The sequence below is a fragment of the Lynx rufus genome, unplaced genomic scaffold (genome assembly GCF_022079265.1).
Source record: "Lynx rufus isolate CCGP_SWC_20201006 ecotype Redwood Valley unplaced genomic scaffold, mLynRuf1.p SCAF_3, whole genome shotgun sequence".
NCBI classification, from domain to species: Eukaryota; Metazoa; Chordata; class Mammalia; order Carnivora; family Felidae; genus Lynx; species Lynx rufus.
In genome coordinates, this window is record NW_025814845.1 from 185,804,524 (window position 1) to 185,876,612 (window position 72,089).

The 72,089-nt window shown below is 38.8% G+C and overlaps 1 protein-coding gene across 1 annotated transcript; it reads right to left on the minus strand.

Moving 5' to 3' along the window:
- Positions 1-832: 832 nt before the first annotated feature.
- Positions 833-24,586, minus strand: TLR3 (toll like receptor 3). Its single transcript, XM_047091558.1, has 5 exons — positions 24,461-24,586; positions 8,635-9,086; positions 6,060-6,251; positions 1,683-3,535; positions 833-1,455 (listed from the first exon to the last, which is right to left on the minus strand). Exons 2-5 carry the CDS (start codon positions 9,073-9,075, stop codon positions 1,227-1,229), a joined length of 2,715 nt encoding a protein of 904 aa, XP_046947514.1. The 5' UTR covers positions 9,076-9,086; positions 24,461-24,586; the 3' UTR covers positions 833-1,226.
- Between the last annotated feature and the right edge of the window lie 47,503 nt (positions 24,587-72,089).

The following is a 72,089-nucleotide window of genomic DNA, read 5'->3' on the forward strand; positions in this document are numbered from 1 at the left end:
TTTACAATGCCAAAATAAAACGAGATTATTTCACAGGCGGAAAGCACGCCTTAGCAAAAACGCTATCGAACGAGCGTCTCGTGTGCAACGATGCTGTGTAACACGGAAGTGAAAATGAGTCCTCCACACATTCACATTGTTGAGAGACTGTAGACTCAGAACCGGCAGTACAGGGAGTATCACTTTTTCCAGGATTCTGTGGGCTTAGCCCCGAGGATACAATACTATTTTAATCAAAGTTCCAAACTGTGACACCTCAAATTCTCCCTAAATTTACCAAACCAGTGCTTCTAATATAGAAATTAACCCAGCTTTATGATTTCAACACTCTCTTTATTTGAATACCAGAACTATAAAGGTTTTAAAACGCTATTCATGTCTATTTTCAATAATTAGATTCTTTCCATTGTAAAAGCAAAAATAAAATTTTAAAGAATAGTCTTTCTAGAGAAGGACTAATGTATACATAGCACACTATTTTATGACATGATGATACGTTTCACGTGAATGTATTATACCATGGTCATCATCGCTAAATATATAGGATTATTAAAGATTTTGTTCAACACCATAATTTTCAAGATCAGGAGTCAAAGAGTCCCAGTAGGACCAAATGATCTGACCAGGACCATCTCCTGAGTCTGTGGCCAAGAGAAAACAATATTTTACAACCACAAAGCTAATCTACTAATTAACCTTCAGGAAGCAAGCCTTTCTATAATACTTTTTTTTGTTTCCTGTAATACTTTTAAGTAAGAGAATTGTTTCTTCTAACACCTACAGCAGAAACCCAAATATCAGGGAAATATAAGGACTTATTAAAATATGTATTTTAACTAAGTAATGAAAATAAATTACAAACGTTTCCTGACCATGAGTCTGTAGGTTCAAATGGAATTTAACACTTAACAAAATCAACACTGAAGTGGGCACCACTAAAATAAAAGCTTTCTAACTGAAAAAAAAAAAAAATCCTGTGATGAAGCTTTTAAAAATTAGGATATATATTTTACTCTTTTACAGTCGAAATAGCATTGTACCCACTAAAACAATGATCTCTTATTTTCCTATGAGTGCATCCAAAAAAACTCCAAATGTAATTATCAGAAACCTCTCTAAGTCTGAATAAACAGATATATATTATTTTCAAATAAAACCTACATTTACTATGAAACTCTTTAAGTGGGGGAAAGTTACGCCTTTGTTAACTTAGTCTTTAAATAAATTTAATGTATTGAATTTCTGGATCCAAGGGCTACTTGCAATTTATGATGAAAGGCATTTACCCGTTCTTTCTGAACTGGCCAGTTCAAGATGCAGTGAGATTTAAACATCCCTCGTCGCAAACAGAGTGCATGGTTCAGTTTATAATCTGGAATATCCTCAAGAAAGATCAATATAATGGAATCCAGATTTTGTTCCACAGCTTGCTGAACTGCCTGGTGCACCTTGAATCTAGTAAAAAAAAAAAATTATTAAAATAAGTTATATATATCAGCATACGGTTTAGAACAGCCAAAAGCGCTAACATCCCCCCTACACTTGTTTTTGTCTGTCACTAATAATCAAGTTATTTTTTTATTTTTAAAACTCTTTGAGTTGTCAATCATAATGTAAGTAATATTTGAAAGCTCAAGTGAAAAAAACAAGCACACACTTAAAATTTCACAATGTCCACCTACCTTTTACACAATGGATCTTTTAATAGGTGCTGTGTTATAACGAAAATAGTTTTTCTGCTCCTTTTGATGCTATTAACAATTGATTCAAGTTCAAGGACACCTGCCTCAAAGTCCCTTTCTTCGAGACAAAATCTGAGAGTTTGATCTTTTTCTTCCATCGGAGAGAAGTTCTCCCAGACCCAATCCCTATCTTTATAGGCATGAATTATATATGCTGCATATTCAAACTGCTCTGGCTGTCTGTCTATTTCTTTGAAACCAAGAACTCGATGCACTGAAACATTCCAATAAAAAGATATCCTCCAGCCTTCGAAATGGATGAGCAATACGGTAAAGATGAAAATCAAAAGGATACTGGTATTTATTATGAAAAAGAGTTCAAAGGGGGCACTGTCTTTGCAGGCTGATATATCAAAAAGCATCACCGGGAAACCATGATATTGAGGTGGAGTATTACAGAGGTAATGGCTTGACAGGTCAGAGATGTTGGTATGGGTACTATTAATCCAATTAACGAACCAGGCAATACTTTCACAGGTACAATCAAATGGGTTAAAGCTCATATCTAAATTACTCAGGTTCCTGAAGGCTGGCCCAAAAACATCCTTCTCAACTGACGTTATGAGATTCTTCTGAAGGTTCAGTGACTTTAGAGATGCCTGATCATCAAAGACAGATAGCGGAAATATGTTTAAATTATTCAATCCTAAATCAATGCTCTTTAATTCAGATAAGCCCTTGAATACCTCTGCTGGGATCTCATCAAAGCCATTAGACCCTAAGTTCAGAATGTGGAGGTGAGAAAGACCCTTTAGAAAATAAACAGGACCACTAGGGTTTGCACGTTTCCATAGCCGTGCTAAGTTGTTGTGCTGCAATTCCAGAATTTCTAGTTTCTCAAGACCCTCCAACAGTTTATCATTTATGTTGGCTATATTGTTGTTGCTTAGATCCAGAACGACCAAGTTGCGAAGAGAATGAAAAGGTGAAGGAGAAGTGTCCACATTTCTCAGGGCCACTCTGCGGAGCATCAGGAGTTGGAGGCTTGGAACCAGGGCAAAAGACCCAGGCGTCAGTTGTAGGTATTTGTTGTAGGAAAGGTAGATTTCAACGATATTTCCTAGACCTCTCCATTCTTGGCCCGTGAGCTCTTGCCCAATTTCATTAAGGCCAAGGTCGAGTACCTGAAGGTGGCCCAGACAGGAAAAAGCGCCACTCTCTATTTTTGAGATTTTGTTTTTGGTTAGGTTGAGCGTGACCAAAGGAGACCGAGCAAGTGACAAAAATGTTTCATTTGTTAAAGTTCGCAAGCTTGTGAAGGAGTCGGATAGACTCAAGTGTTTCAGCTTTATCAGTCCCGTGAACATATTGCTTTTTATGCCTGGGAAGTTGTTGTCTCCCATGTTAAGATACTCCAAACATTTTAGCCACTGAAAGGAAAAATCATCGATCCTGGGACGCGAAGTAAGGGCAGTGCTTTGTTTGGTGAAAGATCGTCTCAAATCCAAGTATCTCACACTGAGAAGCCCATACAAGGAGTGAGAAAATAAGTGTTCTATATTATTATACCCCAGGAAGAAATATTCTAGACGTGGAAGCCAAACGAAGGAACCATTATCAATCACATTTAAGTTGTTGTGGGAAAGATCGAGCACGGTGAGATTTGTGTGCTTGAGCCCAACGAAAGTCATATTGCTCGTTCTGTACAGCTGGGAGTTGCTCAGGGACAGATTCTGAATGCTTGTGTTCGACAGTTCTAAACAAAGCTGCTCTGTGAGGTTGGGGTTCAGTTGAGCATTGTTCAGAGAGAGGCCAAATAATTTTCCAATTGCACGAAAACACCCTGGAGAGAACTAAAGGTGGGGGGAGAAAAAAGAGGTTAATAACCAAAACACGGTGGGGTCCGCATGACTCTAGAGAAGCTTAAACACAATTCTTTACTCCGCCCCCTTCCCCCTTCACCATCTTCTCTGGGTTTACTCGCCATCCCTCTACTGCACAGCTCCTTACTCTGTGCCTGCGACACCCACCTCCTGGGGCAGTCCCCCACCTTTCCTGGCCGCTGCTTACCTTCTGCCCAGCATTCAATGGCCTCCTTTTCAGGGGGCCCTCCCTGACCTCCCAGTCTAGGTGAGGTCCCTAGTATTTCTACTTGATCACACTGAGTATGATCGTAATTAATAAACTCTTTGTAAGGTCACCACTGGGGCAGATGCTGTTTCTGTCTCGCTGACCACTGTTCTCAGTGAACACGTGGGGAATGAACGGGTGGATTTTATTATGCAACGGTGACGCGCACTTTCCCTTCTGTAGCTCTGAGTTCCAGCCTTCCTCTTTGTCTGTCCAGCCCGGGTTTTCTCCTGATGTTATTGCATGACAGTGCCTCCAGCTCCCTTCTGCTCTGCCCCCACTCCCTCACCGGAAGCCTTGTCTGCTGTGGGATTCTGCCCCAGAACAAGAGGACAGAAGGCAAGGAGAGAAGGAATCCCGAGAGGGTCGGAGCCAGTCCTGGGTGGTTAAACACCAGGAGAGCAAAGAGGCTCTGATTCCTACTGTGTCATTTGTGAGCTGTTAGGGCTAATGGACGATAAGGCAAATTTGGTTGTAAGTAAAGTGAATTGGACTACAGAGCAGGAAATTGTTCAGTTCATTAGGGTGAACTTCCATGATAACATGTTGCAGTAATCAAAATTGAGTTTTTGAATCATTCTCAATGACACGGAGAATGCTCATGACGTGAGATGACTTTTTAATGGGAGGATACACTGTTGCCTATGGGAGGCAATACAGCACAGCTGTTAAGAGCATGGGCTCCGATCTAACACTGCCAGAGACCCAGTTCTGTCACCAAACTGTCACATGTGAGACCTTGGACAAGTTCCTCAACCCTGCTTCATCTCAATTTGCCCTTGGGTAAAATGATGATACGAATCAGTTGGTGACGGGACGCCTGCTTGGCTCAGTCGGTCAAGTGTCGACTCCTGATTTCGGCTCAGGTCATGATCTTGTGATTCGTGAGATTGAGCCCCACATTCAGCTCTTTGCTGACAGTGTGGAGCTTACTTGGGATTCTTTCTCTCTCTCCCCTGCTCTCTCTCTCTCGAATAAATAAATAACCTTTCAAAAAAGAATAAGTTGGTTACAGGACTATGTAAATGTATGTATTTAATAAATATATATTTATATGTAAATAAATATATAGATACTATAAATAAGTTATAAAAAATAATAAATTTAAATTTATGAATATATACAATAAATTATAAATATATATGCATATATATAAACTTATCATAGTGTCCAACATACGGTGTCTTTTGAATTTGTGCTCTGAATTTCAGTGGCTGTTGCTTTTTCTTATTATCACTTGGAGAAAAGCTAGAGATAAAAATACCCAACATAGGGTGTCTCTGGACTATGGGTTTTTGGATGATTTTTATCTCCCCCGTCATTACTTGCATATTTTGTAAGATTTCTACAATAAATGTTCTAAATAAACAAAAAAATGCTGTTCAATAATTAGCATGAATATTACATAAAATGTTTGCTTGTTTATATTTTATCATCTCAGGACAAATACACAGTCTATTTTTATGTCTGTAAGTTGATACAGCTTTTAAAAATCTGACTTAGTTTACGATTTCCAATATTCTTATCCTCAGCCTGTAAAGGACTAAAATACAAACATACCTGTATATGAAAGCAGTTACTGAAATGAATACCATGCATCTAAACAGAAGGTTAATTAGGTATATTCCATTATAAGAAGTATATTCCATTATCCGAAGATTTTCATAATAATCTAATGCTAGTTATCATTTATGGAGCACTTACATGAGATACGGTGCTAAATTCTTTACCATACAGCCTATGAAGTAGTGTTATTATTATACTAACTTTACACCTGGGGAACTGGAGCGCAAAGAACTTGAATAATTTGTCTGATTACACAAGTATTAGGAGAGAAAGCCCAGAAGGGGAGCCAGCTCGCCCAACTCTACAGCCTGTGCTCTTAACTATCATGCTGTTTTAATTCTTCCAGCGATTTTGTGCGATAGATAGTATTCCCACTTTACAAGTGAGGAAGCTAAGACCCAGAAAGGTTATGTAGGCTCCCCAAGGTTCCTAAAACTGGAACACGGATTTTAACCCACTTCTGTTAGACAGCGGAGCGCCAGCCCCCAATTGCTACCAGTGTTTCTTTTTGCGAGGAGGACATCAATGGCCCCAAGCAGTAAGTGTGAAGGACTTTTGGAAGGCATGGCAAACATTATTACCCCTTTCTCTAGGGATCTTTAGATTCTTACCCCTGTGACACAGTTAGGGATTGCCCACACTTAAAGGTAGAACACGAAATCATTTTACCCGACTTCTTACCTCTTTAACTGGATTTGATGACAATTCTAATTTCTTCAAAGAAGAATTGCCAAGGAAATCCAGTTCTTCACGTCTCAGGATATTAATTTTATTATTTGATAACAGGAGCTCTTGGAGATTTTCCAGTTGGAGCTGACTTCCTAATTTGGTAGATGACAAACCATTATGAGATAGATCTAATTTGATTAAATTCTGAGAGAGAAAAAAGATGCATACAAGTTAGAGTCTTGCCACCAAAAATAGTTCCTTTAAATGTACCTGAACTTAGAAATAACAGCAAAAATGTCACCTCTCTATTATTCTATAGACAATTGACAGTAGAGGTAATGAAAAATTTTCGTGGTGATCAAAAATAACATTGTTATAAGGGTTTGTTTCTCACTTCAAGAATTATTTAAAAAAAATTTTTAATGTTTATTTATTTTCAAGAGACAGAGACAGAGTATGAGCAGGGGGGGGGGCAGAGATAGAGAGGGAGACACAGAATCCAAAACAGGCTCCGGGCTCCGAGCTGTCAGCACAGAACCCGACCTGGGGCCCAAACCCACGAACCATGAGATCGTGACGTGAGCCGAAGTCGGACGCCCAACCGACTGAGCCACTCAGGCACCCAAGAATCATTTTTTAAAAAGAATGATTGGGGCGCCTGGGTGGCGCAGTCGGTTAAGCGCCCGACTTCAACCAGGTCACGATCTCGCGGTCCGGGAGTTCGAGCCCCGCGTCAGGCTCTGGGCTGATGGCTCGGAGCCTGGAGCCTGTTTCCGATTCTGTGTCTCCCTCTCTCTCTGCCCCTCTCCCGTTCATGCTCTGTCTCTCTCTGTCCCAAAAATAAATAAACGTTGAAAAAAAAATTAAAAAAAAAATAAAAAAATAAAAAGAATGATTTTATTTCTCTTACCAAAATAAAGGGATTTAAGCATATTTATTCATGATATAAGGAAGATTCATAATAAACATTTATTTACTTTATTATTTATAATAAGCATTTCCTTATGATGTAAGGAATATTCATGTGGCTTACTAAACATATAATGTCATGCATCAGCCTTGAAATGAAACAAAAATATGCTAAGTGAAATAAGCCATACAGAGAAAGACAGATACCATATGTTTTCACTCTTATGTGGATCCTGAGAAACTTACCAGAAGACCATGGGGGAGGGAAAAAAAAAAAGGTTAGAGAGGGAGGGAGCCAAAACATGAGAGACTCTTAAAAACCGAGAACAAACTGAGGGTTGACAGGTCGTGGGAGGGAGGGGAGGGTGGGTGACGGGCATTGAGGAGGGCACCTGTTGGGATGAGCACTGGGTGTTGTATGGAAACCAATTTGACAATAAATTTCATATTTAAAAAATAATAAAAAATATAAATAAGTAAATAAATATTAAAATAAAAAAAGAAATGAAACAAAAAAATGAAGAAATATTTTCTTTAAAAGTCCATGAAATCCTAACAAAGATTTTTACTTTGAGAAAGATTGATAGGTATATTAATTTTGCATCATGGCGAGTACAGAACATTCATTTTTGTTTTGTTAGTGCTGTGGGACATTTTAACCACCTTGTGCTATTTTTAACAGGTAAATTTCCACTCAGGGAAAAGGTAAGGAAAAGCTGATATATATTAGGGTAAAATCTTAGATGATGTGTATTCAAGAGAGTAAGACTTTTATTTATGTTTTCAACATGAAAGAACATTTTGCCAAAGATAATTCTAACCAGATTTTGAGGCCTTTGTGTCCAAAGCCATTTTGTCCACTGCAGAATCTAAAGAGGCATAAGAGAATTTCAAATCACTAGCAAGCAAGTCACTTTACAAATGTTTCTAAGCTTACTTGTTTGTACATTACTCTTGGCATGTGAGGTCAAGGAATGCCAAATTTTGTATAGGTCCATGTGATGAAGAAAACAAAGAGTTTAAAAAAATGGCTTTGGTTCAAGAAAAGTACCTAATAAGTGTCTCAGATTTAGAGACACTCACATACATTTTCACAGATTTAAAATTCAAGGAAAGTATTCAGGGGAAAAAAAGGATGGCCATTAGTAAAGCAATAATATGAAGAGATTTCTAAATCGAGAGTAGGTAATTTTTAGTTGGACAATTTGCTTTATCATGTGTCAATTTGTTAACTTTATTTAAGTCTGAATTTGGACGTGTGTTGTTGTTGTTGTTGTTTTCATTACTTCAGGTACTATCAGCAGCATTGAGAGTTTATTTGCTGTGTTCCTAATGGGATATTCTTATTCTTCTCGGGTTATGACAGACCAGATTCTTCTCTCATCTCTACCTCTTGTATCTGAGTTGTATTTTTAATGGGAGGGAGCAAGAGAGGCAGAGTTCTTTAAACTTAAGACTGAAAGTGAAGATGCTATTTTCTCTTTTGAAAAGATTTCCAATCTTAAATGGCCATATTTGTACATAGAGCTGCCCCTCTTCCCGTTTGGGTAGATCAGAGTTTTCATTCTTGACCTTGATACTTAGATACGAAATCTCAAGATTCATGAGTGGCTTGAAAACTTAACACGAGGCAACATATTTTTAATTTCTTATATGGAGGTGAACATTTCCATCCTACCTTCAGGTTTTGGAAGGGATCGTTTTCAATTTTCTGGATTGAATTGGACCTCAGATGGAGTTCCATCAAATTCACGCAGAAGATAAAAGTTCGCTCTGAAAGGTGAGAGAGTTCATTGTGTTCGAGGTTCAAAATTTCCAACAAGGGGAGTTTTTGGCACAATTCTGGCTCCAGTTTTGAGATGGAGTTGAATCCTCCATCCAAGGTAGTAAGTTGGCTGTATCTTGTAAAGTTGTCAGGTGGTAATCTTCTGAGCTGGTTATGGGTGAGATTCAACACCGTTATGTTTGCTGGGAGGTCATCGGGCACTTGTGTCAACTTCAGATGACTGCAGTCAGCTGCTTCATGCCTAACAACACATTTGTTGGTGGAGGATGTACACAGTATCCAAAAGGGCAACAGCCCCAAAAAGGAATAGATATAAGGCGAACTCTGGCTCATGATTCCCTCCTCTAAAAGAAACATAACAAAGTAGCGGACAACATTAATGACACAGGTTTTCATAGGCATTGGTATATTCCTTGTAAGATAGATAACCAAATGTGACTATGCGTGATCTTTTTATTCACAACTGGTATGATACACAAGTATGTATTATACAAGTTGTACCTCCAATAGAAATAATTCAAGTAGCACAGAAAAGTAAAAAAATGGAACACACACACTCGCTCCTCACTCTTCACCTCGGCCCCATCTTCAGTGTTTCAAGGTAACCTCCTGACAGTTTCTATTTCTAATGTTCACGGTCACCTCCACAAACTCAAATAACACGTTTGCGCTTATGCTTCTGTTTCGTCAATACAGTGAGTAGTTTCTTCCCACCGTAAAGATACGAAACTTACACTATTCGATCAATCTCCTCACAATTCTTCTTTAGTCACTTTTCATTTATTTAATCTATTGTTCTATTTATAAGTTTTATGACTATAGCTAAAACTCTGTCTTATTGATCAGACAACTTGAGACGTCCTCGCTTGATCCTCGGGATGTGATAGAGGAAATGTGCACCCCTGAATGTTCTACCCATTTCTTCCATATTTACGTTTCCTAAAACTGCCAACTACAGCCCTGGCTTGACGCTGTAAAGATATAAAATGTTAGCATTTTTATCCTAAAACTATGGCGAGTCCAACATACTTGGTCCACATAAATTCAGAAAATCTAAAGCCAATAAATATCATTTGCAATTTTACGATTATAGAAATAAGCATTCACTGCAGAATCAAGACAACGTAGAGAAACACAGTGATAAGGAGAAAAAAAACCTGGAATTACACTGCTGAGTTGTGTTCCTGTTTTCTGTTTGGTAGCCTCTGGCAAGTTAACTCATTTTTTTAGGACTTCATTCCCTCATCTTGTAAGTCTGGATAACTGAAGTCGCTCTTCCATAGCTTGTTACAATGATGAAATGAGATAAGCCTTACAGTAGTTGGCACACACCAGCGTTTGTTATTACTATTATTATTAATCAGTAAAATAATCCACGATTTATAAGTAGATAATTGCAACTATTCTCTACTTTGTAAACGTTTTACTTCATAAGGAAAATCTATACAAGACAGAAGCCAATTATATCATGAGACGATCACAGCTAACTATTAACCAGAAGAGGGGGCCAAGCGTGCAAAATCATTGAAATTCAAGGAAATTCATGGTGGCTAGAAGGATGTGAGAAGCTCCTTATTAACCCAGCCTTGGGTTAGATGGAGAGCCACAGTACCGACTCTAGGGCTGTTCTCACAGGCTGGGAATCAACTAGTATCTTCCCTGAACAGCTACAACTGATCTTCACTTGAGGAGGCTCAATTCCTCTAAACCTGTTCTGGTTTTCAATTTCATTTTATTTATTTCTTTATTTTTAAATGGTTATTTATTTATTTGAAGGCAGAGAGAGAGAGACAGAGAGAGAGAGAGAGAGAGAATGCATGCAGGTGCAGGAAGGGCACACAGAGAGGGAGAGAGAGAAAATCCCAAGCAGGTTCTGCACTGTCAGCATGGAACCTGACGCGGGGCTCAATTTCACAAACTGTGAGATCGTGAACCGAGCCAAAATCAAGAGTTGGACACTTAACCAACTGAACCACCCAGGGGCCCCTTCAATTTCATGTTCAGAACAGAAAGAAAGTCCCGGGTTATGAGGCATCCATCGATCACTTTACCCTGCTAGTTGGTCTAAAGAATCAAAGTTAACAAATTTAAGCATTTGCTAACATACCATTCACAAAATAGAAAGGCCTTTAAAAGTTTTAATGGGGTTTTAGGGGAGAAGATGGTGGAGTGGTAGAAGGCCCCTATGCTTGCCGCATTCCTTGAACATACCTGGATAAACATCAAATCATTCTCAACACCCAAGAAATCAATATAAGGGTGAGGGAATAAATTGCACAACTAGAGAGAGAGACAAGAGGCGACATCGTGGTAGGTAGGAAGGTGATATGTGCTTTGGGGAAGAAAAGAATCATAGGTGCTATGGAAGGGAGGGAGCCCTGATCACAAACAGAGAGGAGAGAGAGAGAGAGAGTGAGAGCGCACAGGGGGGATCACACAAGAAAAACACTTTCCCAAAACCATTGACTGAGAAAATGAGTGGGGCTGATTGCTGTGAGTTTTTACAACCAGCAGAGCTCAAAGACGGGACTTTTAGAAGTCAGTGCCGTGGCAGGTGTGGAGCCCAGTGGGTGCAATGATGCTCTGTGGTAGGCAGAGAGCTTGGAGTGGACAGCACTATCTGAGGATTCCTTGGGACACACTGGGAGAGATATTTACCCCTTCTTGGGGTGCATTTGGGAGAGGCGGCATTGCCTCTTAGGGGACAAAAGAGCCAGTGGGCACCATTGTGCTGCCCCGTTCCTTAGCAAAGAAACAGAGACAGTTCACCTGAGGGCAGCTGACCTGGATGCCAGCTTTTTGCAGCACTTTACTCTTAAACTCTAAGCTCCTGGGTGTTGGTACAGCTGCCTTTCTGGGACAAACCAGCACCAGCCCCAATGTGAAAGTGGAACTCTCCCCCAGAGCACCAGCATGAGTCTGCATTACACTGGGTCCCTAAAGTTTGGAGTTTTGAAACTCAGCTGGCCTGCCTGAGGTAAAACCCACTGGCTGGGTGGGCACACAGGCCAGACATAGACAGAGTGAAGGCAGGGACCTGAGGTATGCTTGGGACACACAAAGGGAGATTGTTAGCTCTTCTGTGAGGGCTTCATGGACAGCAGCAGACACAAACTCCCCTTCTCAGGGACAAGGGGGGAGGGTTGGCACCAATTTTTCCCCTGCCCATCAGCACACATTGACTTCAGGGAGCAGAACAGTGCTGACAGTGGAGGCCTGAGCCACTTACACCAAGTCCCAACCCCTGTGTTCTTCAGGCACATCTTTACCTGGGCAAATGTGACTAAGAACCAGAGCAGCAGGCCCCTACCCCAGAAGGCCAGCACAAACCCTCGCATGTACCAAGTCTACTGACCATAGAGTGCAGCAAAGCTTCAGCTCCAGTGGAAATAGGATCACACCTCTTTTAACAGGCAGACAAGAGCACACCTAGCTAAAACAAGCCACACTCTGGCTAAGGTCCACACACTTCCCACTGCAGGCAAGGAGAAACTCTGCAGAGGGCTGACCTGAGGGTAAGAGCAGTCAAAACACAGCATCAGAGTGCACACAGCAAACCCCAGAAACACTTCCTGAAGTTCTAGGTCTTGAGCACTATATGACCTCTTCTTAATAAAGCCATTACTCTCAGGAACATGAAACATATCCAGCTTTCCTAACACAGAAGAAGACAGAGACCTAGAAACAAAATGCCAAGATGGAGGAATTCATCCCAAAAGAAAGAACAAGAAAAGGTCACAGCCAGGGATCTAATTAAAAGAGATACAAGCAATATGCCGGATCCAGAATTTAAAACAACAATAAAAAGGATACTAGCTGGCCTTGAGAAAAGCATAACAGACACCAGGAAGTCTCTTACTGTAGAGATAAAGAATCTAAAAAACTGGTCAGGCCAAAATAAAAACTGCTATAACCAAGAGGTGAAACTGACTAGATGTAATGACCACAATAATGGAAGAAGGAGAGGAATGAATAGTGATATAGAAGACAAAATTATGGAAAATAATAAAGCTGAAAAGAAGAGGGAAATAAAAATATTGGATCACAAATGTAAACTTAGGGAACTCAGCAACTCCATAAAACATAATAACATTCATATCATAGGAGTCCCAGGAGAAGAGAGGGAAAAGGGGATAGAAAGTTTATTTGAGCAAATTATAGATGAAAACTTCCTTAATCTGTGGATGGAAACAGACATCCAAACCCAGGAGACAAAGAAAACTCCCATCAAAATCAACAAAACCAGGCCAACACAAGGACAGATCATAGTAAAATTTGCAAAATACATAGATAAGGAAAAAAATACTAAAAGCAGCCTGGGAAAAGATGTCCCTAACTTACAAGGGAAGACAAATAAGGTTAGCAGCAGACTTATCCACAGAAACCTGGCAGGCCAGAAGGGAGTGGCAGGATATATTCAATGTGCTGACTGGGACAACACGCAGCCATGAAACTTTATCCAGCAATGCTGTCATTCAGAATGGGAGGGGAGATAAAGAGCTTCACAGACAAACACAAACTAAAGAAGTTCATGACCACGAAACTAACCCTGCAAGAAATATTACTGGGGACTCTTTGAGTGGGAAAAGAACACCAAAAGCAACAAAGGCTAGAAATGAACAAAGAAAATCTCCAGAAACAATGACTTAACAGGTAATACAATGGCACTAAATTCATATCTATCAATAATCACTCTGAATGTAAATGGACTAAATGCTCCAATCAAAATACATAGGGTATCAGAATGGATTAAAAAACAAAAACAAAAACAAGACCCATCTACATGCTACCTACAAGGGACTCATTTTAGACCTAAAGACACAGGATAAAAGTAAGGGGATGGAAAACCATCTATCATGCTAATGAATGTCAAAAGAAAGCTGAAGTAACCATACTAGTATCAGACAAACTAGATTTTTAAATAAAAGACTGTAACAAGAGAGGAAGAAAGGCACTATATCATAATAAAGGGGACTATCCAAAAAACAGATAATCCAGTGAAGAAATGGGTAGAAGACATGAATAGATACTTCTCTAAAGAAGACATCCAGATGGCCAACAGGCACATGAAAAGATGCTCAACGTCACTCCTCATCAGGGAAATACAAATCAAAACCACACTCAGATATCACCTCACGCCAGTCAGAGTGGCTAAAATGAACAAATCAGGAGACTATAGATGCTGGCAAGGATGTGGAGAAATGGGAACCCTCTTGCACTGTTGGTGGGAATGCAAACTGGTGCAGCTGCTCTGGAAAACAGGGTGGAGGTTCCTCAAAAAGTTAAAAATAGACCTACCCTATGACCCAGCAATAGCACTGCTAGGAATTTACCCAAGGGATACAGGAGTGCTGATACATAGGGGCACATGTACCCCAGTGTTTATAGCAGCACTTTCAACAAGAGCCAAATTATGGAAAGTGCCTAAATGTCCATCAACTGACGAATGGATAAAGAAGATGTGGTTTATATATCCAATGGAATACTACTTGGCAATGAGAAAGAATGAAATCTGGCATTTGCAGCAACATGGATGGAACTGGAGACTATTATGCTAAGTGAAATAAGTCAGGCAGAGAAAGATACCGTATGTTTTCACTCATGTGTGGATCCTGAGAAACTTAACAGAAGACCACGGGGCAGAGAAAGTGGGGGGGGGGGAGTTACAGAGAGGGAAGGAGGCAAACCATAAGAGCCTCTTACATACTGAGAACAAACTGAGGGTTGATGGGGGATGGGGTGAGGGAAAGTGGGTGATGGGCATTGAGGAGCGCACCTGTTGGGATAAGCACTGGGTGTTGTATGGAAACCAATGTGACAATAAATTATATATATAAAAATAAATAAATAAAAATAGGCATCTCGTCACCGGCCTGAAAAAATAAAAAAATAAATAAATAAAGGGATTATCTACCAAGAAGATCTAACGGTTGTAAATATTTATGCTCCCAAATTGGAAGAAACAAAATATTAAATTAATAGCAAACATAAAGAAACCCATTGATAATAATATAATAATAGTAGGGGACTTTAACACCCCACTTACATTAATAGATCATCTAAAAAAAAAAACAAGAAGGAAACAATGGCTTTGAATGACGCATTGGACCACATGGATTTAACGGATAAATTCAGAGCATTTCATCCTAAAGCAGCAGAATACATCTTCTTTATAAGTGCACATGGGACGTTCTCCAGAATAGATCACATCCTGGGTCACAAATAAGACCTCAACAAATACAAAATGACTGAAGTTATACCATGCATATTTTCTGACCATACACTACAAAGCTTGAAGTCAACCACAGGAAAAAATTTGGAAAGACCACAAATACTTGGATGTTAAAGAACATTCTATCAAAGAATGAATGAGAGGGGCACCTGGGTGGCTCAGTTGGTTAAGTGTCTGACTTCAACTCAGGTCATGATCTCACAGTTTGTGAGTTCAAGCTTCGCATTGGGCTCTTCTGACAGCTCAGAGCCTGGAGCTTGCTTCAGATTCTGCATCTCCCTCTCTGTCTTCCCCTCCCTACTCACGCTGTCTGTCTCAAAAATAAACAAACTTTTAAAAAAAGAATGAACAGTTAACCAGGAAACTAAAGAAGAAATTAAAAAAAAAATGGAAACAAATGAAAATGAAAACACAATGGTCCAAAACCTTTGGGATGCAGCAAAAATTGTCCTAACAGGGAAGTATATGTAATATAGGACTACTTCAAGAGGCCAGAAAGCTCTCAAACACACAACCTAACCTTATACATGAATAAGCTAAAAAAGAACAACAAACAAAGCCTAAAGCCAGTGAAGAAGGGAAATAATAAAGATTAGAGCAGAAATAAATGATACAGAAACTAAAAAACAATACAACAGATCAATGAAAACTGGAGCCTGGTTCTGTGAACGAATAAAACTGATAAACCCATCCCTAGCCAAACTTATCAAAAATAAAAGAGAAAGCATTCAAATAAGTAAAATCATGAATGGGTGAGGGGAGATCAGAACTAACACCCAAAGAAATACGAACAATCATAAGAGGATATTATGTAAAGCTGAATGCCAACAAATTAGGCAATCTGGAAGAAAAGGATAAATTCCTAGAAACATATAAACTACCAAAGCTGAAATAGGAAGAAATGGAAAATTTGAAAAGACTGATAACTAGCAAAGAATTTGTATCAGTAGTAAAAAAAATCTCCTAACAAAAGTCCAGGGCCAGATGGCCTCTCAGGGGAATTACACCAAACATTTAAAGAAGAGTTAATACCTATTCTTCTCAAACTGTTCTAAAAAATAGAAATGGAAGGAAAACTTCCAAACTCATTCTACAAGGCCAGCATTACCTCGATTCCAAAACCAGACAAAGACCCCAGTAAAGAGGAGAATTACAGGCCATACCCCTGATGAACATGGATGCAAAAATTCTCAACAAAACACGAGCAAATCGAACCCAACAGTCTATTAAAAGAATCATTCACCACGATCAAGTGAGATTTATTCCTGGGCTGCAAAAGTGGCTCAATATTTGCAAATCAGTCAATGTTCTACACCACATTAATAAAAGAAACAATAAAAACCATATGGTCATTTCAATCGATACAGAAAAAGCATTAGACAAAGTATAGTGTCCATTCTTGGTAAAAACCTTCAACAAAGTAGGGATAGAGTGATCATACCGCAACATCACACAGTCCATATACGAGAATCCCACAGCTAATATAATCCTCAGTGGGGAAAAACAGAACTTTTCCTCTATAGTCAGGAGTAAGACAGGGATATCCACTCTCACCACTGTTATCGAATATAGTACTGGAAGTCCTAGCCTCAGCAATCAGACAACAAAAAGAAAGAAAAGGCATCCAAATTGGCAAGGAAGAGGCCGAACTTTCACTATTTGCAGACAACATGGTTCTCTATGTAGAAAACCAGAAAGATCCCATCAAAAAAATTGCTTGAACTGATACACAAATTCAGTTAAGTTGTAGGTTACAAAATCAATGTACAGAAATCTGTTGCATTTCTATACGCCAATAATGAAGCAGCAGAAAGAGAAATGAAGGAATAAATCCCATTTACAATTGCACCCAAAACAACAAGATACCTAGGAATAAACCTAACCAAAGAGGTAAAAGATCTGTATTCTGTGAACTATAAAAAACTGATGAAAGAAATCGAAAGTTACCCAAAGAAATGGTAAACATTCCATGCTCATGGATTAGAAGAACAAATATTGTTAAAATCTCTCTACTACGCAAGGCAAACTATACATTTAATCCCTATCAAGATACCACCCACATTTTTCACAGAGCTGGAATAAAAAATCCTAAAATTTGTATGGAACCACAAAAGATACTGAACAGACAAAACAATCTTGAAAAAGAAAAGCAAAGCTGGAGGCATCACAATTCCAGACTTCAAGCTATATTACAAAGCTGTAGTCATCAAGATAGTATTGGTACTATCACAAAAACAGACACATTGGTCAATGGAACAGAACAGAAAACCCAGAAATGGGCCCACAGCTATATGGCCAATTAATCTTCAACAAGGCGGGAAAGAATATCCAATGGGAAAAAGACAGTTCTCTTCAATAAACAGTGTTGGGAAAACTGGACAGAAACAGGCAGAGGAATGAAACTGGACCACTTTCGTATATCATACACAAAAATAAATTCAAAATGGATGAAATAGGAAATCAACAAAATCCTAAAGGAGAACACAGGCATCAACCTATCTGACACTGGCTGTGGCAATCTCCTACTAGACACATCTTCTGAGGCAAGGGAAAGAAAAGCAAGCATGAATTATTGGGACTTCATCAAGATAAAAATCTTCAAAGTAAAGGAAACCATCAACAAAATGAAAAGGCAACATCCAGAATGGGAGAAGATATTTAGAAATTACATATCTTATAAAGGGTTAGTATCCAAAATCTATAAAGAACTTATCAAACTCAACATCAAAAAAACAAATCATCTAGTTAAGAAATGGGCAGAAAACATGAACAGACACTTTTCCAAAGAAGACAGCCAGATGGCTAACAGACATATGGAAAGATGTTCAACATCACTCATCCATAGGGAAATGCAAATCAAAACCAGGATGAGATACCACCTCACACCTGTCAGAATGGCTAAAATTAACAACACAGGGAACAACAGGTGTTGGTGAGGATGTGGAGAAAGGGGAACCCACTTACATTGTTGGTAGGAATGCAAACTGGTGCAGCCACTCTGGAAAACAGTATGAATGTTCCTCAAAAAGTAAAAAATAGAACTATCTATGACCCAGCAATTGCACTACTAGGTTATTTACCCAAAGAATACAAAAATACTGATTTGAAGGGGCACATACACCTCGATGTCTATAGCAGCATTATCAACAAAACCGAAGTATGGAAAGTGCCCATCAACTGATGAATGGATAAAGAAGAAGTGATATTTGTGTGTGTGTGTGTGTGTGTGTATACACACACACACACACAACACACACACACACACACACACACACACACACACTGGAATATTACTCAGCCATCAAAAAGAACAAAATCTTGCAATTTGCAATGACACGGATGGAGCTAAATTGTATTATGCTAAGTGAAATAAGTCAGTCAGAGAAAGACAAATACCATATGACTTCACTCATATATGGAATTTAAGAAATAAAAAGATGAACATAGGGGAAAGAAAAAAAAGAGAGAGGGGAGCAAACCATAAGAGTGACTCTTAACTGTAGAGAATAAACTGAGGGTTGCTGGAGGGGAGGTAGGCGGGGAGGTGGGGTAAATCAGTGGGTATTAAGGACAGCACTTGTGATGAGCACTGGGTGTCATATGTAAAGGAGGAATCACTAAATTCTACTACTGAAACTAATATTATACTATCTATTAACTAACCAGAATTTAAATAAAAACTTGAAACAAAAAAAAATAACTTAAAAGTTTTAATAAAAATATTTTATATTTTGATATGCTGTACCAAAATTACTTAGGAAACACTGCATAAAATATTTTGATTTTTTATCTAAAACTTTTGTAAGTCTTATAAATGAAATGTAATCATGTTTGATATTTTAAATGGGTGATTTGAGAATACTTTAGTAACAATCACAGCGGTAGACATAGAGGTGAAAGGCAGTAAGATTTTCATTTACGGAATCTTTGCCTAAATAGAGTTTTTAAGGAACTAAAATTGCTGATGAATAAAACATGGATGCAGTTGAGCACAATGAGGTGAGTGCAGAAGAATCTTTGAGGCAACATGAAATCTTCTACCGTCTACTAAATCAGTTCTTCAGAATTATGCTTCATAGAGTTGCTGTTTATTTGGACTGTTACTTTCTTGAAGTTTATAATTTCTGCCATTTTATTCTTGTTGAAAGAACTATATGTGATTTCATCTCTATAATACTAAGATCATTTAGCTTCTTAATCATGCTCTTGGTTAAATGGCCAGTTTGGAGGCATATGTCAAACACCTGCTCTTTGGTTATCACTGTAGAATCATTCCACCATGTTCCTGGGTTAATGCCACTATCTTACGGATTTCAGTATCTTCTTTCTTGAAATATTGTTGTTCTGACTAGAGTCTCTCCTTGAGTGGCTCTTCCCCCTCTTTCCCCAGAATATTTATCAGGGGTTATCATTCAAGTTCTTGAACATCTGTTTTTGTTCTTTTGTCATATGATTTTGACAGGTAGGCTATTTGAGGTTCAAAATACTTTTAATGAAGAATCATGAAGGCATTACCCACTGTCCTCTAATATGCATTGTTCCTAAAAAGAAACCATGCCCATATGGTTTCCTTTCCTTTCTATGAAAGGCACTTTTATCTTACTCCTCTTTTTCTTTTTGAAGTATCTTTTCTTTCTTCTTGGTAATGGAAAATTTCACAGGTACATTTCATGCTAAATCCTGCCTCTAAAATGTACCTGTACACTCTAAGTCATTTTCAATCTGAAGACTCATGTCTACGTTTTCAGATTTCTTTTTTCTATTATTACTTGGGATATTTCCACTTCTCCCTTCCCTGTTTTCTCTCCTTTGGAACCACTTTTAGGTAGACATGGGTCCTTGTATGTGATCATCTTTGTATTTAAATTTATATTCCACCTTTTTATCTCTTTAGTCTATACTTCCAGATAGAAGCTCAGCTTTTTGCATCAGGATTTGTATTATATATACTTTTTTAATTTTAGCAATTATATTTTAAATGCATACAGAAGAGTACACAACTCGTGAATGTACAGCTTGTTGAATTTTCACACGTCAGTGCATTCACCACTCCGATCACCCCTCTGCTCAGGAAACACAGCACTACGAGCCCCTCAGAAATCTCCCTCATGCTCCCGCCCAGCCACCACCTCCTCCTTCCCAAAGACAAGTACTTCACGATTTCATACACAAAAAAGATTCAGTTGACTTGCTTTTGTATTACATGTTAGTGGAATTGCGCATTATGTATCATTTTATGTCTTTTCTTTTTTTTTTTTTTACTCCACAGGAGATCTGCATCTTGTCCTATAGCAGCATTTGCTAACTTCCATTCATAAAGAACATGGCTGTCTCACAGTTAAGTTCTTCCAGCATTTCTAATGAAAAATCCTAAACAAGAGCACAATTCACAGAATTTTAGTGGCCACTCTTGTATTACCATATATCTACCCATCTACCCATCATCAGTTCACTTCAACATCAGTACCTCTCCCTCTAAAGAGTATGCATTGCTGCCTTCAACTCAGGATTTGTTAATAGTTTTTCTTCTGATATAAAATTTGCATACGATGAAATGCACAAATCTTTAGTGCACATTCTCCGATTTCTGACACATGTATATGCCTGTGCAACCCAAACCCTAAAGACAATCCCCTCCCTTTCCCAATTGATGGCAATCCTCACCTCCCAGAGTCCGTCACAGCTCTGACTGTTTTCTACGGTGATGTTGTATGATTTATAGCCTCCTATCGATGGGATCATAGTCAGTCTTTACTTAAACAACGCTTCTTTTACTCAGATGGTATTTTTGAAGTTCATCCATGTTGCACGTGGTGGGAGTTTTGTTTTGTAAATTTTTGTTTTCACCGAATGAGATTCCACTGTATGAATATATCATATTTTGTCCATGCCCATATTATTAGACACATGGATTGTGTGCAGTTTTTCACTATAGTAAAATGAAGTTACCAGGAACATCTCTGGACATGTTTTTACGGACATATATACTTGATTTCCTTGAGGTAATTACCTATGATTGGAATTATTGGGTATTTAAAAGAAACTGTCAGATCTTTTAGCAAAGTTTGTCCATTTTATACTCCCACCAACACCTTTACCAACAATTGGTACCGTTCTCTTATTTTTCAGTCATTCTGGTGAGTGTGTAGTCATTTCTCATTATGGTTTTAATTTGCACCTCCTGACTGACTGACGTTTAACAATTTTATAGGTGCTTATTGTCCATTTGTGTATCTTCCCTCGTATACTCAAAGATTTCACTCATTTTTTAATTAGGTTGTTTCTTATTTATTACTGCATTATAGGACCTTTTTATACACATAGATATCAACCCACTGTCAGATTTATATTTTGTGAATGTTTTCTCCCATTTTGTGGGTCACCTGCTCATTTTCTTAGTGAATGATATCTTGATAGTTACGATAAAGCCTAATTTATCAGTTTTTTAATGACTGCTTTCTGAGTCCTGTCTGAGAAAATTTGCTTCCTCCCGAGTCATTATTATTATTTTTAAAGATGAATGGTTTTAGGCGTCAGGTAAGGGTCTCTGATCGCTCTTTAATAAACTTTTGTGTCTGATGGGAAGAGTCTAGGTTCATTTTTTTTTCAGTTGCACATCCAGTTTGTCAGGCTTTTTTTTTTTTTTTTAAATACTTCCCTTTTCCCACTGGCTTGCTTCAGCACCTTTCTTAAAAACCAAATAAGTGTGGGCGGGTTTAAGCGTGGTCTATATCTGGGCTCTCTACTCTCTGACGCTGAATATTTGTTGATTCTTATGCCAACACCACATTGTTTCGATTATTGTAAGGTTTTATTGCAAACCTTGAAGTCAGAAGTGTAAATCCTCCCGTTTGATATTCTTTTCCTACATTGCTTTTTCCATGCCGTGGTTGATGGGAATTATCTGAAATAATTTTACTTATTTTTTAATTAATTATTCCACCTGACTAGAATGTAAGGCTATAATAGTAGAGGACATAGTTGTTTTTACTCTGTACTGCTTTGCTGTGTCTAGAAAAATGACAGGAACATAGCAAATACTGAATAAATAGATGTTGAACGGATAGCTTCCCATGGGCAGTTAATCAGCCAAGAAAACCTCCTTTATCTCCACAAACAGCCACAACTTTATTTCGGTAGGACACATACCTAAGGTGGTATTCTCTGGTATGGTCATTTACCCAGTTTCATTTTCAGATATTTAAAAAAACCCAAATACATCTTCAATGTATGGAGATGGATCAACAAAAAAAGCTATTCAAATAATTTAGGTTTTCCATGGGATCTAAAAGTCATGTCACAAGAAGAATTCCAGATAAGTTTTAGAGAATAAAATCATTTTAGATGATTAACTGCAGGAAAACAGAACTAACGTATTTATAATTGTCCTGATAGGCTTTTAAAAATAGTGGTTTTATTTTTATTTTAATCTAGTCCTCAGAAACAGAAAAAAATCAGCTTCTATTAATTATGTCGTGGCCTTTATAATACTGGCACTTTCTAATACAGTATTGTTACAGCTACACAAAATTTTTATATTTATAGGCTATGAGGAATATTGCAGCCCAGGCCGGCCCCTTACCAAATTGCTCTGATACATGAAGAATGTGGGGTTGGGAATGATACATTCTGGAAATCAGGGACTAACTCCCCATACCCCACATCTCTGGGGTTCTCCCAAACCTCCTTCCCTGTACCATAAGCACTTCTACCTATATTTACCAACACACATGCATACAGTCCCTGCAGTATACTCTCTCTTTGTCTGGGTGACATTTATCTCTTCTGGAAGGGCTGTAGATAGACATCAGAATTACTGAAAAGGACTAATCCCTTTACGAAGAAGATCCCCGAAGGTCTGAAAGACATTCCCAGATCTGAAAATACATTTGTCCCATGGAAAAAGGCTCACCAAATGATAGGCAGGAAGAGTGAAAAAGGAAAATCCACAGAGAGAATCTTAGACAACTTCAGAAACAAGAAAAACAATCTTAAAACCTTCAAAGGAGGGGTGCCTGGGTGGCTCAGTCGGTTAGGTGTCCGACTTCAGCTCAGGTCATGGTCTCCCGGTCTGTGGGTTCGAGCCCCAGGTCAGGCTCTGTGCTGACAGCTCGGAGCCTGGAGCCTGCTTCAGATTCTGTGTCTCCCCCTCTCTCTGCCCCTCCCCTGCTCACGCTCTTTCTCTGTCTTTCAATAATAAATAAACATTAAGAAAAAATTAAAAAAAAAAAACCTTCAAAGGAGAACATATGATCAATTACTTTCAAAAGAAAAAGATCCTGAGTGATAGAAAACTTTTCATTAGCAACATCAGCCACCAGAAAACAATAGTGATAAGCTTTCAAAATAATCAAGGGAAATACCTTTGAACTGACAATTTCACTTCCAGCCAAACAACTCAAGATAAGGGGGAAAGCTATTTTGAGATATGCAACGATTCTATAAGTTTATGCCTGTGCAACCTATATTGAAAAAGTTACTCTGGAGTTTGCTTCAGTAAAACAAACCGAAATACAGTTAGAGGATGAGACCCCAGTGAAAAACAAATTGCTACTGAGTGAGACGTAACAGAAGCCAAGAAAGCTAAAAAGAGGAAAAACAGGCACTCAGCGGGCCTAGCAATTTTACAAAGGTCTTTCAGGATGCACAGAATTCTATGCCTCCTTCCAAGTGAGAGACAATATTGCAGCATGATTAAGGCGCGGAATCGGCAGCCGGGCTACTTAGAGCTAACCACTGTTTAGTTTGGCTTTTACGGCTTGGTTTGTAAACCTCACAGTATTTTTTTTTCTGAATGTGTATACAGATACAACTAAATGCAGACACACGTGCCAACTCCCAATCGACTGTGAAATTAGGAGGCAACTTCCTGAAACCAGGACTGCCCAAGGCTGACTCGAATTTCATCTGACTCACCTGCATTTCCTAGTGCCAATTTCTGACCTTCCTATCCACTGAAACGCCTTTCTACTTTCTCACCTTCTGCCACTTTCCTTTACGAGGTCAAAGAAAGCCACTTTCGTATTGCTAAGGAACACCTGAAGTGTGTTCTCCTTTGCAAGCGTATTATCATAAAGTGCCAGCTCCTGTCTCTTCTCCAGCCAACAAGACTCAGAAAAGGAGAAAGCTCATTCAAGATCACAGGGCTCTGTAACTTTAACACAAAGATCAGATTTTTTTAAAAGACGGTTGCAAAATGAGTTCCATAGCTTTTCTAATGTGCTTTTCCACATTTTACAGAACTCCGCAAAGGAAAGGAAATTAATTACTGCATAAAATGTTTTATAATGTTAATTATAAATTCTTGCTATTACGTGTATTCGGAGTTAGGATACACTTCTCCCACACCTCTATCATCCCTTTTCTCCCATTCTCCATTTGAGTCTGGCCAGATCAAAGAAAGACCAAAGAATGCTAAAACCAATGGGCATTCCAGATCTGCCCAACATGAGAGATTCTATCCCAGTAAGAATTTTAAAGAAATACCTTCATGTACTCTGATAACAGCTGACTGTTCCTTTTTTTCATTAGTCCAAATTCAGTCGTTTTCACCAGGGAAGCATGTTAGATTTCCTGCTGCAATCGTGAAAGTGAAACTAAAAAAAAAAAAAAAAAAAAAGGCAAGCTTCTTATACTTCGTGGATTCTAAGAAGGCCAGAAGGAAAAAAGCACATTATCAGCAGGAGAAATTTTAAACTGCTTCTTAAAAATGTCTTGCTTTTCTTCTTCAGATATAGTTCCTTAGGTTTCACTCAAAGAGTCACAGATTTAGCAACGGAGAAGCTGAAAAAGCAGGACCTCCCTACTCGGTGTGGGCAGGGCTAGTACTCTAGAGGTTAACAGATCCCTGAGATTGAATTCCTCTCTCTCTTTTTTTTTTCCCCCAAAACCTGATGCAAAACTGTCGTCAGAATCTAGTAGAGTGTGGTCAGAGTGACAGAAAAAACCACAATCCCTAATCAAAGCTAAGTAATTTCACTTCTCTTATCTTCTTAGCAAGCCTGGAAGATAAGTAATGCAGAAATTAACATCTTGGTCAAAGAAGACACCTACTTTACAGCAGAATTGCCGGCTGTGGTAAAGCCGAAGGCCAGTCCTAACACATGCTGCTGCAGTTTCTAGAGTCAGAGCCTGTTAGGGAGCACACAGATGTGCTCAGAGAAGTCCAGAGTCACCAGTTAGCTCTCAGTCAACTTCACTGACTCCCGGTTGTTGAATGTGCTTGTCAGAAAAAGAATGCATTTTTCACTATTGATGTAATATGATACAATATTATTAGTACGTTTTTATATAATAAAACACTTAGAAGGAACTGTAGAGATCACCTAATTCAATCCCCTTGTTGGAGACATCAGGCAACCTAGCCAGGTGAGGGATATACCACGAGTTACCATAATGCTTCTTTATTCAAACAAACATGGCAATAAACACGCCTGGAACAGTTGAAATAGGTCGCTAGCTCGACTTGATGGCAGAATTGAGAGCAAGAAATGGGTTTGCATTGTGATGCAAAATGCCCTCCCTTGGGCCTCAATCTTAGTGGGACCACCTTGTATTCACTGGGCTCATGGTCACGCTTTTCTCATTTTTCACCTGTCCTATCTATAATACCATAAAAAAATTGTCTTGGGTAAACGATAGTCCCCCATGTCTACCCATTGGGATATGTAGTAAAACATGACTAAGAGTACTCAAGAGGTTTCTTCTCTGTGAGCTCCTTGAAGCAGAACAGGGTATGTTCTTGGTATTAAAACTCTCCAGCCACTCTTCTATGGTAGGCTGGTACTTTGGCTTCCAATGAACCAGGCTCCCCTTCTGTATTCAGACCTCTGCATTGTCTTTTCCCACAAAGACTCTGGGCTAGGCCACAAGACTAGTATTGGCCAATAGGATATTTACATTTTTTTTTCTTTTTAATGTTTATTTTTTGAGAGAGAGACAGAGCGAGAGCGGGGGAGGAGCAGAGAGAGAAGGAGACACAGAATCTGAAGCAGGCTCCAGGCTCTGAGCTGTCAGCAGAGAGCCTGATGCAGGACTCGAATTCACAAACTGTGAGATCATGACCTGAGCTGAAGTCGGATGCTTAACCGACTGAGCCACGACGCGCCCCAATAGGATATTATTAAGCATAAAGTGAGCCAAGACTTGATAAGGATTTGCACCTTGGCACTTACCCTCTTCCTTTCAGAACTCAGTGGCTGTGTGGTTAGAAGCCCAACCTAGCCTTCTGCAAAGGCAACATGGAGGAGAACGGGGAATCTGGCCAACGACTCCACTGAGCACCCAGAAGACAGCCAGCAAATTGTTGTCCGTATGAGTCACTCCATATTGGGAGTGGATCTTTCAATCCCAGTTGAGTCGCATGGACGAGATGCCACATGGAGCAGAGATGAATTGTCCCCAAGTTCTGCCCAAATTGAAGAAGAGTAAACAAATAAATGACTGTTGTTGTTTTAACCCCCCACCCCCAAACTGGAGTGGTATGTTATGTATCGTTAGGGACACGAAACACGTTCCCTCTACAATCTGACACCCCTACCCATTAGGCTTTATGACTCGTTGCACATAAGAGGTTTTCCATAATGTTAGTTGAACCAATGAATAGCTTCTTCCAAATACTTTTTACGGATCGTCTCATAATGCAACAATCAGCTTGGGCTGATTGTTCACATCCAAATGTTAATAGGTCCTCAATTCTTGAACTTCTGAATACATCACAGGGCTATTCTTTCCACTATACGTTCCTTAATTATGCATGAGCTTATTTAGCTATTATGGTGGTAGGTGCTACAGTGACAAAGCTCATTTTCCCCTTTTTAAGAGTATTCAAAGTTGCTTATGACATATACCCATAAGTGTAAACTAATAAGTCCAGTATTTACCAGTCTTTTGTAGTATTATAGACAAGCCAATCTCAGAAAAAGAATTCTCGAGGTCAGTCTCTTAAATTTACTAAAGTCTTACTGATTTTACTAAAATTTATGAATGTTATAGTTTCCTCCTCCATCCCAAGTGACTGTTTTTTTTTGTTTGTTTGTTTGTTTGTTTTTTTTTTTAGGTAGGCTTCATGCCCAGCAGAGAGTCCAGTGCAGGGCTTGAACTCATGACCCTGAGATCAAGACCTGAGCTGAAATCAAGAGTTGGACGCTTAACCAGCTGAGCCACCCAGGCTCTCCTGAGTGAGTACTTTTTTATGAGAATTGAATAAGATAGTAAATGCAAAGAGTTTCAGAATCTGGCAGTTATAAGTAGAAAATAATTAGTAGTTTACTGTTTACATATTTATGGAATTACAGACCCTATGTCCTCTGCCTGCTTTTAATGATAATTGTTAATAAATTCGTCATTGTTTTTAAAGGACAATTACAGCCTTTTTTAATCCTAGGAAAATCATTTTTTTTTTTTTGATGACTGAAGACAATGTATAATCATTAGGAAGTCTATTTGCTAAATCGTAAGATTTGTAGAGACGGGCCGGATTATGGTTTTCATCATCATCCACATCTATAAAACTAGACTACTGAAGGCTATATGAGACAGTGTTTATAATTTCCCATATAAATTAATTTAAACACGAAGACTGCATCCTTGTAACTTCTAACATATTAGACAGTTGAAATTGTGGGGAAAACAGCCTAGTGAGCAGACAGGTTAATATTAGACAAAATAATTCTGCTTTTGCCAGATTCTATGTCCAAATAGAGAATGGATTGTTGAGGAATACTTAAACTTGGGTCAGCACTGAATATCCAATTCCTAGGGAGCTGCTGAGTATTTAAAAGAGTCAACATCAAGCACAGGTTTAATTTAGAATGGCTCTTTAGAATTTCTGCAATAAATTGGACTAACCAATCTTCCTTGTGTTAGCAGGAAGCCAAAGTAAGGCTATACGCTTTCATCATTAAAACTTAGGGATTCAGGGGCGCCTGGGTGGCTCAGTCAGTTGAGCGGCTGACTTTGGCTCATGTCACGATCTCACGGCTTGTGAGTTCGAGCCCCGCGTGGGGCCCTGTGCTGGCAGCTCAGAGCCTGGAGCCTGAATCGGATTCTGTGTCTCCCCGGCTCTGTCTGCCCCTCCCCTGCTTACACTGTCTCTCTCTCTCTCTCTCTCAAAAATTAAATAAACATTAAAAAAAAACTATGGGTTTGTAATGTGATGATTGTATTATGAACCTAGATGGAGTTAATTAAGTGTGCCTCAGAGCATTAGACAGGCAGGCATTTTCAATCATGCTCACTGGTCTCACTGTATAGCCACCATTCAGAAAAGACATGATCCTCCTCTGAACCGTATGAAATTCTAGCAGGCACTTCCTTCTCTCTTTTTTTTTTTTTTTTTTGTTTCTAAATTCTTTCTCTAAACTAAAGGTACAGTTCCTCTTACCAGTGTCATTTCCATTTCTGCTCATTGACTTCAGCTGGTTGAAACTGAACTCATCCAGAAAACAAATTCAGCAAGAACTTTAACAAGAGAGGAAATAACACTATGCCCTTCCCCCCCCTACTCTCTCATCTACTGAGCAGAATTAGAAACTTGAACTTCTCTTTTTTTTTTAATGTTTATTTATTTTTGAGAGAGAGAGAGAGAGCAACAGAGCATGAGCAGGGGAGGGGCAGAGAGAGACGGAGACACAGAATCTGAAGCAGGCTCCAGGCTCTGAGCTGTCCGCACACAGCCCACCTGACGTGGGGCTCCAACTCATGGGACTTGACCTTGTGAACCACAAGATCATGACCTGAGCCAAAGTCTGATGCTTAACAGACTGAGCCACTAGGCGCTCCTGAACTTCCCTTCTGAAACAGAAATCAACATATGACACATGGAGCTTCTGGTTTAACCTAAACTTACTTATCTACTTATTTATTTAGTAATTTTAAGGTAGTTGAAGTGGTGATATCTTCTAGTCTCTTATAAATCTGTGAAGTGCATTAGTCTCACTCTCCTTAATTGACAATTGCATGAGATGAGTAAGGGCTCTTTGAATCCTATGCCTTGAACTTAATATTCACTAAAATAACAATTTCACTATCATTCTATGCTTTAGACATTAAAAATTTGAATAAGCTGATGTCCACTGGGCATCCAATGAATGGAGTCCTAAATGGCAGACAAAACCATTAAATAATGACCCTTAACACAAGGGAGTTCAAAATATCAAAAGCAACGAATAATTTAACATAATCATATTGAATTGGTCATTGGTGAGAACTAATGCTTATGTAGTTGATCTCCATTTTATAATGCAAATTTTGAATCAACAGAGAAAATTCAAGAGAGCCCAGAGTTGGAGAGGCTAGGTTTTTTACCACATTTCTTGATTTCCACCTAAGAGGAAGCTTTATATGTTTCATTAGACGGTTTATAATAAGAATATGAGAACTGGTCCTTAAAAAGTGAGAAGTAAAAGTGGAAGAAAGGTGGAACAGGTGGAAGTTTTCTATGATAAAGATAATGGAGCTAAAATACATAAACCGAACAAAGTTCAGAAAGCTCCAATATACAGTTTACAGCCTGTATAGAATGCCAGTCTTATTCTTTGTTTAGAAATAAGCCAATATTCAGGGCGCCTGGGTGGCTCAGTCGGTTGAGCATCCGACTTCGGCTCAGGTCATGACCTCGCGGTCTGTGAGTTCGAGCCCCGCGTCGGGCTCTGCGCTTGACAGCCCGGAGCCTGGAGCCTGCTTCTGATTCTGTGTCTCCCTCACTCTCTGCCCCTCCCCCGCTCATGCTCTGTGTCTCTCTCTGTCAAAAATAAAAATAAACATTAAAATAAAATTAAAAAACAAGAAGCCAATATTAGAGTTGAATGTACAATTTAACATCATCAAATGAAATAGTAACATTTCTTTTTCTTTAAATTACCTGTTAATGTTGTTCCAAATTGCTACTTGGTTTTCATATTTTTATAATTGATTTGTTTTCTTTTAAGTTTATTTATATTTATTTTGAGAGGGAGAGAGAGAAAGTGAGCACGTGGGGGAGAGGCAGAGAGAGAGAGGGAGAGAATCCCAAACAGGCTCTGTGCTGCAGCATGAAGTCTCATGCAGGGCTCTATTTCATGAACCATGAGATCATGACCTGAGCTGAAAGTAAGTGTCAAGATGCTTAATGACTGAACCACCCGGGCTCTCTTTTTTTTTTTTTCTTTTTTTTTTTTTTTAATTTTTTTTTTTTTACAACATTTATTTATTTTTGGGACAGAGAGAGACAGAGCATGAACGGGGGAGGAGCAGAGAGAGAGGGAGACACAGAATCGGAAACAGGCTCCAGGCTCTGAGCCACCAGCCCAGAGCCTGACGCGGGGCTCGAACTCACGGACCGCGAGATCGTGACCTGGCTGAAGTCGGACGCTTAACCGACTGCGCCACCCAGGCGCCCCGTGGGCGCTCCTTTTTAATTGATTTTTCAGAGCTTTTTGGGATATTAGAGAAATTAGCTTTCATCTAAATGTATCACAAATTTTTTGCCTGATATATCGTTTGCTTTTAATTTCTCAAAGTGATTGTTTTAACTACACAAAAGTTCCTCAAGGGTGTGATATCAGCAAAATGACAGACTAGAAAGTTTCAATCCCTTATTCCAAGAAAACATCAAAAATCAAGAAACTGGCTGAACTAACCTTTTAGTCACTGTGGAAAACAGCCGAAGATCTACAGTAATAAGTGAATTACCAGTCAAGAAAAATTTACCTTAAAAAATGGTAGGAAATTTCATGGAAATTTTACTCACCATTTCCTTATTCCCTCCTGGCTCAGTACAGTCTTCATCTAGAATATGCAACAACTAAATTCCCAGTTGCTGATCAAATTTATTGATAATGTTCTACTCTTTCTGGGGGCTTCCTAAAGGACTGGTTGTCTCATCGAACTTGTTCTCAGGCTGGGGAAAATCAGCAGTCACTGTTTATGAAAGCTTCAGGAAAAATACATTTACACAGGCACCTGATGCAAAAGATCACAGGTGGGCACATATAATAGACCATCTAAATCCCTGGACTGAAGCCAGAGTAAGACCCTTTGGGATAGTAAGACGTTCAAAAACAGTCACGTATGTGGCGTGAGAGTACCACACACAAGCCCAGGTAAGAGGCATTCTCAGAAAAGACCTGAATTGACCTTAAGCTTTTATCTTGGGCTTATCCCTAAGCTCAGAACATACCTGGTCGAGGAGTGAAGCACTACCCCAGCACAGAAAAGGTTTGTAAGGACTGGAGAGGTAGCTACTCAAAGGTAGCTTCTCTTTGAGAAGGCACGGACGTTGGGTTTACCAGGAAAGAACTTTAAGCCAGCTTTCTTAAATATGCTCAAAGAGCCAAAGGAAGGGAAGGAAAGATGGTGGCAGAGTAGGAGGATCCCAGGCTTGTCTCATCCCATCAACACAACTAGATAACTCTCAAATGATCCTAAATACCCCAGAAATAGACCTGAAGACTGACAGAACAAACTCCACAACCAAAGGGAGAGAAGAGGCCACGGTGAAGAAGGTAGGAAGCGCAGAGATGCAGTTTAATGGAGAAACAGATCCTGGGTACTGCATAAGGGAGGGAGCCACGGTCACAGAGAAGGGCAAGAGAGGAGCACACAGGGGAACACGTAAGAAGAACAGTTCTCCAAAGCTCCTGGCTTGGAACATGAGCGTGGCTGAATTTCATGAGGTTTTGCAATCAGTGGAGCTTAAAGCCTGGAGTTTTAAAGGTCCGTGCGTTTGGCTGGGATAGAGTCCTGAGAGCACTAGACTGCCACTGGAAAGAAGGCAAGCAAACAACCTGGGGGCAGATGGTGTGGAAAGAGCAAACTGAGAAACACCTGAGGCACACAGTGACGCGATTCTTAGCTTTTCTAGGACTGATTCCCTGAGACGCAGTGTTCACAGAGACTTCTCCCTAGGAACAAAGGGGCTGACTAGTGCCATTTCTCTCCCCCACCCTTCGGCATAAATACAGAGCCACATAGCAGAAGCAGCTCAGCGCCAACACTAGCTATCTAACTTGGGTTAAGCAGGCCCTCTATGCTCTGGTGGAAGTGCCCTTCTCAGTCAAGCTTGCCTCCATCCCGGTGCAGTGGGCCCCTCCCCCAGAAGACCAACACAAACCCTTACCCACGCCGAGTCTCACAACCAGAGAGTTCTGCAGGGCCTCGGTTCTGGTGGAATTGGTTTCAGGTCTCATTTCACAAGCAGACCAGAGCACACCTAATTAAAACTTGCCACATTCAGGCCAGGGACCAAATGCTGCCCACAGCAGGCAAGGAGAGCCTCAGTAGATGGATACTGATGGATAGAGCAGTCAGAACACACGAGCAGAGTACACACAGAACACAAAGGAGACATTTCTTGAAGCGCCAGGCCCTGGGCAACACACGACTTCTTCATGAGGCCATTACTTTCAGGAGCAAGAAACACAACTAGGTTTTCCAACACAGAGAAGAAGGCAGAGACTTAGATAAAATGCCAAACAGAGGAATTTATCCTAAATGAAAGAACAAGATACGGCCACAGCCAGAGATAAAAGCAAAACAGATATGAGTAACATGCCTGATGGAGAATTTAAAGCAACAATCATAAGGATACTCATTGGACTTGAGAAGAGAATAGAAGACATAAGGGATGCCCTTATGAAAGAGATAAAATAGTTAAAAAAGAATCAAAATGGAGGCGCCTGGGTAGCTCAGTTGGTCAAGCGCCTGACTTCAGCTAAGGCCATGGTCTCATGGTTCGTGAGTTCGAGCCCCACATTGGGCTCTGTGTGACAGCTCAGAGCAGACAGTGAATGTCTGCTTCACGTTCTGTGTTTCCCTCTCTCTCTGCCCCTTCCTCACTCATGCTCTGTCTCTTTCTCAAAAAATAAAGATTAGGGGCGCCTGGGTGGCGCAGTCGGTTAGGCGTCCGACTTCAGCCAGGTCACGATCTCGCGGTCCGTGAGTTCAAGCCCCGCGTCAGGCTCTGGGCTGATGGCTCAGAGCCTGGAGCCTGTTTCCGATTCTGTGTCTCCCTCTCTCTCTGCCCCTCCCCCGTTCATGCTCTGTCTCTCTCTGTCCCAAAAATAAATAAACGTTGAAAAAAAAAATAAAGATTAAAAGAATCAGAATGAAGAATGCAATAAATGAGATTGGAAATAGTCTTGATATGGTGAAAAGCAAGCTGGAAGAAGCAGAGGAATGAATTACTGATACAGAAGACAAAATAATGGAAAATAATGAAGCTAAGCAAAAGAGAAAGAATAAGGGAACAAAAAAAAATAGATTTAAGGAACTCAGTGACTCCATCAAATGTGTTAACAATCGTATCACAGGAGTTTCAGGAGACGAAGAGAGAAAAGGGGGCAGAAAATATATTTCAAGAAATAGTAGCAGAAAACCTCCCTAATCTGACGAAGGAAACACATCCAGATTCAGGGGGCACAGAGAACTCCCATCAAAATCAGCAAAAGCAGGCTAACAGCAAGACATATTGTAATTAAAATTGCAAAATATAGTGATAGAGAAAAAAACTTAAAAGCGTGAGACAAAAAAGTCCTTAACATACAGGGGAAAACCCATAGGGCTAGCTGCAGATTTCTCAACAGAAACTTGGAAAGCCAGAAGGGAGTGGCATGATATATTCAAAGTGCTGAATGAGAAAAACTGGCAACAAAGAATACTCTATCCAGGAAGGCTATCATTGAGAATAGAAAGAGAGACAAAGAGTTTCCCAGAGAAACAAACAACTAAAGGAGATCATGACCACTAGGCAGCCCTGCAGGAAATAATAAATGAGACAAAGGAAGAGACCAAAATTAACAAAGACAAGAAAGGATAAGAGAAACTCTCCAGAAACAAACCACAAAACAAGAAATAAAATGGCAATAAACAATCTATCGATAATTACTTTGGATATATGGATCAAATGCTCCAATCAAAAGACACAGTGTGTCAGAATGGATGAGAAAATAAGACCCATCGATATGCTGCCTACAAAGGACCCATTTTAAGCCTAAAAACACCTGCAGATTGAAAGTGAGGGTGTGCAGAAACATTTAGCATGCAAATGAATGACCAAAGAAAGCTGGACAATATTTATATTGCAATATTTATATTGGGCAAAGTAGATTGTAAAAAGAGACAAAGAAGGACATTATATAATCGTAAAGAAGACTATCCAACCAGAGGATATAATTATTGTAAATATTTGTACACCCAACTTGGAAGTACCCAAATATATAAAACAATAACTAGCCTAAAATAACAAACTGATAATAACACAATAGTAGTAGGGGACTTTAACACCCCACTTACATGAATGGATAGATCATCTAAACAAAACATCAACAAGGAAATAATGGCTTTGAATGACACACTGGGCCAGATGGATTTAATAGATATATTCAGAACATTCCATCCTAAAACAGCAGAATACACATTCTTTTCAGGTGAACATGGAACATTCTAGAGAATAGATCACATATTAGGTCACAAAACAGGTTTCAACAAATACAAAATTATTGAAGTCATACTATGCATCTTTTCTGACCACAACACTATAAAATTAGAAGTCAGCCATCAGAAAAAATTTGGAGACACCATAAATACAAATACATGAAGAATAAACAACATGCTACTAAATAAGAAATGGGTCAACCAGGAAATCAACGAAGAAATTTAAAAATACATGGAAACAAATGAAAATGAAAACACAAGAGTCCAAAACCTTTGGGATGCAGCAAAAATGGCCCTAAGAGGGACGTATAAAGCAAAATAGAACTACCTAAAGAAGCAAGAAAAATCTCAAATACACAATCTAACCTTACACCTAAAAGAACTAGAAGAAGAGCAAAAAATGAATCCTAAAGCCAGCAGAAGGAAGGAAGTAATAAATATTAGAGCAGAAATAAATGATATAGAAACTAAAAAACAATACAAAACAAAACAAAAACGATAGGACAGATCAATGAAACCTGGAGATGGTTCTTTGAAGAAAATAAAATAATTTATAAACCTCTAGCCAGACATATCAAAAAGAAAATAGAAAGAACCCAAATAAATAAAATCACAAATCAGATAGGAGAAATAACAATTAACACCAAAGAAATACAAACAATTATAATAGAATATTACAAAAGGCTACATGGCAACAAATTGGACAAACTGGAAGAAATGGACAAATTCCTAAGTACATATAAACTACCAAAACTGAAACAGGAAGAAATGGAAAACTTGAACAGACCAATAACCAGCACAAGAAATTGAAACAATAATCAAGAACCTCTCAACACACAAATGTCCAGGACCAGATGGCTTTACAGGTGAATTCTACCAAACATTTAAAGAAGAGTTAACACCAATCTTCTCAAACTATTACAAACAATAGAAGACGAAGAAAATTTTCCAAATGTATTCTATGAAGCCAGCATTGCTCTCATACCAAAACCAGATAAAGACTCCATTAATAAGAGAACTACAGGCCAATATCCCTCATGAGCATGATTCCAAAAATTCTCAATAAAATACTAGCAAACTGAATCTGATAGTACATTAGAAAAAATCATTCACCATGATCAAATAGAATTTATTCCTGGGTTGCAAGGGTGGTTCAATACTCACAAATCAATCAACATGATACAGCACATTAATGAGAAGAAAGGATAAGAACCATATCACCATTTCAATAGATGCAGAAAAATCACCTGACAAAGTACAACATCTATTCTTGATACAAACCCTCAACAAAGTAGGGATAGAGGATATAGGGAACATACTTCAACATCATAAAGTCCGTATATGAAAATCCCACAGATAATATAATCCTCAATGGGGAAAAACTGAGAGCTTTCCCCCTAAGGTCAGGAACAAGACAGGGATGTCCACTCTCACCACTTTTATTCAACATAGTACTGGAAGTCCTATCCTCAGCAATCAGACAACAAAAAGAAAGAAAAAGCATCCACAAAGGCAAGGAAGAAATTAAACTTCCCTTACTTGCAGATGACAGGATACTATATATAGAAAGAATCCACCAAAAAACTGCTAGCATTGATAAACAAATTCAGTAAAGTCACAGGCTACAAAACCAATGTAAAGAAATCTGTTGTATTTCTATACACCAATAATGAAGCAGCAGAAATAGAAATGAAGGAATAAATCTCACTTACAACTGCCCCAAAATAATAAGATAACTAGGACTAAACCTAACCAAAGAAGTGAAAGACCTGTACTCTAAAAACTATAAAACACTGATGAAAGAAACTGAAGATGACACAATAGAAAGACATTCCAAGCTCATGGACTGGAGGAACAAATATTGTTAAAATATCTATACAATCCAAAGCAAGCTACACATTTAATGCAATCCTTATCAAAACACCATCCACATTTTTCACAGAGCTAAAACAAAGAATCCTAAAATCTGTATGGAGCCACAAAACACCTCGAATACCCAAAGCAACCTTGAAAAAGAAAAACAAAGCTGGAGGCATCACAATTCTAGAATTCAAACTATATTACAAAGCAGTAGACATCAAGACAGTATGGTACTGGCATAAAAATAGACACATAGATCAATGGAACAGAATAGAAAACTCAGAAATGAACCCACCACTACATGGTCAATTAATCTTCCACAAAGCAGGAAAGAATATCCAATGGGAAAAAGACAGTCTCTTCAACAAACAGTGTTGGGAAAACATGATAGCAACATGCAGCAAAATGAAACTGGACCACTTCCTTACACCATAGGCAAAACTTGATTTAAAGCAGACTAAAGACCTAAATGTGAGACATGAAATCATAAAAATCCTAGAGGAGAACACAGGCAGTACCCTCTTTGACATCAGCCTTAGCAACTTCTTTCTAGATATCTCCAGAGGCAAGGGGAACAAAAACAAAAATAAACTATTGGGACTTCATCAAAATAAACCTTCTACAGAGTGAAAGAACCAATTAACAAAACTAAAAGGCAACCTACAAAATGGGAGCAAATATTTGCAAATGTCATATCTGACAAAGGGTAAATATCTAAAATATATAAAGAACTTATAAAACTCAATACCCAAAGGGGGCCTGGGTGGCTCAGCTGGTTAAGCATCTGACTTTGGCTCAGGTCATGATCTCATGGTTCGTGGGTTCGAGCCCCACGTTGGGCTCTGTGCTGACAGCTCAGAGCCTGGAGCCTGTTTCAGATATTGTGTCTCCCTCTCTCTGCTCCTCCCCTGTTCATGCTCTGCCTCTGTCTCTTTCAAAAATAAATAAACATTTTTAAAAAATTTTTAAAAACACGCAAAAAAAAAAAATCCAATTAAAAGTGGGCAGAAGACATGGACATTTTCCCACCCAAAGAAGACATACAGATGGACAACAGACACATGAAAAGTGGTTCAACATCACTGATCATCAGGGAAATACAAATGAAAACTACAATGAGATATCACTTCACATGAGCTAAAATCAGTAACTCTAAAAACAACAGGTGCTGGCAAGGTTGTGGAGAAAGGGGAACCTTCTTACACTGTTGGTGGGAGTGCAAACTGGCGCAGCCACTCTGGAAAACACGTGGAATGTGCTGAAAAAGTGAAAAATAGAACTACCCTATGATCCAGCAATTGTACTACCAGGTATTTACCCAAAGATTACAAAAATACTAATTTGAAGGGATAAATACACTGCAATGTTTATAGCAGCATTATCTACAATAACCAAATGATGGAAACAGTCCAGCAGGCCATTGAATGATGAATGATGGTATGTGTGTGTGTGTGTGTGTGTGTGTGTGTGTGTGTGTATACATATATATATATAAATTGGATATCGGAATATTACTCAGCCATAAAAAAGAATTAAATCTTTCAATGACATGGATGGAGCTAGACAGTATTACGCTAAACGAAATAAGTTAGAGAAAGACAAATACCACATGATTTTACTCACGTGGAATTTACGAAACAAACAAATAAAGGGCAAAAAAAAAGAGAGACTCTTAACAATAGAGAACAAACTAATGTTTACCAGAAGGGAGGCGGTTGGGGGATGGGTAAAATAGGTGATGGGAATTAAGCAGTACAATTGCTATGAGCAGCAGGTGTTGTATGGAAGTGTTGAATCGCTATATTGTACAACTGAAAGTAATATTACACTGTATATTAACTACCTGGGATTTAAATAAAAACTTTAAAAATAAAGAAGTACATAATTCTGGAATCACAAAGAAAAAAGGAGAGCTAAAGGAAAAGACAAAGAACTAAAAGAAATCAGGGAAATAAAAAATAAGTAACATGAGAGAATTAAGAGAGAGAAACTATAAAAGTTAGCCAAACAGAAATTTTGAAACTGGAAAATACAACTGCCTGGAAAAATTCACTAGAAGGATTCAACAATAGATTTGAGCAGGGAGAAGAATCAATGATTTTTTTAAAATTAGACAATTGAGGCAAAGAAGAAGTCAAACTTTCACTTTTCACAGATGACATGATACTCTACATGGAAAACCCGAAAGACTCCACCAAAAGACTCCTAGAACTGATACATTAATTCAGCAAAGTTGCAGGGTGCAAAATCAATGTATGAAGGAAATTGAAGGAGACACAAAGAAATGGAAAAACATTCCATGCTCATGGACTGTAAAAATAAAGACAGTTAAAATGTCAATACTACCCAAAGCAACCTACACATTCAATGCAATCCCAGTCAAAATTGCACCAGCATTCTTCTCAAAGCTAGAACAAACAATCCTAAAATTTGTATGGAACCACAAAAGACCCCGAATAGCCAAAGTAATATTGAAGAAGAAAACCAAAGTGAGAGGCATCACCCAGACTTAAGCCTTTACTGCAAAGCTGTAATCATCAAGACAGTATGGTATTGGCACAAAAACAGACACATAGACCAATGGAATAGAATAGAGAACCCAGAATTGGACCCACAAGTGCATGGCCAACTAAATTTTGACAAAGCAGGAAAGAGCATCCAATGGAAAAAAGTCTCTTTAACAAATGGTGCTGGGAGAACTGGGCAGCAACATGCAGAAGAGTGAAACTAGACCACTTTCTTACACCACATACAAAAACAAACTCAAAATGGATCAAAGTCCTAAATGTGAAACTGGAAACCATAAAAACCCTAGAGGAGAAAACAGGCAAAAACCTCTTTGACCTCAGCCGCAGTAATTGCTAACTCGACACATCTCCAAAGGCAAGGGAATTAAAAGTAAAAACGAACTATTGGGACCTCATGAAGATAAAAAGCTTCTGCATAGCAAAGGAAACAATCAACAAAACTAAAAGGCAACAGACGGAATGGGAATAGATATTTGCAAATGACATACAGGATAAAGGGCTAGGATCTAAAACGTATAAAGAACTCACCAAACTCCACACCTGAAAAACAAATAATCCAGTGAAGAAATGGGCAGAAGACATGAACAGACACTTTTCTAAGGAAGACATCCAGATGGTCAACAGACACATGAAAAGATGCTCAACATCACTTCTCATCAGGGAAATACAAATCAAAACCACACTGAGATACTACCTCACACCAATCAGAGTGGCTAAAATGAATAAATCAGGAGACTATAGATGCTGGCGAGGATGTGGAGAAATGGGAACCCTCTTGCACTGTTGGTGGGAATGCAAACTGGTGCAGCCACTCTGGAAAACAGTGTGGAGGTTCCTCAAAAAGTCAAAAATAGACCTACCCTATGACCCAGCAATAACACTACCAGGAATTTACCCAAGGGATACAGGAATGCTGATGCACAGGGGCACGTGTACCCCACTGTTTATAGCATCACTTTCAACAAGAGCCAAATTATGGAAAGTGCCTAAATGTCCATCAACTGACAAATGGATAAAGAAGATGTGGTTTATATACACAATGGAGTACTACTTGGCAATGAGAAAGAATGAAATCTGGCCATTTGTAGCAATGTGGATGGAACTGGAGAGTGTTAGGCTAAATGAAATAAGTCAGGCAGAGAAAGACAGATACCTTATGTTTTCACTCATATGTGGAACCTGAGAAACTTAACAGAAGACCAGGGGGCAGGGGAAGGGGGGTAGGAAAGTTACAGAGAGGGAAGGAGGCAAACCATAAGAGACTCTTAAATACAGAAAACAAACTGAGGGTGGATGGGGGGGAGGGGAAAATGGGTGATGGGAATTGAGGAGGGCACTTGTTGGGATGAGCACTGGGTGTTGTATGTAAGCCAATTTGACAATAAATTATATTCATAAAAGAAAAAATAAGACAGTTGAAATTGAATATAAGGAGCAAAAAAGAAAAAAATAATGAAACGTGAATAGAGCCTAAGGGATTTGTGAAACACTATAAAATAGAGCAGTATATGCATTATGGGAGATCCAGAAAGAGAAGAAAGTGAGATTGAGCTGAAATATTTAAACAATGGCCAAAATTTCCCCAAAGTCAATGAACTCCATGAATGTACAAGTCCAAGAAGCTTAAGGAATACCAAGTAGGTTAAACCATAAAGTCCCATATTGAAACACATTAAAATCAAACTGTGGAAAGTCAAAGAAAAGGGAAAATCATTAAAGCAGCAAGAGAGAAATGACTTGTCATATATAAGTGATCCTCAATAAAAGTATCAGTGAAATTTCTAAGCAATAATTTTGGAGGGCAGAAGGCAGTGAGGCTGATACACAGTGCTGAAAAAATAAACAGGAAAGTGAGAATTCTATACTGGCCAACCTATCTTTCAGAAATGAAGGAGATAGTAAAACATTCCCAGATAAATAAATTTTAAGGAAATTCATTACCCCTAGACTTAGCCTACAAGAAATGCTAACACAAATCCTTCAGGTTGAAAGAAGAGGGCACTAGACAGTAGTTCAAAGATACATAAAGATCGAGATTTCCAAAGTGAAATACACAGTTAATATAAAAACTAGTATTATAGTAATTTTGGTTTGTAAAGTCACCTTTATTTTTCTTATTTTTGAAAACAAAAAGCTTATTTATTTATTTTCTTTTAGAAAGAGAGAGGGAGAGGGTCAGAAGGAAAGAGATAGAATCCCCAGAAGGCTCCACACTGTCAGCATGGAACTGCGAGGTCATGACCTGAGTCGAAGTCAAGAGTTGGACGCTTAACTGATTGAGCCACCCAGATGCCCCTTCACTTTTATTTTTTAGAGAATTTAAAAGACAAAAGCATAAAATAATTATAAATCTGTGTTAGTGAGTATATAATGTATAATCTGTGTCTATAACTTAAAGTGGCAGAGGCAGACTATAGTTTTTGTATGCAATTAAAGTTAGTATCAATTCAATTGAAATTACTGTAACTTTACAACTGTATATGTAATATCCATGGAAATTATAAAGAATTTAACTATGAAATATACAGAAAATAAAATGACAAGGGAATCAAATGTGTGTTACTATAAAAATCAACCAAACACCAAAGAATGCAATAATGGAGGAAATGAGGGACAAAAAAAGCTATAAGGCATACAGAAAACACAAAATGGCAAAGGTAAGTCCTCCTTAACAGTAGTTACTTTATATATACATATATATACATATATACAAGCACACACACATACATATATGCATATACATATACATATGAGAGAGAGAGAGCGCACGCAAGCAAGCGCATGTTGAGGAGGGGGCAGAGGGAGAAAGAGACAGAATCCCAAGCAGGCTCCATTCTCAGTGCACAGCCTGACCCAGGGCTCCATCTCACGACCCTAAGATCATGAGCTGAGCTAAAATCAAGAATCAGACACAAAAGTGACTGAGCCACCCAGGCACCCCAACAGTAGTTACTTTAAATGTATATGCATTAAGTTCCTTGATCTAAAGGCATATACTGGCAAATCAGATCAACAAAGAATAATATGACTATATGCTAGCTTCAAGAAGTTCACTTTAAATCTAAAGACACAAATAACATGACAGTGAGAGGACAGGAAAAGATATTCCATATCAAGCGATAACCAAAAGAGCTGAATTGTCTTTAGTAGTATCAGACAGAATTGGTTTAAGTCAAAAACTGTTATGAGACAAAGAACAACATTATATGTTGACAAAAGTATCCACACACCCAAAATATAGGAAGAATTATAAACATATATGCACCAAACATAAGAGCTTCAAAATATAAGAAGTGAACATTGACAGAGTTGAAGGGACAAATAAATAGTATACAATAACAGTTGGAGACTTCAATACTCATTTCAATTACGGACAGAGCAACCAGAATGAAGATCAATAAGGAAATAGAGAACCTGAGCAACACTATGAACCAATTGGATCTAATGGACATATACAGACCACTCCACCCAACAAAAGCAGAATACATTTTTTAAGTGCACATGGAACCCTTTCCATGATAGACCATATGCTAGGCCACAAGGTAAATCTTAGTAAACTAAAAGAGACTGAAATCACACAAGATATCTTTTCTGATCACAACTGAACAAAACTAGCAATCAGTAATGAAAGGGAAACTGGGAATTTCACCCATATATGGAAATTCAACAACAAATTCCTAAAACGTCAATTGGTCAGATAAGAAATCACAAGGAAAATTAGAAAATGTCTCGAGACAGGGGTGCCTGAGTGGCTCAGTGGGTTAACGTCTTACTCTTGATTTCAGCTCAGGTCATGATCTCACAGTCGTGAGATTGAGCCCTTTGTCAGGCCCCATGCTGGGAGTAAAGCCTGCTTAAGATTCTCGCTCCCTCTTTCTCGCTCTCTCCCTCAGCCCTTCCTCCATGCTCTCTCACTCTCTCTCTCTCAAAAAAAAAAACATGTCTTGAGACAAATGAAAATGAAAACATAATATACTAAAGCTTACGGGATATAGCAAAAGTAGTGCTAGGCAAATTTATAGCTGTCAACACACAGTAAAGAAGAAGAAAGTTTTCAAATCAAAATCTAACTGTATACCTTAAGGAACCAGAAAAAGATGACAAGCTAAACCCAAAGTCAGCAAAAGGAAAGAAATAATGAAGGTTAGAGTGGAGATCAATGAAATAGAGAATAAGGAAACAATAGAGAAAAATCAATGAAACCAACAGTTAACTCTTTGAAAAGGTCAACAAAATTGACAAACCTTTAGCTATGCGAATTAAGAGAAAACTATTCCAAGTATTAAAAGCAGAAATGAAAGTGGGAACATTACTACCAATTTCACAATAAGACAAATTAAAAGAGAGTATTATGAATAATTGCACACCAACAAATTGGATACCATGATGATGAAATGGTCAAATTCCTAGAAATACACAACCTAAAGAGACTGAATCATAAAAAGATAGAAATAAATAGACCTAAAACTAGTAATGGTGATTGAATCAGTTATCATAAACCTCCCAACAAAATAAAAAGCCCTGGACCAGATTGAATCACTGGTGAATTCTACCAAATTTTGAGAAAAGAGCACCAATCCTAATCAAACTCTTCCAAAAAATTAAGGAGGAGGAAACACTTCTAATTCATTTAATGAGGCCAGCATTACTCTGATGCCAAAGGCAGACAAAGACACTATAAGAAAACTACAGAACAATATCCCTCATGAGTATCAATGCAACAATCTTCAGTACGATACTAGCAAACTGAAGTCAACAGCATATTAAAGGGATTATACACCATGATTTATTCTTGGAATTTAGAATGGCTCAACATACAAAGATCAATCAATGTAATACACCACATTAATAGATTGAAGGAGAAAACCATATGATCATCTCAATTGATACAGAAAAAAGCATTTGACAAAACTAAGCACATTTGCATGATAAAACATTCCACTGATTTATAAGACTTAAAGATTCTTTGGATTGTAGAACCCAATATAACGACATTCAGATGAAAGCTAAACTCTGTTACTTACAGCTCCAAATAAGAGCGGGCTTCTAGATCTTGCCACACAAGGGATCACCTCCCAACAGCATACTGGAACTGTAGTTGGCAGTTTATGTATGGCAAGCTGAGTGGGGTTAGCTAGGTTTTGCAGGCTCCTTGTGGATTGAATAAGTTGAGTAATTTCTGTGCGTTCCAGGGTACAGGGGTTCTCTCTAGTGGTCTAATACCTGCACCTGGGGCACTTCGTGTGGGTGTATCATGGCCTAGAGTATGAGAACCTGATAAGGGAAGTGAGTGAGTGTAGAGTTATTTAGCTCTTCAAGAAGGGGAACTGACAGTCTCTAGCCAGGACCTCAAAACTGGGTCAAGACAGCATTTTTAAAAAACTATATTATAGGGGCGCCTGGGTGGCGCAGTCGGTTAAGCCTCCGACTTCAGCCAGGTCACGATCTCGGGGTCCGTGAGTTGGAGCCCCGCGTCAGGCTCTGGGCTGATGGCTCGGAGCCCGGAGCCTGTTTCCGATTCTGTGTCTCCCTCTCTCTCTGCCCCTCCCCCGTTCATGCTCTGTCTCTCTCTGTCCCAAAAATAAATAAAAACGTTGAAAAAAAAATTTAAAAAAAAAACCAACTATATTATAATTGACCCCTTGACGTTTTGACCATCAGTTCTGAGCCAGTTTGGGGGAGGGGTGGTATTTGAGTGTCCTAAATAATAAAGGAGACTTCCAGAGACAGAGCGTAGTTGCCCTAAATACCATAGAAAACAGTTTATTATGAGAGCAGAAAAGAGGAAAAAAAGAAGTATGAGTCTTTGTAGGTCTGCCCCTAATCAAGTTCCTCATTTAGTGGTATTAACCAGATCTGAAATTCCTGTGGTTTCTAACAGTATTGTGGTGGAGCTGTAAAGTGTGTTAAAAGCATGAATTGTATTTTTTTTTTCATGACGATAATATCTTGGTGTACTGGCAAGGGCAGTTATGTCATTGGAGGATATAAATTAATTGTTTAGTAAGGTTTATGTAAAGGTTCATGGTATTTGTTTATAACCATTGTGGAGGGATGGTTGTGGGGGCATCGTCAGAGTATACAGTGGGAGACTGTGATGGAAAGCTGGAGTAGGGAGGTAAGAGAAGGCACTGGAAAGTCGGAAGTTCTCTCCCCACGGGTTTGAGGGCTTGGATAATAACTGTCATTAATTTTTAGAATAGCACAGCTAGGGGCGCCTGGGTGGCGCAGTCGGTTAGGCATCCGACTTCAGCCAGGTCACGATCTCGCGGTCCGTGAGTTCGAGCCCCGCGTCGGGCTCTGGGCGGATGGCTCAGAGCCTGGAGCCTGTTTCCGATTCTGTGTCTCCCTCTCTCTCTGCCCCTCCCCCGTTCATGCTCTGTCTCTCTCTGTCGCAAAAATAAATAAACGTTGAAAAAAAAAAAAATTTTAGAATAGCACAGCTAATAGCAGCCTCTATATGATTTCCCTTAAGGCATGGGAGTGTAGAGGTTTTGGCAGAGAGCGAGGTATATACCAGAATCAGGAAGTATGCAGACAGTGAGCTCAGGAATTTTGGTAGAATCCCTAATATCGAAGAAAGAAAAGCAATAAACGTCCCGTGTCTAATTTGTCAGTATCTTGGGAGAGGCTATCTGTGGGCATTACAGGGGCAGTTGGCCAAGCGTCCAGGATGAAGTTATGTCTGATTAAAAGAGCAATGTCATCTTTAGCAGCAAATCCCTGGGCCAGGGTAGTGTTGTCTGGGATGTGGGACTGGGATGTCCTTCCCAAGAGAGATCCACTGGGGTTGATGTTGTCATGTTTTGGGGGCCATACGGTACTATAACAAGGCTGAGCCCTTACAGAAGCTGAAGGTAATGTTGAGTCTGGGAGCTTGTAAATATCTTTTAAGTCAAGGGGCTTTCTGGGTGCACAGCTAGCAAAAGTGATCCCAGCATGCATGACAGTGTTGTAATTGGACCAAAGTTATGGAATCTAACTGGCACAACTAATGGTCTAATTAAGGGTGCCAAGATCTGAAAGCTTTGCCCCAGATGGATGAGGAGAGGGGTTTTACTGCAAGTAGGATTTAAATCCTGTGGACTGATTTGAGTGCATGAGGTTAATAGGGTGTAGGATTGTTAGTCATCTAAAGTGTGGCTGAGATGGAAACTTCGGCATTAGTTTGTCAGCAGGTCCTCTAAGCCAATGACTATGGGCCTTTGCCTCAGTTGTCAGTTCTGTTGGTGATGGGCAATCAATAAGGTCTTTGAGCTGCCTTATCCAAACCAGAAGGCATGTGGACCTCACCATTGGCTATGTTTGGTCTAAACAGTGGCTAGCTTGGGGGGTTTCAGCCTCCAAATCACAAATTAATGAAAACTCCAAGACCAGTGGTAGTAAGACTAATAGCCAAATGAATGGTTATTGTTACCTAAGGTTGATTTTCTCCTGGCATGTATTATTACCAAGGAGGAGCTATCTAGTTTTATCTTTATGGGATATTATGTTGATTCCATTATTACCCCTGAATGTAATTTTTATATAGTAAGTGTAACTTTCTATTCCCTTCTTGGTAGTCTACATTACTCTGGAAATGAACCTGGAAAACTAATTTTAATTTTCTGGAGAGGATCACAGAGATGGATTAATGATCCACCCCTTTTGACCTGAATATAGAAGATTTTAGGTGGGTGAAAGTTTAGGCTCAAATGGGCCCCATACCACAGGGGCAGGTATCCGGCCCATGGCATAACCTAGTCTAATGAATCCCTGAAGAATATTTACCATTGATCTGGACCCAGCCTGTACAGGATGGGAGCAGGAGAGAAAATATCTAAAGATATGGGAGACACTATTAAAGGGCCTCTTTTATATGTCTTTGTATTGTATTGTATTGTATTGTATTGTATTGTATTGTATTGTATTACATTGCGTTGCGTTGCGTTGCATCGCATTGCATCGCATTGCATTACATAGAGTAAATGGGAATGAGAAAGGCTATCACAATTGGTATAAAGTGTGAGTAAACCACGGGGCCTTGAATTAAGACGGATTAAGACCCGGGGAAAGAGACAGATCCATTTAATGGCTTGTTTTATTGTAACTGAAATAGGTGTTCTCTGAGCAGCCTTTTAGGCTTATCAAATGAAGGCATTGCCACGAGGCTAAAAGTTCTGCTAAATGCCTTCCAGAGGAGCCTGGCACTGTTTATTTTGAGAAGTAGAATGTGTGTTTTGGTCAATATCAGTAATGTCTGCAATACTAAAGGGGATACAGAGTGTTCTGCTAAAGCTTGGTATTGTGACCTTTGTATATGTAAAGACATGTGTAACTTTGACTTGTATTTTGGGTATTAGGAGGCAAGAGATTTCAAGAATCCTTTACCCTGAAAGGCACAAATTGGGCAACGGTTCAAGAGTTTGCAAAAACATGCAGACGGAGCCATTAGCTGACTAGAGTATCTAGTGCTCAGATGACTGCCTGAAGTTTGGCCAATTGTGGGGACACCTAGACTCCACCCTTTACCAGGAACATCCGAATTAGGAGATTGAAAGCAGCAACATTCCACAGAGCTCTATCACATATGGTGGTGGCAATTCCATCTGTACGGTAATCTGAAGGGGCTTCCCAAATAGCTAAGGAGTCTGAGGGAAGGGGGACCTACTCCAGCACCATGGCATCTGACAAGGAACCGGGGACAAGGGAGGCCACCCCATCCCGCAGGCAACATGTATCAGAGGGCCCAAGTTTGTCTCCACCCTATATTAAGGAGACCACAGTAGCCATGTCCGGCTTGTGGGGCGCTCCTTCCGTTATCAAAGGCATAATGGGCAGCTGGGTCTGAAGAGTCAGCCTCAGAGTATGTGAGCCAGGGGAACCCAGTATAGCTAACATTTTTTATTCTAATAATGTATAGCACAGGGCCAAGAAAGGCAGTTTCTTGCATCAAAAATCCATGGACAATTTATGGCCGTCGTATGGAGTTCACGGACTCCGGGAAGCAAGGGGACATTGTTAAAGCATCTATAATGAAAGGGTCTCTGAGAGTCTTAATAGGAATTCTTGTTGATTTTAATTTGGACAAATTCTAGAGGTTTTTGTTGGAGGGGGCCCATTTAAGGTGGGCTGATTTGCAGGGAGGAGCACCCCTACAAGTGAGATTAAGTAAAATGTGCAAATAAGCGATATGGTGAATCTAGAATCAACAAGGACTAAAAGGTGTTGAACGTGTATGCTTTTAAGAGCATGTCAAATGAATCTCTTCTGAGGAGGATGCAATCAAGGTAATGCCATACACAAGTGTGCAAGATAAGAAACGATTTCTAATAGAGAGAGGAAAAATTTCTCATCCAAAATACAGCAACCTGTACAACCTTGCCACAGTCGATATACATGAACTGTACAAATTTACGCCAGTTCATAATTTACCAAATAAAAGATGACTAACAAAGTCCACAAAATAGACTCTGGTGGTTTGTGGGAAAGACTTTTACCCAATTAAGTACAAGGAAAGTTACAAACCAGATCTCCACTTTCTAAAAATAAGAAGTTTACTCAGTCTTAGGCAACTACAAGCTAGCAAATGTACAGGGAGCTGGCTGGTGCTAACACCACAGTTGAGACAGTGTCTTTTTAAGGGTCTTTTTAAAGCCTGTTGCCACAGCACATTCTGGTCACTTGCTACTCTCAAGGCCAGAAACACAATGCAAGGTCTGACCATTTCCCCAGGTCATGCTTAACTAGGTTTGTCTTACGTACATTTATACAAACTTAAGTGCTAGGTAAAAGTCTTGTCAAAATTTCCAGTACTATCAGGTTTCAAATGTTGAGCTTTCCTATTGAGTTGCCAAAAAGGTTAACCATTTTCGAGTGTAATAGTGCAAATTTCCTCTGCAAGATCCACTGCAGAGAAAGGTTCTTTGAAATACAGATTTGCCTTAAAGGGATTGATGGAAAAAGTTCAGGTTAAACATCTGGGAGAAACTGAAACCACCCCAGGACTTCACTCCCTAGCAAATAAAGTGATCATTTACTTGGACTCACAGGCTATTAAATCATGGAAAGGTACCGTCCAAACTATGGCACTGTTACTTTTTTTTTTTAATTATTATTATATGAAATTTATTGTCAAATTAGTTTCCATACAACACCCAGTGCTCATCCCAAAAGATGCCCCCTTCAATGCCCATCACCTATCCTCCCCTCCCTCCCACCCCCCATCAACCCTCAGTTTGTTCTCAGTTTTTAAGAGTCTCTTATGCTTTGGCTCTCTCCCACTCTAACCTCTTTTTTTTCTTTTTTTTCCTTCCCCTCCCCCATGGGTTTCTGTTAAGTTTCTCAGGATCCACCCAAGAGTGAAAACATATGGTATCTGTCTTTCTCCGTATGGCTTATTTCACTTAGCATCACACTCCCCAGTTCCATCCACGTTGCTACAAAGGGCCAGATTTCATTCTTTCTCATTGCCACGTAGTACTCCATTGTGTATAGAAACCACAATTTCTTTATCCATTCGTCAGTTGATGGACATTTAAGCTTTTGCACAATTTGGCTATTGTTGAGAGTGCTGCTGTACGGGTACAAGTGCCCCATGCGTCAGCACTCCTGTATCCCTTGGGTAAATTCCTAGCAGTGGCACTGTTACTTTAAAAAAAAAAAATTTTTTTTTTTGTCTTAGAGAAAGACAGATGTGACTAAGATCTTGTCTGCAAAGGTGATGTGTGATGGTGCCCCATGGCCAGAAAAAGGTGCACTGTGTCCCTCCAGAGGTGAAGGTAAGCTTCAGCTGAGAGACTGCTGAAATAGATTCTCAGTAAAACGTATTTTCCAAATTCTAAGAGTGAATACTTACTGGTTGCTGATTGGATAGAGTTAGTAATTTTAATAATATTGGGTATTGGGTGTGGGGAACTCAATACATGAGACCACAGCATTACTTGTAGCAACCCACCACGAGGTGCCATTTCTTCTTCACAGATCTAAGTACAAGACAAAGGGGGCCGTCAAATGGAATAGCAGTGGGGACAATCATCACTAACTAGGTCTTATAAAAGTCTAACTCTTTAAAGATCTTATTTTAACTTATATCGGGTCATATTAACTTTTAGATGGAGGTCCATGGAGTCCCATTTTGTGAAGCTGATTTGCAAGTGCCAAAGACTCAATTTCATTTTAATTTATTGCTCATTGTGCAGAGTGCGTATGTCCACAGTGGGATATTTCAGGGCAATGCGTACTACGACCATGAATTTAGATGAAGTACAGTTGAAGGGAGGCATAACTATTTTCTTCACATTTTCTACTTAGTTATTTTCCTAAGATTATAGAGGTCCCAGGCTTAAATTTAGCAGGATCCCCAGGATGTGGCTAATAATTATAATTTTAGCCCCAATGTTGATTAAGTCCATGAAGCTTTATAAACTGGTGTAATTTAGCAAATGTTTATGTTATGTTAGTACCTGTGTTGTAAAAGCACAAGGTTATCAACCCCCTTTTATTTTTGTTATATACATTTTTAAAGTAAATTTTGGATTTCCAGTTGGGTCAAATTATGGACCTTTGTTTTAATTTAAATGTATATGTTTAGGTAATATATAAAATATGTAATTTTTAAACTTCTTCCCCCTATATTTTATATTTTTATTAATGGGGGGGTGGGGTGGGGGATGCTTCTATCTACCTCAAGCCCTGGTATTTAGTTTCTGTCTCCGTCTGATAAGTGATTGGGGATCTTCCAAATGGTTACAGGAAAAGTGGAGGAAGGGCCAATGACATACCTCAAAGGCAGCTGTCTCTCCTTCCCAGGCTTCCCAATCTACCTCTCATGGATTGGGGTTTGTACTTAAAGGGCTATGGGAGCCTGATCTTGAGACAAGATAGTTAGTTCCCTTGTTCCAAGTTATCAGTCTTTGGCATGTTGATATGGGCAACAATTGCTGCAGCCCAAGCACTCTGGCCCTGGGTCCTGTATTATTTAAGCAATTGGTTAAATCAGGTAGGTGTTGTGGAGTGGGGGAGAGGATGCAGGGATGAGACACTGGTGATATTGTCCCAGAGGCCCCCTTTGGATTAAACATTGGGCTACTGGTCTCCGAGGATGCATCTCATGATACCCCTGAGAGTCTGGGAGTATGTTGTTCGCTGGCAAGAACAGTGAGGTATGCAGCTTCAAGGAAGGTAGCGTCATACCTCCGCCTGAGGGACACCCACATAAAGACGAGGACACCAACACCTTCCTCCATGGGAGTCACAGGAAATACAGGGACAAACCAGGACAACCCGATGCCGAAAAAGTGATGGGTCATCGGAACAGACCTCTGCCAAACACACAGGCTGTGACCCAAAACCCACCAGAACACCTGACCCTGCAAATGCAGCTCTAGTGGTCTATCCCTCCAATTGCCCTCAACTGGGTTCCTGGGCTAATATTTAGCAATTGGCACTGTGTGTTTTTAATATTCCCACATTGAGGACATTTGGGTAAGAAGAGATGGACAATCATTGGCTGACACAACAGCAAGCAGCAAGGCTAAATCTCAGCAAGTGGCAATTCTGTCCTAATCTGCTTTCCTCTGGAACCAACTAGTAAGACAAGAGCGGGCCCTTCACAAAACTACTCAAGAATCGGCAGGCATGATCGTGCCATCCTGCTCAGAGGACTGTTTTATAAGATTTAAAGATTCTTTTGATGATAGGGCAGAACACAATGATACTTTGATGGACGAAAGGCAGCTCCCAACAAGAGAAGGCTTCCAGGCTGACCCGCACAGGGGGTTGCAACTGGGGACAGGGTAACAGCAAGATGGGTTGCAGAAGGCAGTTTATGTATGGCGAGCTGGATGGAGTTAGCCAGTTTTGGGGGGCTCCCTGTGGATTGGCTAATTTAAATCATTTCAGTGGGCTCTGGGGCTTAGGGACTCATCTTAGTAGTCTAGTACCTGGCCCTGGGCAATGTATAATGGGCAAATGTATAATGGCCTATGGGCATTATACTGGGCAAACTGGGCAAATGTATAATGGCCTAAAGTGTGCAGGTTTAATAATGGAGGGGCCTGGGATTGCACTCACAACCAGCTACTCAAGAAGGGGAACTGACTGGTCTCTAGCTGGTTCCTCAAAACTGGGTGAAGACAATATTAAAATGAACACCACTATATTACATTAACGAACTGGGAATAGAGGAAACTTTCTCAACATCATAAAAGCTATTATGAGAACCCCACAGCGAACATCGTACTCAATGGTGAAAGACAGAAAGCTTTTACCTTAAGATCAGGAAAAGGACAAGGATGCCCACTTTTGCCACTTCTATTCAACGTAGTATTTGAGGTTCTAGCCAGGACAATTCGGAAAGAAAAATAAACAAAAGGTATCCAAATAAGGATGGAAGAAGTGAAATAATCTCTGCTCACATATCCAAAGAATCCACACACACCTTAAAAAAAAAAAAAGCGTGTTACAACTAATAAACTAATTCAGCAAAGTTGTAGAGTCAACACACAAAAATCAGTTGTGTTTCCATACACTAAGAAGGAACAATCTGAAAAGATATTAAGAAAATAATTTGGGGCACCTGGGTGGCTCAGTCAAATGCCCAACTTTTGGTTTCTGCTCAGGCCATTATCTCATGGTTTGTGAGAGAGAGCCCTGCATTGGGCTCCATGCTGACAGCACAGAGCCTGTTTGGGATTCTCTCTCTCCCTCTCTGTCTGCCCCTCTCCAGCTTGCATGCTCTCTCTCTCTCTCTCTCTCTCTCACTCACTCTCTCACTCTCTCTCTCTCTCTCTCTCAAAACAAGCAAATAAGTTTTAAAAGAGAAAGAAAGAAAGAAAGAGAGAAAAATTAATTCTATTTACAATACTACCCAAAACTATTTATAGATTCAATGTATCCCTACCCAAATCCCAACTATCTTTTTTGTGGAAATAGAAAAACTCAGCCTAAAATTCGTATGGAATCTGAAGCGATCCCAATAGCCAAATTAATCTTGAAAAAGAAGAAAGGTGGAAGATTCACACTTCCAGACTTAAAAACTTATTACAAAGTAATCAAAAGAGTGTGTTGATGGCAAAAAGACCAACACATAGACCAAAGAAATAGAATGGCCCAGAAATAAACATACATATAAACTCGCATATATATTCAACTGATTTTTGCAAAAGTGCCAAGATCATTAAGTAGAGAAAGAACAATTTCTGACAAACGGTGTTTGGAAGACTGGATATCCACATGCAAAAGAATAAAGTTGGACACTTATCTTACAAAAATTAACTCAAAATGGATTACACACCTAAACGTAAGAGCTAAAGCATAAAACTCTTAGAAGAAAATATAAAGGATAATCTTCATGACGCTGGCTTTGGCGTATGAATTCTTGCAAATGACACCAAACGCAAAGGCAACCAAAGGAAAAATAAGTAAATTAGAAGTATTTCAAATTAAAACCTTGGGCATTACAGAAAATTATCAAAGAGAGTAAAGAGGCAGCCCATAGGATGGGAGAAAATATTAAAAAATATTTAATAAGAGAGTAATATCCAGAATATGTAAAGAACTACAATTCAACCACAAGAAAAGAAACGAGAAATAGACAAAGAACTTGAATGGGTAATTTTCAACAGAAGATATATAAATGGCCAATGGGCACATGAAAAGATATTCAACATCATTATTAGGGAAGTGAAAATGAAACTCACAATATGATACCACTTCACATCCATTAGGATGACTACTATAAAAAATTGTATTTGAAAAAACAGACAGCAGTGTTAGTGAGAATGTGCAGATATTGGAACCCTTATGCATACATGATGAGAATGTAAAATGGTACAACTGCTCTGGAAAACAATATGGTGGTTTCTCAAAAAAATAAACACAGATTTATCATGTGATCTAGCAATTCCATTTCTAGATATATGCCCCAAAGAATTTAAAGTAGGGACTTGAATGAATACTTGTATATCCATGTTAATGGCGGCATTTAAACATTTTTTTCTCTAATGTGTATTTCTTTTTGAGGGAGAGACACAGCGCAAGTAGGGGAGGGGCAGAGAGAGGAGGAGACACAGAATCTGAAACAGGCTTCAGGCTCTGAGCGGACAGCACAGAACCTGGTGCGGGGCTCGAACTTGGAAACAGTGAGATCATGACCCAGGCCGAAGACCGACGTTTACCTGACCGAGCCACCCAGGTGCCCCAATGGCAGCATTTTTGATGATAGCCCAAAAATGAAAACAATTCAGCTGTCCATTAACAGAAGAATAGATCAACAAGATGTGGTATATACATACAGCAGAGTATTATGAAGCCTTAAAAAGAAATTCTTGTTGGGATGAGCACTGGGTGTTAAATTTAAGTGATGAATCACTAAAGTCGACTCCTGAAACCAATACTACACTATATGTTAACTAACTTGAATTTAAATAAATAAATAAAAAAAAGGAAATTCTGATACACGGTGCAACATGGATGACCCTTGAAAACGTTATGCTCAGTGAAATAAGCCAGACCCGAAAGGAAAAATATTGCATGATTCCACTCATTCACTAGAAGAGTCAAAGGCATAGAGACAGGAAGTAGAATCGTGGTGACTAGGGCCTGAGAAACAGGGGCAAAAGGGGAGTTAACTGATAACAGAGTTTCAGTTTGAGATGATAAAACAGTGGTGATGGTTGCGCGAAAATTTGAATGTAATTAATGCTTCTAACTTGTATACTTAAAAATGGTTTAAAAAGTAAGTTTTATGTTATTCATATTTACAATTTTTTTAATTATGAAAAAACTTATCAAATAATGGTGCTTCATTCTGGGAATGATAATCATACAGTATTGATCAGAAAAGAGTTGAGGCCACATTATCAAATGTTTTAGGGTACAGTCTCTGAATATCCTTGTTAGTTACGTTAGCTCATTTCGAAATTCACTTTGTAGAATATCATGTTTAGTTTTTTTCAATAATACTTATTGCAATAATAAATCTCTAATTTCCTAATGATAAAAATAGATTATATTTCTGTCCTCAAATGTCTCTGAGTTCTAAAATATGATCCTGAACTACTGAGAAATACAGATGCAGTATTAGAAATTGTGTGAACTTGGGACCTAATCAAACCTAAATTCAAATCATGACTCAGACAATTACTAGCGATTTGACCTTTGGTAAATTACTTACTCTCTCTAAGCATGAATTTCTCCCTCTGTCAGGCGGGGACCATGTACCCCAATTGAAGAAATGCTGTGAGGATTAGAGATAATTAAAGTAAGTGTTTAACGTATAGAATGTACTCAATAAATTATAACTGTTGCTTTTACTATTAAGATAACTCAAGTAATTCTTATAAGAAAACTAGATGGACAGTACCTCTGAGCTTTGAACATTCAAAACAAACAAATTAAGTGTAGACAACAGCTTGTCTGCCTGTAAGAATTGCATCGGGTTAACAATGGAGTATTTCTCAAGGAGTGACCATAGATCCAGTCTAGGAAAATAGTACCTGATTTTATCTGTAAAATCACCATCTGGTGGCACTCAGATACTGTTACATCCTGGTGCCCATATGTCCCGGGACACACTGCCTGCACATCAAAAGGGAAGATTGGCTGAAGAGAGATCATTGACAAAGAATTCATATGAAGATATGAAAGACTTAAGAATGCAGGCTCTAAAAATAAGGATATATTTTTAAAATTGTCATGGCTTGTACAATCTTTATCCAAAATTTATGCTACTTACCAAATTATATTCCCACCAAATAGTTCTTGAGAGGATAGTTAAACTTTGACAACTTCATCAGTGGAAAATTGTATGTTGCTGTTTGATGATATCTTTTAAATGTGGAGTGAAGATGAGCTTTTTTTTTTCCATATTCTTTTGGTTCATGTGTATTTCTTTTTTACTGAAGTGCCTGAATATGTCATTTTTCCAGTTTTCTACTGTTTTATGTTTTTTTCTTATTCCTTGTAAGAAATTTTTGAATACTATGAAAATGAAACTTTGGTCATATAAACTGCCATTTCTGTCTGGTCTGTTATTTGTCCTTTAAAATTTTTATGCGTGTTGTTTTTAACCTGAAAAAAATTTAATATCATCACATTTTATTCATCTGCTTATAATGTCTGAGTTTTGTTTCTAGTTTAGAAAGTTTTTCCCAACCTATACCCTTTAATTTAATAAATCCATTTCAGGGCACTTGACTCATAAATACATTCTCCAAAATGAATTGAAAATTATGTTCAGAGGCACCTGGATGGCTCAGTCAATTAAGTGTGCATCTCTTGATTTTGGCTCAGGTCATGATCTCATCGTTCATGAGTTTGAGCCCTGTGTTGGGCTCTCTGCTGACAGCAGGAGCTGGTATTCTCTCTCTCGATATTCTCTTTCTCCCTCTCTCTCTGCCCCTTGCCCACTCTCTTGCTCTCTCTCTTTCTCTCTCACTCAAAGTGAATAAACATTTTTGAAAATTATGTTCAAAACTTTTATTCGTCAATAACATATGCTAATTCAATAAACAAAAACATGTGTAGTTTGAAAATTTTGGAAAGATTTTCAAGTTATATTGTTAAATGATATAATTAAATTACAAGACAATATATAGTATGACCCTATTTATGTAAAAAGTAAAACAAAGACTTAAACCTAAATCATATTCTTTTATATTCTTAGGAAAGGTCTAGAAAGTTACATAAAATGTGTGAACAGGGGTTACTTCCAAAAAGTTGGGCTGGAAAACTCCAGGTATGTGTGGGAAGGAGGAGTTAATTTTCGTAGTAAACTCTTCTATGTTGTTTGAATTTGTATCTTGCCCATGTGCCATTTTTATAATAAAGAATGAATATTAAGATGTATACATTTTTTTATAATTTTTTATTATGTTTCTTTATTTTTGAGAGGAAGAGAGAGACAGAGTGTGAGTGGGGGAGGGGCAGAGAGAGAGGGAGACACAGAATCAGAAGCAGGCTCCAGGCTCTGAGCTGTCAGCACAGAGCCCGACGCGGGGCTTGAACTCACGAACTGTGAGATCATGACCTGAGCTGAAGTCGGACGCTTAACCGACTGAGCCACCCAGGCGCCCCAAGATGTATACATTTTGAAGAAACAACAGTAGAGCAGAGAGTCTCTGAATCTCCCTGAATCATCACATTAAAAACAGAGCAACTAGACATAAAAACTAAAATGCGTGGACAACATCAAAAATAAAATTAGTTGGTAAAGTATCCCCAGGAACTCCAAAATGTCAGAGAGTGAGGACAAGCTATCAACAGTCATACGACCAGCATCATATCAGCATCTGTGCATAAAAAATTAGAGGGATGTGGTATTTGACAAGCTTAAGTGTAAGAAAACACCAAAACAGTTAACAGGTGTTCAATGGAAGGCATCGGAGGTGAATATGAGACCAGCATTTCAAACTGCAGAAGACTCTGATGAAGCCAATAGTTGGTGAGTAGAAAAGGTCAGCCGCAAAGTCTGAAGAGGCTGAGAAACTTTACAACTAAGAACTCTCAAAACTGACCAGACAGGGCTCAAGTCCAGAACAGGTCCTCACACTGAAGAGAAGTTACTAGAAGTGGAGCCAAAACAGAGATGAAGAAAGGAGAAGGTCAAGATAATAGTGAAGAAGGAGAGCAGACACAGGAAATCTCAAAAAACAAAGCCATGAGTTTTTAAATCCAACATGAAAACAACAGAAGATAAAGCACTGTGAGTTTAGAAAGACTTTCCAGAACACAGTTTCCTTACAAAAAAAGTTCAGGAAAATGAATTACACTTAAAACTGAGCAACAACAGCAACAACAGAATACTTGCATTAAATCTTATCCAAAGTTTTACGAAAAAAAAAAATTGTAAGGAAAGTATACCATTCCTAGAGAAAATGAGAACATGCCAGAAAAGATTCCCATAAGGAAAATCAAAACTGCAAACTACTATGTTAAAATGTGTCATAAGACAGGAAAATAACAGCAAGATGTGATAGAACAATTAGCCAGAAGTAGAAAACTTAGAAATAAAGTGACAAAGCCCAGGAAAGAATTAGAATTGAAATAAAAATATCCCTTCAGCAATGAAATTTAAACTTGAAGGAACAAAAGAGCAAGTGATAATGCCTTAAGAGAATAGAAGGTAAAAGAACAATTAAAAAAAATTAAAGATATGAAGAAAGACACCAAAAAAATTCAAGAGAAAACAACAGTTGTTAAAGACAGGAAAATAATATCAGCATTTAAATAAGCAGAATTCCTGAAGGAGAAAACCGATCAAGTACTGAAGCAATTCAAGAAAGGTATTTCTGAAAGGAAAAAACCATAATTCGAAACCATGTAATAAAAGCCCCACACACCCAGGAATATTGATATGGAAGAACCAAAGTCAATGCTTATTCTAGAAAAACTAGTGGACTTTAGGGGCCCCTGGATGGCTCAGTTGGTTAAGCTTCCAACTTGGGCTCAGGTCATGATCTCATGGTTCATGAGTTTGAGCCCCGCATTGGACTATCTGCTGTCAGCATGGAGCCTGCTTCAGATCTTCTGTTCCCTTCTCTCTCTCTGCCCCTCCTCTGCTCATGCTCTCTCTCTGTCTCAAAAATAAAAAAAAAAAAAACCATTATTTTTAAAAGGGAAAAACTAGTGGACTTTAAAGACAAAGAAAAAACTTCTGTACCTAGACAAAAAGCACAGGAAACTTACAAGAGAAAGATCACTATCTGCAAAGTTTCATGCCAAAAAAAAATGGACTGACATCTTTAAGATATTCAAGGAAAAACATGTGAGCCAAAACTTTTTTGCCCATGAAAATATCAAATATAAAAGACACTCATTATTATCAGCATGCCAAAGCTTTGGGAATGTTGTTCACATGACCCTTCCTAAAGAAACTATCAAAGAATGAACTTCAGACAACCCACTATGACTAGAAATAATCATCAACATATAGGCTAGTGAAGACCATTAAATATACAACTACTATAGAAATAATACTAACTGAAAATTAAAAGGGGAAGAATACAGTTTGCAATGTTCTAACAATGTAGATATAGTACAGTTATTTTTAAAAATGAGATAATAGAACTAACATTTCTATTAAAAGTTTTAATTGTTTTCTATAATCATATTCACAATGGTAGTATTAGTATCAATATTTTGAAACTGTGTCTATTTGTAGATAAAGTGAGATGAAGCATACAAGTAATTATTGAATATTCCAATTTGATCTTCTCCCGTACCCTTGAAAACTGGCATCTTCTTATAGAAGAAAGAAGATACAGAAGTAATATGGAAGAGTTAAGTAAAAATAGGTAGCTCTGAACATGGATTGGGAATATTAGTACAAGTTCTGTCTAGTGACAGACATAGTCCATATTCTTAGTACTAGGTTGTGATTGATACACTATTTCCCACTAAAGGAAACAAACAGTACAAGAACTGGGACATCTTATCATTCCTTATAGCAAGGAAGCCATCAAAGACTACTGGATCATGAAATTTATATGGAATTCCTTTTCTCTCAACATATTTCAGCAAATTATTTTATTTGGCTGAATGTAGCTAAATGAATGAATTCTGTAAAAGTGTATTGATTTCCAACAAGCATAAAAAAGAAATTGTTTGATACGCATATGCTGCTTACTCATATCTTCTGTGTCTCCACTTCTCATCACTCTTTCCCTCAACCAGTTCAGAATAACCAGCAGTTTTAGACTTGAAATGGTCTCTTTTCCCCATATTTTTAATTCTCTCTCAAGATATGGATGGGTTCTTTTGGGACTTTATGCAGTACAGGAAAACAGTATTCTAAAGTGAAGTTGTGTTCCCAGATGGATTCCCAGCAGCCTATCAGAAAGCTACACGGGAATCTACTCCCGAAACCAAGAGCACACTGTATACACTGTACGTTAGCCAACTTGACGATAAGTTACGTTAAAAAAAAGAAAGCTATGTATTTACATTACTAATTGAGCCATAATTGTTCATTCCAGTGTACTTTTAATGTAAGTACCGCTTTCAGCATAATTTAATTAGAAATCTGAGCCTCAAATACCTAATTTATAACTTAACTTTTATAATACAATGCACCCAAAATTTGGGCAAGTCCCAATTTGGGAGCACTAGTTGTTCCTAATTCCACCCCAGATGGATACCTGGTATAACTTACAAGTGACAAGAAAACACTCATGATAATCGTGGTCTCTTTTCAAAATGAAAAATTCATGTAGACAAAATAAGTGTTATCATTGTTGGTAAGTGTATTTTAATATATTGCTTCAAGCTTCCTCAGGAAGAATAAATAGCTATGTCAGGTCACAATTTGTCATGGTCTGCCTGAGTAGCAAGTTAATAGGAAAGAGCCTGGGGAGAGGACAGAGCAAGTAGGTAAGGCTTTTCTGCTCTCTCATTCCTACCTCCACCTCCAAACCCCTGCATCTAGCTTCCCTAGAATCTGTAAGTTAACAGTCAGGAATGACGACTTATAAGACACCAACCATCAGCACCATCTTTGGTTACAAAACTCAAGGAATATTTTTGCATTGGTAGTATGTATTACCACTTCCGTATTTCTAAGCATACAAGCATAGCTCTTTGTTTAAATCACCGTTATCTCTGTTTTTATGGAAAACCTCAGATCAATATAAGATGGTGGCAGCAGTAGAGAAGACAAACGGCACATTGTCCTTCTGTATTTCCATCCAACGGGGTCTAAGAGTGTCAACAGCATAGGAAGGGGGCTGTCCTGAGCCTCTGTGTACCAAAAAGAGAACAGAGTTTTCAAAGTTTTCCCTTTTTTCACATCTGATCACCAAATGTAAAAGTTGTAAGGTCATGTTGACCTCTAAAATTACATGTGGTAGACACTCATATACATATATACCCATATGTTCATATTCAGAATCCTGTGTATACTATATAATGTGGGTTAATGCATATCAAGAATTATTGGAAATTCTAATTGTATCATCCTCTATATCCCTGAGAACTAAAACCTTTGTTGTGAAAGGGAGAAGATACCCATACACTATGAAAGAGTTAAGTAAAACTATGTCATCCTAAATTTGGATTGGGAATGTTGGTGTGACTTCTGTGTGCTTCTATGCATCCGCTTCACATATGGTAAGTGCTATCATAGGTCTGCATAGTGTTTATGTTTTAAGGAAAGATTTTCAGTTGAAACCTTGAAAAAAATTAATTGCTCCTCAGAATAAATTTAACAATCAAACTCATAATTCTCTTTAGAAAGACCTCTACTCTCTTTTACCTTTGAGTTTAGTCCTTCAGATGCTATTAGTGACATTGTAAACTCTATAGCCAATTCAAACAAATCAACTTTCATGTAGAATATTCATTAAGACTCTTTATACTGACCATTTCCCAACATTTCAAACATACCGAAAAGTTGAAAAAAACTGTAAAACACTCTTATACCATTTTACTGCATTTGCTTTATTACATAATTATCCAGGTAGCCATCCCTTTATTAATCTATCTTATGTTTTGATGCATTCCAAAGTAAGTTTTGAACATCAGTACACTTCACCCCTAAAATCTTCAGAAGACATATCATTAACTAGAGTTCAATATTTGCCTACAAATTTTTTAGATATTTGCATATAAGGAAATGCACAAATCTTCTATTTATCACTCCATCAATATGAATGAATGCAAACCCCTATCAAAATATAGAACACTATTGCTTTAACCCCAGAAAGTTCTCTCTTCCTTATTTCCAGTTGATCTCTGCCCTATATTCCTGTTTTAGAAGCAACTACTGTTTTGTTTTCTGTTCACCATAGATAAGTTTTTCTGTTTCTAGAATTTCAAATAGGTGGAATGTGGAGGATAAGCTTAGGAATCCCCCGGGCTTACACAAGTGGGTTAACAAGGCATAAAGAAATACAAAGCCAGGGGCACCTGGGTGGCTCAGTAGGTTGAGTGTCTGGCTTTGGCTCAAGTCATGATCTCACAGTTTGTGAGTTTGAGTCCCGCATCGGGCTCTGTGCTGACGGCTCAGAGCCTGGAGCCTGCTTTGAATTCTGTGTCTCCCTCTCTCTCTGCTCCTCCTCCACTCATGCTCTGTCTCTCTCTTTCAAGAACAAATAAAAACATTAAAAAAATTAAAAAAAAAAAGAAATACAAAGCCATAAAATGCTTACACCTGAGTTTGAGAAAACCAGATTGGCACCCCAAGAATAGGGGGTGCAAAGGCACCCTGAGATAGGGAGGTACAAAGGTGCCAGGAATAGGGAGGCTCAAAGGCACCCCAAAAATAGAGAGGGGGTGCAGAGCCCCCAGAATAGAGAGGGAGAGGCAAAACCCTAAAATAGGAATGGTGCAAAGGTGCCCAATACATAGGTATATAACATAAACAAGATTAGACATTCAGGGTGGAAGCACCCCCAATTTAGTACTATGGCAGAAAGCTGCTTTCACAGGATAGGGCCAGGTTAGGTAAATTGGTGAATTGGACTATGGACCACTGTGCTTCAGGAAAAGCTGCCCAGAGTGGAGATGGTTAACAAAAGAAAAGGTGCCTTATTAACCCTGAGGTTATCCCCCTACTTGCCTCATCCCCTAGGCTGGCAAAGATAAACAGAGGTGCTGCCTCATGTCTGCTGTAAACAACCTTCCTCCCGACAGCCTGGCACCTGGACTTTGTTTCATATTGACCCAAACCCCAAACACTGTATATCTTCAAAACCCTCCTTTTCCCTCACATCCCCAAGTTAATGTTCACAGTTTCTTTGTCTCTTTGTGCACACCCATCACGTTTGCAAGCCATCTGATCTGAATAAATAGGGGGCAAGGACCCTTATTCAGGGCTCTTATCTCTTCCTGGACATTAGCCATCTCTCGTTTTTCATCCTGTGTCCCGCTCTCTTGCTAGACAAGAGAGAACTTTAGACCCAGAGTCTACGACACTGGGATTATGCATTACATGGTTTCTTTCACTTAACATAATGTTTTTTTAAGATTCATTCATGTTACTGTGTGTGCCACTGGCTTGGTTTTTGCATTATTATTACTGAATGTGTTTCTTTGGATGAATTCTGCTATCTGTTTTTCCATTTTTCTGTTGACAGTCACTTGTCTGATTTCAAGGTGTTGCCTATTAGAAATAAAACTTATAAAAATTCTTGGTTAAGGCATTTTGCCGCCTAGGTTTTCGTTTTTCTTATGTAAATACCCAGGATTGAAATTGCTGGTAGGTATATATCTTTAATTTTATAAGGACATGTCAGGCCTTTTGCCAAAGCAGTCTTAATATTTTACACTCCCACCCAAAATGTATGAGTGCCAATTGCTCTCTACTAATTGTGCAATGGCATCTCATGGTGGCTGTAATTTGTATTTCTCTGATCACTAATGTTATTGAGTACTTTTTCATAGGACAATAGGTATGTCTTCTTTTATGAAATGTCTATCTGAATACTTTCTTCATTTTAAAGAGTGGGTTATTTCTCTTTTCTCTCTGGCTGGCTTATGTGGTATTTGTGGCTGGTCCTCCCATACCTCTTGTACCAGCACTCTGCTGGGGAGAGACTCCTTTGCTCTGACCTCTTGCATAGGCATCCTGTGAAGGTACTTCAACAAAGCACCTTCTGGACTTCAGCTGGCCTAGTGTTAGCCTCCGGCAGTAATCACTGTGCCAATCAGAAGCTTCCTGGAAAGGGAGCCATTGTGCTCTATCTCTTGTTGTACTTTCAGCTTGTGAATGTACAAATTTATATCCAGCCAGATCCCTAGAACTCTCCCTCATATAAATTCTGTCATAGTAAAGAAATAAAACCTTTGTTTTCATGCCAATTTGAATTTACCAATGACATCATGTTTGAAGTATGACAAAAATCAACTACAAAGTCTGAGCAGAGGTAGGTGATAACTCTTAAATTTCCCCCACAAAATCATTTTACTATCAAGCTTGACTACTTTAGAAATAAAACACACTTTAGTCTTGAATCAGACTATGCTGATTTCAGCACAGCACCAAAAATGCTACCTTGGTCTAACATCCCTTCATGTCCATTCATAGAGAAAATGTTTCTATTTTGTTCCAGACTTGTAGAGTTTGATGACCCAGAGCATTATGGAATGGTTTCGTGCTTGTATAGAACAGAATTCTTCTTAGCAGGAATTTAACTAATTTTAGAGCAGTTTACAGAGTTCTTGTGAAAAAAAAATTGCAACTTGAAGGAACATTTTCCTCCAGTTTTTGGCTTATGTTTTAGAAAGCTCTTGACATGGCCTTGCAGGAAGCACAAGACTCTTAGGAATTGGTTTATTTCCTAAACCAAGAGAAGACTTGACAATCCTCCCTTTCATCAAGACTGCAAATCTACTGTTGCTTAATTAAGTCACTGAGCCAAGATTTCTGCAGAAAAGACTGTCATTTGTACAGTACTTGCTTCTCACATGATAAACGTGTTGATAATTTTACGTCTTCATATTATGAGCTGATAAGATGGAGACAGCTGCACCTTGGCACTTGGAAATACTATATGAACTTGAAGTTCTTTTCCCTTGCCTTAGAATTTGGGTGCATTCCAAGTCTCAAATGATCTTTTCATCCATGTTGCACCTTTCGCAACATCAAACGGTTATTTCTGTATATAGTTCAAAACTTATCTATTGAAAATGATAGGAAACAGATTAAGGTCACAAACGAAGAGGGAGTCCAGCTTTTAGACTGATGGCTGGTCATGAATTTAAAGCATTTCTGATGGGAGGAGGCAGCATGGAACAGCAAGAAAAACCAGGGTTCTGTCATCAGAAAGACTGGGGTTCACATCATTTTTCTGCCCTTCAATGACTATGTGTGACCTTGAGGGGCCTCGATTTCCACATCTGAATAATTATCATAGGGATACCTACCTTAGAGGACTATTGTGAGAATTGAATGAAAAACACACACACAACTGGCTTGTTGTTAATATTCAACTAATGGTTATTACTGTTATTAGTATTTTTCAGTGATCATGTAACTTTCCTATTTAATACATTTTATCAATATGCTTATTATAATCAAAAAGCCTTATGAGAGTGTATTTTGCTTATTCATTTATTTTTACCAGATATGGTTATATAGATATGATATGCTATGTCCCCTCCCTCCTTCCACCCACCTCCTTCCCTTCGTCCCTTCTTTCCCTCCTTGCTTCTAGAATTGCACATGAACTTCTATAGTCTATGATGTAATTGACAAAAGAGCTGATGTCAAAGTTACATTCTCGGCTATGTTTATTCATGTTGTACCGGGAGGTAGAGTTGTGTCCTAAATCTGAACTTCCAAGTCAGTAATTGAGTCATAATTATTGCCTCGCCTTAGATTTAGGCATTCCTTGGAGACCATTGAGAAAATTCATTTGTTGCCAGGAATGCATACCCTTCTGCCTTGGAACACTTAGCAGGGTTAAGCAACAGAAGAGGCTCTTCTTCCCTTGGTGCTCATTAAATTTCCTGTTACGTGACACTGCAGTTCTTTCAGGTTGTGAGAGGTGTCAAGGAGCATGTCATATCAAGACACAACACTAGATACAGCAAAAAGACCAATTTTTGCTCATTTATGTCCTGAAATTCTAAACCTCAGCAAAATAAAATTTTGTTTTAAAATCAGGTGACGAAATAGGCTGCTCAGAGATTAGACACTTGAGTTTGCTCGTTGCTCCTCCCTTTCCTATGTTTGGTCTTCTCCTGTCCCTTGTTTGGGCCTGCAGCACGGCTGGAGAATTGGGCTCTCTCGTAGCAGTAGAAAAGGGAAGGGTTTTCCCACTGGGTATCTAGGTGTAGGTAAAAATGCATGGACCCAATTTTCCTGTCTTTGCAAACATAAGGGAATGGCATCAGTGTTTGTCACATCCACATGTTGTGCTGCTTATCTTCTAGATTCTGGAAGGCTGGTATGTTGGGTTTGAGCCCAACCTCTGTCCTCAGAGTCCTTCCCCACCCCCTCATCCAGTCGAGCTCAACAGTGTGACTACCTGTATGTATAATAGCCATGCCACCCACCCATAATTTCCCCAGCCTTCCCCATAACATGTCTCCCTTTTCTAAATCTTCATCTCTCTTAGCTACATCCCTGCCAAGAAGACTGCAACTTTTCATCAGTTTCCTCCTGTGTACAATAAACCAATTGAATCAGATTATATATACTACAGCCACTTTCCCAATTTAAAGAGTTTACAAGTCTTGGCCAAGACCAGTTTACTCATTTGTTCTTCTTCCCCACTTCTGTTCTCTGTATTTCATCTCTTGCACAGCATGACCTTCCACAGTTTATTCTAAATAAGCACTTGTTCAGTCATTGAGTGAATTGATAAGTGAATGAATGACCAGCTTTCTTGACCTCATCCATGTATCTCCCATTTCCTTTCCTATTCTCTTTCCCACAACACCCCCTACCTCCCATTCTATTTACCTGCTTTTATCATTCAATCGTCCTTTGTTGGTAATTGGATTTAGGGCCCTTGTTTAAATTCCTCCCTTTCAAAGTTCATTCATTCATTGTAGTCTTTTCTGTTGCTTTCCAATTGCTTCCCTGCTGTCATTTTAATTGTTTTGTATTTTGTGTTCTACATTTCTTCCAGCTTACATGCATTAGATTCCAGCTCCCTAAAAGAGATATTTACTGAAATGGCAGATTTGGATTCGCTGCAGCTTACAAATGAAATTTGAATCCGAGCAGTAAGATTTTACAAAATTAAAACTGAATTGAAGAAAAAAGGAAAACCAAATTGGTTACATAAATAGCTGGTAAGTATCAGGTAATATAAAAAATAAGTTTGTGTTAATTCTTTGGAGGATAGTCAAAAGTCTTCAATGCAAAGAAAAATACTTACAGAGTTGAGAATGGTCACTCATGCCCACTGGGGCAAGTCCCAGTCTTTACCAACAGATAACTGACTTTCTTTAATGCATAGAACACAATTCTGCACCTATTTTCCATTATTTAGATTAAATGTCAAAAGCAAAATTTTCCCCAGTATGTGCCAACCCTCTAAAATAACCGTTGAATGTGTACAAAAGCATATTTACACTTTACATTTGAAATGAAAAATGACTGAGATCTTGAGAGGCAATTATATATTTAAGAATATTTATCAGAATGTTGACGTATATAAAAATAAGTTTTTTAACACCATAAAGCATTTAACAATTTAATTGTAATTGTAATAACATGTGTAGGGGTTCAGGATGAAGTGCCCCAAGATGTATTACTTTGGCATGTGGATTATTTTAAACTAAAAACAATCAAGGACCAGAGGAAACATTGACCTTCACCCTACCTACCTAAAAAAAATTTAGATACAGGACCTGCTCCAGAAAGGGAATTATCATCATAGAGAACTATTGTATAATATGATCTAGGTGTGACAGACAGGGAGGAAACCAGCAAAGTCTGCTACAATTTATGTGTACGTTCTTTTGTTTCTACATGTTCCGGCAAATATTTGTTTACCAAACACTCTTTTTTTTATCTTCTTGTGAACTCTTTTCCTTCCTTTTGAAGTCCCAGATTCCTACCCTCTTCTTAGTTCAGGACGACATATATACCTCATTTTGCCTGTCTTTGGTATCTTTCATATTTCTATGAATTTTCCATAAATATGTAATGAAATTTGATTTTTCTCCTTTTAATTTGTCTTATGCCAATTTAATTCTTACACCAGCCAGAAGAATTTTAAATCATATAGGGACATTTTTCTTCCCCAACACACAAATGGGTAGATGTTGAAGTGAGGAAAAATAGTTAGAAATATTTTTTTTTCAAAGTATCATCATAAATCTTTAGAAGTATTTCTCTATTTTTGGGGGTGAGAAGTTAAACTTAATGTGCCATAATGTTACAGCAAGGGGACTGGGAATCCATACATGTATCAAGAATTATCTGTACAATGAACATGTAATAACTCCTACATGTATGTACCAATCATTATTATATAGATACTGTATTAATGAATAAAATAAAATTTGTTTAAAAGGAATGACAGGTTTTGGGGGTTTTTTGTTTGTTTTCTGCTTGCTTGTTCAAGTAGAAACAATATCATTGGCTTTCTTCACCAAGTATTTATGTTCTTTAAAAAGTACTAGACGCTTCCATCCTGGGAAGATGGTGGCATAGGATGACGCTGGGCTCACCTCGTCCTGCTGATCGCTTAGATTCCACCCACATTGGCCTAAATAACCCAGAAAACTAGCAGAACGGACTCACCGGAGCCAAGCGTAGACAGGAGGCCCATGGAAGAGGGTAGGAAGGACGGAGAGGCAGTGAATGCTACAAGGACTGGCGGGAGGGAGCCGGGGCGGTGGAGGGGCAGCCCGCCTGGCAAGGCAGAGCCCCTGAAGTCTGGCTTGCAAAAGCAGAGGGGCTGTACTCTGTGAGTTCTGACAGCCAGGGGGACTTAACATCTGGAATGTTAAAAGTCAACAGCTCTGCTCTCGGATAGCAGGGAGGGCGAGAGGACACTGGGAGGGAGAGTTGTTGAGCCCCAGAAGACAGAGTTCAGCTCAGTGGGGGAACAACAGGGCTGGTAAGCGCCATCTACCTCTCCTATCCCCCAGCCAAAATTCCAAAGGGAACCAGTTCCCGTCACTGAACTTGCCTGTACCGTGCAAATGCCCAATGCTGTGCTTCTGCGGATCCATCCCTCTGACAGGCCTGCCTCCTTCCCGGTGCTGCAGGGCCCTTCCCACAGGGGACCACCAGGGGCAAAGCTAGCTAAGTCTGCCCCTCCCACCCCTGTGCACCTTGCGGATCCACCCCAGCTCATACACCAGATCCCATCAAAGCAGGACCACAAGCCTGGCAGTGTGCAAGTAGCCCAGACGGGCCACACCACTCCACAGTGAGTACTGCCCCTGGGAGGGGGGAAGATAAGGTACACACCAGTCTGACTGTGGCCCCAGCGGTGGGGTGGGGGCAGACATCGGGTCTGACTGTGGCCCTGCCCACCAACACAAGTTACTCGGGACAGCACAGGGGAAGTACCCTGCAGTTTGGAGCCACCACAGGGACTACCCAAAATGACGAAATGGAAGAATTCGCCTCAAAATAATCCAGGAAGTAGTGAAAGTTAACGAATTGATCAAAAACGATTTAAGCCATCAAACAGAACAAGAATTTAGAATAATAGTCATAAAATTAATCACTGGGCTTGAAAAAAGCATAGAGGATGGCAGAGAATCTATTGCTACAGAGATCAAGGGACTAAAAAATAGTCATGAGGAGCTAAAAAATGCTATAAATGAGGTGCAAAATAAAGTGGAGGCAGCCATAGCACAGATTGAAGAGGCAGAAGAGAGAATAGGTGAAGCAGAAGATAAAATTATGGAAAAAAAGAGGAAGTTGAGGAAAAAAGAGATAAAAAAATCCAGGAGTATGAGGGGAGAATTAGAGAACTAAGTGATGCGATCAAACAGAACAATATATGCATCATAGGAATTCCAGAAGAAGAAGAGAGAGAGAAGGGGGTTGAAGGTGTACTTGAACAAATCATAGGTGAGAACTTCTCTGATCTGGGGAAGGAAAAAGGAATTGAAATCCGAGAGGTAGAGAGAACTCCTTTCAGATGTAACTTGAATCAATCTTCTGCACGACATATCATAGTGGAACTGGCAAAATACAAGATTAAAGAGAAAATTCTGAAAGCAGCTAGGGATAAACAGGCTCTAACTTACAAAGGTAGACACATAAGAGTAGTGGCATACCTATCTACTGAAACTTAGCAGGCCAGAAAGGAATGGCAGGAAATCTTCAATGTGATGAACAGAAAAAATATGCAGCCGAGAATCCTTTATCCAGCAAGTCTGTCATTCAGAATAGAAGGAGAGATAAAGGTCTTCCCAAACAAGCAAAAACTGAAGGAATTCATCACCACTAAACCAGCCCTACAAGAGATCCTAAGGGGGATTCTGTGAGTGAAACGCTGCAAGGACCACAAAGTACCAGAGACATCACTACAAGCATGAAACCTACAGACATCACAATGACTCTAAACCCGTATCTTTCTATAATAACACTGAATGTAAATGGACTAAATGCTCCAGCCAAAAGACAGGGTATCAGAATGGATAAAAAACAACAACAACAACAAAAAAAACAAAAAACAAAACAACAAGACCCATCTATTTGCTGTCTACAAGAGACTCATTTTAGACCTGAGAACACCTTCACGTTGAATGAGGGGATGGAGAACTATCTATCATGCTACTAGAAGTCAAAAGAAAGCTGGAGTAGCCATACTTATATCAGACAAACTAGACTTTAAATTAAAGGCTGTAACAAGAGATGAAGAAGGGCATTATATAATAATTACAGGGTCTATCCATCAGGAAGAGCTAACAATTATAAATGTCTATGCCCCGAATACAGGAGCCCCCAAATATATAAAACAATTAATCACAAACATAAGCAACCTTATTGATAAGAATATGGTAATTGAAGGGAACATTAAAACCCCACTTACAACAATGGATAGATCATCTAGACACAGGATCAATAAAGAAACAAGGGCCCTGAATGACACATTGGATCAGATGGACTTGACAGATATATTGAGAACTCTGCATCCCAAAGCAACAGAATATACTTTCTTCTTGAGTGCACATGGAACATTCTCCAAGATAGATCACATACTGGGTCACAAAACAGCCCTTCATAAGTATAAAAGAATTGAGATCATACCATGCACACTTTCAGACCACAATGCTATGAAGCTTGAAATCAACCACAGGAAAAAGTCTGGAAAACCTCCAAAAGCATGGAGGCTAAAGAACAGATTACTAAAGAATGAATGGGTCAACCAGGTAATTAGAGAAGAAATTAAAAAAAGATATGGAAACAAAGGAAAATGAAAATACAAGAATCCAAACGCTTTGGGATGCAGCGAAGGTCCTGAGAGGAAAATACATTGCAATCCAGGCCTATCTCAAGAAACAAGAAAAATCCCAAATACAAAATCTAACAGCACACCTAAAGGAAATAGAAGCAGAACAGCAAAGACATCCCAAACCCAGCAGAAAAAGAGAAATAATAAAGATCAGAGCAGAAATAAACAATATAGAATCTAAAAAAACTGTAGAGCAGATCAACGAAACCAAGAGTTGGTTTTTTGAAAAAATAAACAAAATTGACAAACCTCTAGCCAGGCTTCTCAAAAAGAAAAGGGAGAGGACCTAAATAGACAAAATCATGAATGAAAATGGAATTATTACATCCAATCCCTCAGAAATACAAGCAATTATCAGGGAATACTATGAAAAATTATATGCCAACAAACTGGACAACCTGGAAGAAATGGACAAATTCCTAAGCACCCACATACTTCCAAAACTCAAACAGGAATAAACAGAAAATGTGAACAGGCCCATAACTATGAAGAAATTGAATCAGTTATCAAATATCTCCCACCAAATAAGAGTCCAGGACTAGATGGCTTCCCTGGGGAATTCTACCAGACATTTACAGCAGAGATAATACCTATCCTTCTCAAGCTATTCCAAAAAATAGAAAGGGAAGCAAAACTTCCAGACTCATTCTATGAAGCCAGCATTACTGTGATTCCCAAACCAGACAGATACCCAGCAAAAAAAGAGAACTACAGGCCAATATCCCTGATGAACTGGATGCAAAAATTCTCAACAAGATACTAGCAAATCAAATTCAACAGCATATAAAAAGAATTATTCACCATGATCGAGTGGGATTCATTCCTGGGCTGTAGGGCTGGTTCAATATTTGCAAATCAATCAATGTGACACATCACATTAATAAAAGAAAAGAACCATATGATCCCGTCAATCGATGCAGAAAAAGCGTTTGACAAAATTCAGCATCCTTTCTTAATAAAGACCCTCGAGAAAGTCAGGATAGAAGGAACATACTTAAACATAATAAAAGCCACTTATGAAAAGCCCACAGCTAATATCATCCTTAATGGGGAGAAACTGAGAGCTTTCTCCCTGAGATCAGGAACATGACAGGGACATCCACTCTCACCGCTGTTGTTTAACATAGTGTTGGAAGTTCTAACATCAGCAATCAGTCAACAAAAGGAAATCAAATGCATCCAAATTGGCAAAGATGAAGTCAAGCTTTCGCTTTTTGCAGATGACATGATATTATACATGGGAAACCCGATAGACTCCACCAAAAGTCTGCTAGAACTGATACATGAATTCAGCAAAGTCACGGGATACAAAATTAATGTACAGAAATCAGCTGCATTCTTATACAATAATGAAGCAACAGAAAGACAAATAAAGAAACTGATCCCACCCACAATTGCATCAAGAATCATAAAATACCTAGGAATAAACCTAACCAAAGATGTAAAAGATCTGTATGC

Excerpts from the sequence above, each read along its gene's own strand:
- TLR3 (XM_047091558.1), bottom strand. The coding sequence starts at position 9,075 with ATGAGCCAGAGTTCGCCTTATATCTATTCCTTTTTGGGGCTGTTGCCC. Across the intron at positions 3,536-6,059 it reads CATCAAATCCAGTTAAAGAG|TTCTCTCCAGGGTGTTTTCG; the intron begins GTAAGAAGTCGG and ends CCCCACCTTTAG. Across the intron at positions 1,456-1,682 it reads AAAGATCCATTGTGTAAAAG|ATTCAAGGTGCACCAGGCAG; the intron begins GTAGGTGGACAT and ends TTTTTTTACTAG.